The 69,918-nt window shown below is 38.8% G+C and overlaps 6 protein-coding genes and 4 long non-coding RNA genes across 21 annotated transcripts; 6 read left to right on the top strand and 4 right to left on the bottom strand.

Annotated features, from left to right (window-relative positions):
* The first annotated feature begins 4,688 nt into the window (after positions 1 to 4,688).
* On the top strand, positions 4,689 to 10,273 carry LOC117228941 (uncharacterized). Its single transcript, XM_033485045.2, has 3 exons — positions 4,689 to 4,800; positions 6,746 to 6,849; positions 8,264 to 10,273. The coding sequence occupies exons 1-3, from the start codon at positions 4,777 to 4,779 to the stop codon at positions 9,978 to 9,980; spliced, it is 1,845 nt and encodes a 614-aa protein (XP_033340936.1). The 5' UTR covers positions 4,689 to 4,776; the 3' UTR covers positions 9,981 to 10,273.
* A 6,162-nt stretch (positions 10,274 to 16,435) lies between these two features.
* LOC117228940 (methyl farnesoate epoxidase) lies at positions 16,436 to 30,604 on the top strand. 3 transcript variants are annotated; one of them, XM_076520660.1, is made up of 9 exons: positions 16,436 to 16,874; positions 17,367 to 17,618; positions 17,719 to 18,007; positions 18,288 to 18,526; positions 18,608 to 18,819; positions 20,305 to 20,391; positions 20,490 to 20,631; positions 21,223 to 21,455; positions 30,195 to 30,604. In XM_076520660.1, exons 1-8 carry the CDS (start codon positions 16,790 to 16,792, stop codon positions 21,426 to 21,428), a joined length of 1,512 nt encoding a protein of 503 aa, XP_076376775.1. In that variant the 5' UTR covers positions 16,436 to 16,789; the 3' UTR covers positions 21,429 to 21,455; positions 30,195 to 30,604. The 3 variants fall into 3 exon arrangements, with proteins under 3 accessions (XP_076376775.1, XP_033340935.2, XP_033340934.2); XM_033485044.2 differs by lacking the exon at positions 30,195 to 30,604 and adding an exon at positions 22,512 to 23,540 and having other exon boundaries at positions 16,438 to 16,874; XM_033485043.2 differs by lacking the exon at positions 30,195 to 30,604 and having other exon boundaries at positions 16,438 to 16,874; positions 21,223 to 22,432.
* LOC117228779 (putative cytochrome P450 305a1) lies at positions 23,380 to 31,599 on the bottom strand. 2 transcript variants are annotated; one of them, XM_076520684.1, is made up of 8 exons: positions 31,355 to 31,599; positions 29,762 to 30,016; positions 28,883 to 29,120; positions 26,854 to 27,010; positions 26,124 to 26,235; positions 25,832 to 26,012; positions 25,048 to 25,279; positions 23,380 to 24,207 (listed from the first exon to the last, which is right to left on the bottom strand). In XM_076520684.1, exons 1-8 carry the CDS (start codon positions 31,443 to 31,445, stop codon positions 24,142 to 24,144), a joined length of 1,332 nt encoding a protein of 443 aa, XP_076376799.1. In that variant the 5' UTR covers positions 31,446 to 31,599; the 3' UTR covers positions 23,380 to 24,141. The 2 variants fall into 2 exon arrangements, with proteins under 2 accessions (XP_076376799.1, XP_033340663.2); XM_033484772.2 differs by having other exon boundaries at positions 25,023 to 25,279; positions 31,355 to 31,594.
* A 204-nt stretch (positions 31,600 to 31,803) lies between these two features.
* LOC143259270 (uncharacterized) lies at positions 31,804 to 34,571 on the top strand. The gene is made up of 2 exons (XR_013033085.1): positions 31,804 to 33,498; positions 33,679 to 34,571. It is a non-coding gene; the product is annotated as an uncharacterized LOC143259270 (long non-coding RNA).
* Positions 34,572 to 34,669: 98 nt separating this feature from the next.
* Positions 34,670 to 35,991, top strand: LOC117228782 (uncharacterized). The gene is made up of 2 exons (XR_004492366.2): positions 34,670 to 34,917; positions 35,331 to 35,991. It is a non-coding gene; the product is annotated as an uncharacterized LOC117228782 (long non-coding RNA).
* Positions 35,718 to 47,356, bottom strand: LOC117228778 (putative cytochrome P450 305a1). Of its 2 annotated transcripts, XM_076520681.1 has the most exons (10): positions 47,113 to 47,356; positions 45,976 to 46,130; positions 45,513 to 45,844; positions 42,469 to 42,723; positions 41,089 to 41,326; positions 39,771 to 39,930; positions 38,952 to 39,063; positions 38,635 to 38,815; positions 37,826 to 38,082; positions 35,718 to 36,635 (listed from the first exon to the last, which is right to left on the bottom strand). In XM_076520681.1, exons 3-10 carry the CDS (start codon positions 45,601 to 45,603, stop codon positions 36,457 to 36,459), a joined length of 1,473 nt encoding a protein of 490 aa, XP_076376796.1. In that variant the 5' UTR covers positions 45,604 to 45,844; positions 45,976 to 46,130; positions 47,113 to 47,356; the 3' UTR covers positions 35,718 to 36,456. The 2 variants fall into 2 exon arrangements, with proteins under 2 accessions (XP_076376796.1, XP_076376788.1); XM_076520673.1 differs by having other exon boundaries at positions 45,513 to 46,130.
* LOC143259263 (uncharacterized) lies at positions 46,775 to 49,264 on the top strand. Its single transcript, XR_013033075.1, has 2 exons — positions 46,775 to 46,906; positions 48,192 to 49,264. It is a non-coding gene; the product is annotated as an uncharacterized LOC143259263 (long non-coding RNA).
* LOC117228774 (small subunit processome component 20 homolog) lies at positions 49,183 to 58,777 on the bottom strand. Its single transcript, XM_033484762.2, has 10 exons — positions 58,277 to 58,777; positions 57,922 to 58,202; positions 52,598 to 57,826; positions 52,256 to 52,511; positions 51,011 to 52,180; positions 50,757 to 50,939; positions 50,378 to 50,672; positions 49,862 to 50,295; positions 49,525 to 49,794; positions 49,183 to 49,457 (listed from the first exon to the last, which is right to left on the bottom strand). Exons 1-10 carry the CDS (start codon positions 58,319 to 58,321, stop codon positions 49,308 to 49,310), a joined length of 8,313 nt encoding a protein of 2,770 aa, XP_033340653.2. The 5' UTR covers positions 58,322 to 58,777; the 3' UTR covers positions 49,183 to 49,307.
* Positions 58,778 to 59,067: 290 nt separating this feature from the next.
* On the top strand, positions 59,068 to 61,444 carry LOC117228832 (uncharacterized). The gene is made up of 2 exons (XR_004492386.2): positions 59,068 to 60,481; positions 60,639 to 61,444. It is a non-coding gene; the product is annotated as an uncharacterized LOC117228832 (long non-coding RNA).
* Positions 61,445 to 61,510: 66 nt separating this feature from the next.
* LOC117228831 (venom acid phosphatase Acph-1) lies at positions 61,511 to 67,908 on the bottom strand. 8 transcript variants are annotated; one of them, XM_076520697.1, is made up of 8 exons: positions 67,035 to 67,540; positions 65,624 to 66,905; positions 64,208 to 64,260; positions 63,902 to 64,006; positions 63,553 to 63,818; positions 63,245 to 63,401; positions 62,795 to 63,124; positions 61,511 to 61,863 (listed from the first exon to the last, which is right to left on the bottom strand). In XM_076520697.1, the coding sequence occupies exons 4-8, from the start codon at positions 63,923 to 63,925 to the stop codon at positions 61,666 to 61,668; spliced, it is 975 nt and encodes a 324-aa protein (XP_076376812.1). In that variant the 5' UTR covers positions 63,926 to 64,006; positions 64,208 to 64,260; positions 65,624 to 66,905; positions 67,035 to 67,540; the 3' UTR covers positions 61,511 to 61,665. The 8 variants fall into 8 exon arrangements, 7 of the variants coding, with proteins under 7 accessions (XP_076376812.1, XP_076376814.1, XP_076376820.1 ...); XM_076520699.1 differs by having other exon boundaries at positions 65,624 to 65,684; XR_013033061.1 differs by lacking the exon at positions 65,624 to 66,905 and adding an exon at positions 62,284 to 62,404 and having other exon boundaries at positions 61,665 to 61,863; positions 64,208 to 64,323; positions 67,035 to 67,555.
* Between the last annotated feature and the right edge of the window lie 2,010 nt (positions 67,909 to 69,918).

Here is a 69,918-nt window from a genome sequence, read left to right as displayed (position 1 = left end):
CGAAAGTTTCCAAGATCGGTGGTGGCTCCCGATCGGCGAACTTGGGCTCCCGAGATCTTCGAAGATCCATGTTCTCTTTGCACGGAATTATCTCCGTATAAGCGCGCCATTTGGTTCGTTATAGAGACCGGCATGTACGATTTTGCACAATTGTTTTGACATAAACGGGAACGATAAAATCTCATATAAATATAGATTTCTATGCATATATATATTTCTATATTCTATATTCTATATTCTCCATTCTATATAATATATTAGTAATAATATAGTAATAAATAATTATTAATAATTATTATATTACATATATAAAATATATATTATATATGTTTCATGAACAGCATTAGGAAACAAAAACTAAAACTCCTTGACCCATTAAACAATGATTAAACATCAAAGAAATAAAATAATTTATGAATAAAATTGGACTACTTAGGAACACATGTATTTTCCACACACACATCGATCCTTTTTCATTAAAATCTATGCTAAACGTCTAACGAAATAAAACATAAGGATCAGTAATAGATTAAAAGTAAAGTGAAACCGAATTTTATGAAAATTTTCGCGATCAAGTTTTTAAGATTGTCTCGTTATCCACCTAATCGTTAATAGCTTATTTACAAACGTGGTTCAACGAGATCAGCGTGTTTTCAAATTAACTAACTTTTCGAATCGCGCACGCGTTTCAGTCGGCAGCCAATATACGCATGACTAACCGAATGCGTAATTAACGAGAGACGCGCCGTTAGAAATCCTACAACTGAAAGAAATTTATTTCCATTCGTCTCGCAAGTAAAGCCGCGTGGCTGTGATTGGCAGTAACAATTAGTTCCGCGATTTTTTGCATAGAACGCTTCGGGGTTCATGTTTCTTTTTATTTGCGCGCGCGCGCGGACACTTTCATTACCGAGAAGATTGTTTCACCGAACAAAATTCTAAGCTCAGAATTCCTGTGATTCTGAAAGTCTCGTTCAACGATGTCCAATTTCCTTAAGTTTCGTCCAAAAGTCTGTTCCTCGTCACAGTAATATTTACTATAACAGTTAATAGTTAACTATTAAGCTGCAAACTTAACAATAAGCCCATAGTTACAGTAATATTTTACTGTCGAAGAGCAGAGTCGGTAATCGACAAAAATAAATTGCGGATCGCTATTTGCGTCGCATCAAGATGTATGTAAATAAAAAATGTACATAAAAAAATATTTATCGTGTGTGCGACGACTCGATTGCACATATTTTCGCGTTCATACTTCGCGCAAGATATTATACGAGCATTGAAAAAAATTAATGGTACAGTTGATTTTTGTCACGAAAATCGTCTGGTTGGTGAAAAAATCTGATCTCCATAAAATAAAATATAGAATAAAATATAAAATGAAATATAAAATAAAATATAGAATAAAATATAAAATGAAATATAAAATAAAATATAGAATAAAATATAAAATGAAATATAAAATGAAATATAAAATAAAATATAGAATAAAATATAAAATGAAATATAAAATAAAATATAGAATAAAATATAAAATGAAATATAAAATAAAATATATATATATATATATAAAATATAGAAGTCGAAATGTTAGATAAGATAGTCGAGAACATCGGCATTATTGAATTAAATATTTGCTCGCTCCTGTTTTTCGCGACTAAACGCTCCCATTTTGCGGAAAGATTCGCAGCCTAACGATCATGCAAATAAGTTGCCCGACCGACCGCGAGTTATACAACATTCTGCTGTTCCGCGTCCGATCAGAGCCCGGCCGTCGACATCGCGCGTTCCATTTCTTACCTATTTATTTACTTTGCCGGTAAATTCCGATCGGAATTCGCCGTGGCGGACGCCGGGCAAGATTTCACCATCGCTTACGAAACGCTCTATGACAACAGTCGCGCCGCGAGCAGCCGTCTATACCGGTCGATACGTGGCATTTTCTCCTCGTTATCGCTCGCGGGTCTTTTCGGGGGTCAATTGGACGGCGGCGAGGGCACGCGTGAAAGGAAAAGCGGCGATGGGTCCGCAGCAGCCCCCGGAGGGCATCCGGAAGAGAAACCGGCGGCGACAGACGAACGCCCGTTCCGAAATCGATTAAATCGTTTGCAAGACGAAGGAACGGAAGAGGAAAAAAAAAGAAATTGGGGAGTGAAAAGACCACGGGGGGCGCCGATGGGACCCCGCGCGATTTCTTTCCATCTCCCCGCGCCGTGCCGATCCTCGTGCCGATCTGGAGCACGAGAAGTATAACCTTGATACATAACCTTGCCGCGCCATGAACTTCGCCTTCGCTGGACGGACTCGCGTAAATACCCATGGGGAACGAAACCGCTTGACTCGCTCGACCGGATCGCGTTCCCGATCACTTTCTCCGGAACGATGGGCCGCCGCGCAGCGCCGCGGTATAAAGAAAGATCGTCCAGGCTCGTAGGAGGTGGACGTGGACGCTGGCGCAGAGGAAGGAGAGCGGCCCCAGCGATGGGACCAATTTCCTCGTGGTCCTTGATCAAGGCGATATTATTGTTAAGAACTGGATGAAACGATCGTGTCCTTCGGGAAAATCTTTTTGGAGAAATAGAGAGCACCCTGAGCAATTTTGTTAATGAAATTTCCTAATGAAATAAAAGATCCTCGATTGAATTGTATTTTTTTGCTAAAAGTTGCAGCAATTCATTTCTGAAGGGTCAAGATGTTAATATAATATGAGGAATTAGAATGTGTGTTACCGAAGGATGGACGATAACTGCAGATTTTATGCATTTATCGCGAAATTGAGTAATTGCGCTTTGAAATTGCAGCGAGATCGAAAGAATTAGAAAACGGCGAATATATTACTTTTAATTTAATAAAAATATTGCAGACAGAAAGAGCATTGCTGTTTAGTTTATATTTTTTGCAATCCAGGCAGACAATTTTTATTTTGCATAAACATCCGACGATAACATTCCTGAGAATAAAATGACCCTTGATCGAGATAATGATGACTGCTTTTGTCACAATTTTTTGGAAATACGATGAAATGTACTTCTGCAGATTCTATGGGTTTTTTTATTACAGAAATCTGAAGAGGATGGGAGAAAATGAAATACAAATAAATAATTTCTGTTTATCTAACGGAGAAATGGAGAATTTTAGAATGTAATTTTGAATAGAAATTGCGAATGTATTGTTCATAGTGTTGCAATCTTGTACACGATACTGTTAAAAAACTCGCCCCTTTCGCAGCGTCGTTTAATTAATTCGGGAAGTATGGTGATTATTATTGGTCGATGAATCACCTTGCCTAAATGTTCGAAGCTAACAGACGCATTTCCATTTCAAGCATACATTTCTTTTCGCGTAAAACACAAGTCAGGAATGTCGTGTATTTCTCCAAACCTTACACGGTGGTCGGAGTCATTCATTTGCATGAGATACTAGACAGAAGAATTACCTAATAAATATTACAGTTTAGTGTGCCCCGTGTCCGGGATTGGTTAACATTTAAATGCATAATTGAATCGGAATATATTTGACAGGCTTCGAAATTTCGTTTACGTGTCCATTTCGCCAGGATCCGGCATTTGACGTTAATGGCTCGGTGTCATTGATCTTCGTTTCAAAATAAATATGGTCGAATGCAACGATAATAGTAATTGAACTTTCGCGTGTACTCTTCGTAAAAAATAAAGTCATTTTAAAGAACAAGATTTAACCACAGATCCATAGCATAATTACAAACGAAACTAAAATGTAATTGTAACACACACACACACATTAACACACACACACTAAACGGTTATAATTTCGCACAAAAGAATTAAACTAGCGATAAACTTTAGCTAATTTTAAGTTAAAATTAGCATGTCTTTTTACACTTTTTATTTGCGGTCTTAACACGATCCCGATATATCAGTTATTTTTACGAAAATCGTTGTCCCAGTTCACCCCTTGCCATTTTCTTCGCCGTTACAATGATTAGAATTTTCTCGATTCTAATAAATTCTTAGAAGTTAACGAAAGATTATATTTGTATGTCTCTACGTTTACTCGAATGCTGAATTGTTAATGTCAAAAGAACCGAATTTTATTCCGGCTAAAAGAAAGAACGGAATAACATCAGGTTATGTCGAGGTTATTTATTTAATAGGTTACTATTAATTAATTATTATTATTTATTAGTATTAACTTTTTATTATTATTTATTATTATTAATTTATTAAGACATTATTACCAGATAGTGAATCTTCATGCGAAATAAAAATAATCTGCAGCAATTGTATATACAAAACAAAATATCAATCAAATAAAAATACATTCTATCTCTTAACAGTTTTAATGAAATAATGTAACAATATTTATAAACTCTCGTCTAGTTATTAGTACTAGAAATTTCCATTACGAGTCGTGTTAAAAAGCTGGATGAAACGGAAGATCGACAAATAAAAATTGGCGTATATTCTTACCTGTTCCGTTGGAAGGTGTTCCAGCCGAGGGACCGAATCGGACCCATCGCTAGCCGGCACAGGTACGAGGTTTCCGTAACGCACGTCCGCTGGGCCCGCCACCACCATCGCCGTCTTCTCCGAGCGTGCCTCCTCCACCCGGTCAATTTTACCACCACCTTCGTGCTACCTGGCCGGGGAACACCACCTAGCCACCTTCCCGGCCGGGGGAGAATACGCGCCTATATAACTACGGCGTTCCGCTGATTGGACGAAGTAAGTTACGTTTTCCTGCACTTAGGGAACAAGAGTACGCGGCCCGAGCCCGACGGGCGGCATTGCGAGAAATATGAGGATCCGCTCGGGATGCGCGGTTAGTTTGCACCATTCACAAATAAGTTTACCAACCACCGTTTATCTCGTCCGCGAATATCCTCCGTTCCGGGTGCACGCGGGAACCGGACGTACGAAGTATCATTTTTCCGGTGCCATTTTGTCGGCGACCTTTTTCACGGTGCCGTTTTGGGACACGCGGGACACGGTGAAGCTTCGAGACAATTGTATCTGGAGTAAGTAGTGTGTGATCCGATCGACATATATACAGTGGCTCTTGGTTCTGTCGACGGCTCCGCTCGGAAATGGTACCTTTTTACGCTGCCACGATTCCCTGGGTACTTCATACTCCAGATACTTTGTTGGAAGCGTCGGATCTCGGTATTTAAATATAACATTTGTTCGTCGTGTAATCATCCGCATTTCCGTCGCACTTTTAGAACAAAGAAGTTACCATTGTTACCATTGTTACCATTGTTTGTCTCTTTCGTACTTCACTGTCTTTCGGTAAAAGCAGCCGCACCGTTGTTTGGTTTCTCGATGAAACATTATCGCCTATTTATCGTGTATTCTAGCCTATTTTTCTCTTTTTTTTTATTATAAGCTTTCAAATCTCAGATGAGATTTATTCATAGTAAAGCGAGTGTACTTAATCGTAAACCTTAAAAATAGTCATTCGCGAGTTATTTATATATTTATATTACATGTTTTCAAGAATAACAGGGCACAATATTCTATTATTTATTTAGTCGTTTCGGTTTAAGGAATTATGAATAATTTGCGATTCGATCGACGCAGCGTGACCTATCTTTCGTCCTAGTAACTTCTCGAGATTCTCGGGGGCACGCTTGTTATTCCAGCATCATCCCGTTCCGATTCTCTGTATCAGAGTTTCCTTGTTCGAGGACAAACGTAACGCTGCCCCGTGTTTCGCGTCGACGCTCGTGACACAAATATATTAATACGAAACAGTGAAACCCGTTGCGAAAATATGGAGCCCGGCTCGCGGCGTATGTCGTGCACGAACGGCCCCACCGGTCCACTCCGAATCGAAAGTCTCTCTGTTTTTTTGAGAACCGTTCGCATCCGCGGAGAATCCTAAACGTTGTTAACGCTTTCTTTTACTTTAGATTCCGATCGTCTTGACCAGTCCGTCTCGCACGGTAATCGAACTCTGTTCCGGAACATTTCAAGCATTGTTACAGATCCGTTCGGCCGACTGAGAGAGGCTTCGTAATAAGTTCCGCATCGTTTACGCCGAACTTGGAAGGTGCTCGGTCGTAATTTCGGTACAGTTACTTACTCGCGATGCTCGTTCTTACGCGCGATACAGTCGGTGTACTAAAAGAAAAAAAAAGAGAAAGAAAACGAAGGAACTTCTCGCGGTCGTCGAGACGATACTGGCCGAGACCTTGGAATCTTTCGAGAATTCCATTTTTCGAGAGTCTCGTGTTCGCGGGAAATTTCGTAAACCAAATAGAAAGCATCGATTCCATTTTCTTCTGGAAACGATCGCTTTATCTTTCAAATTTGCTCTTCGAGATCCGACCGGTTTCTAGAAATCCTCTCGCATCGTTGTCGACTGTTTACAATTTTTAAATGGCCGAGAGAAATGTTTCCAGTTCGGAAACGAGGCGAGTGACCGGGAGAGCGGGACCGCGAGGCGGTTCGTTGTCGCTCGCTGTTTATCGGCAAACGTATAACTTGATTATCGATCAACAGCGAGATTCGAAAGCGACGAGCCGCGAACACGCGAGAATTCGCATTCCCCGCTGTTCCATCAATACGGAGTGATTCCTTCACACAACTGGCGCAAACAAACTCGTGTGCGTTTAGCTCGGTGTACAAATATGCACTACCGATTCGCAAACACCGGCGCCAACGAAAAACTCGCCGTGCTAAATGCTGCGTGTTTACCGTCGCTTGTCTCCCGTTCGACGATAAAAAAAAACCCTATAATCTCCGCGCGATTATATTGTTCACAGGCTGCGCTAGTTGTGCTACTGCAGGCCGTTCTTGTGGCGAGCAAAGCGTTGGATCAGAATCAGTTGCAGCAGCAGTCTCAGCAACAGTCTCAGAAACAAATACCGTACGTATATTTTCATCTCTGATTCGTTCTAACGATCTGTCACATTAAACCACGTCATTTTGCACCGATTGTAATTTTTGTTGTTGTACAAAAGTATCGCAAGCATGCTCTTGCAAATGGTTTGGCACTAACCCCACACGAGAAATAGTTGCAAAAATTTGTTCGACCAAATGCATTCGATCTCGCAATTGTTACAAAGTAGCATGTTTTAGACAATTTTACAATAGGCTTGTTTAGTGTTATAATCTATCTCCACGCGAGAAATAGTTGCAAAAATTTGTTCAACCAAATCCATTTGATCTCGCAATTGTTACAATGCGACACGTTTTAGGGGAAATTGTCCCTAATTAACGCTCAGCTTGTAAACAAAACTGCGCAATTTGGGAAGAAGGGGTGCGATTATTCCAGCCTTGCGACTCGTTTTTATTGACACGCGATTACTGTAAAAATTTCTTCTTTTCCCAAACTGTCTATTTTTCTGTACAATCTGAGAGTCAATTAGGGAGACTTTACCGTACTTTTACAATACGTTTGTTCGGTGTTAAATAAAATCGATATCAGTCGAATGCAGTCGTTCGAATGCAAATGATTCTGCGTTTCTTAAGCACACATTTGTGTGATTTCGAGTTAATTTGTCTCTGGTTCTCACGAGAAACGCGTCGAAACTGTGAGACGTTCTCACATTCGGCGCCATCGCGTTGCATAGAAGAGTCGCATAAAACCTGTTCAACAGCAGGAATGTCTGTTTTATTGTTGGAAAGTAGACTGCTCGGGGTATACTCGTTACAGTAAATTCTCTCCAATTGTCTCTGTAATTGTGCACAAAAATGGACAATTTGGGAAGAGGAGATACGATTATTCGAGCCTTACGGCTCGTTTTTATAATTGTGGCAATTTATAATTATAAAAATAGACCGCAAGGCTCGAATAATCGTACCTCGTCTTCCCAAATTGTCCATTTATGTGCGCAATCAGGACGTCAATTAGAGAGACATTACTGTAACTATAAAATCTTAACTATATATACATATAACCTTAACTATATAACGTCGGTAACTATAATCATCTGTGTACAATCACAGCGTCAATTAGGGATATAAAATCCACTGTATTCGCGAAACGAACATATTTCGCGAGGCTCGCATCGCTTGTCGATTCGCATGCGCGATTAAGAAAGCAACGATCGTTGGTGCTAATTATCCACTCACTGTCATAATTAACGGGAGAAAGACGAAGCCATTCAACAACAGTTTATCTTCGCAGGAATCTATCGGGTCTATTATAAATTCCTGTTTCACGAGATTATTATTTACTTAATTTTACGGTTTCGGTCATAATCATCGACGCCGATCACCCAATTCTCTCGCCCAGTTTTTGCATTTGAATCATGGCGACGTTGCTCCGTCTCTCTCAGGTACGGAACAGCGGCCCAGAAGCGGTGGGGCGATGACTTGGGAGGCGGCCATGGCGGCGGTGACCTTAGCGGTTACGGCGGCGACTTTGGCGGCGGACACAGCGGCGGCGACTTCGGCGGTGGACACGGCGGCGGAGGCGACTTCGGCGGTGGACACGGCGGCGGCGGCGACTTCGGCGGTGGACACGGCGGCGGTGGCGACTTGGGTGGCCACGGCGGCGGTGGCGACTTGGGTGGTCACGGCGGCGGCGATCTAGGTGGCCACGGCGGTGGTTTCGGTGGCGATATCGGCGGTGGTTACGGCCATTCCGGCGGTGGCGACATCGGCGGAGGTGGTTTCGGCCATTCCGGCGGCGGCGACATCGGCGGCGGTTATGGTCACTCCGGTGGCGGCGACATTGGCGGCGGTTTAGGCCATTCCGGGGGCGGAGACATCGGCGCTTTGGCCCATTCCGGTGGTGGCGGCGACCTTGGCGGCGGTTACGGCCCTTCCGGCGGCAGCGGCGGCGGCGGCGGCGGGGGCCTCGACGATCACCACGACGATCACCATCACGACCACCACGATAAAGGCTACTGGAAGAAGAAGCTGATCTGGAAGCCCGGCTGGAAGAAGATCTGGAAGCCGGCGAAGAAACAGATCTGGAAGCCCGCGTGGAAGAAGATCTGGAAGCCGATCTGGGTACCGACGCAGAAGGCGGTGTGGAAGGAGATCCAGGTGCCGGCCTGGAAGAAGATCTGGAAGCCGGTGTGGAAGGAGATACAGGTGCCCGTGTGGAAGGACATCCAGGTGCCGGCTTGGAAGAAAATCTGGAAGCCAGTCTGGAAGCCGATCCAGGTGCCGGCGTGGAAGGATATCCAGGTGCCCGCCTGGAAGAAGATCTGGAAGCCGGTCTGGAAGGAGATCCAGGTGCCCGCGTGGAAGGAGATCCAAGTGCCGGCCTGGAAGAAGATCTGGATACCCGAATGGGTCAAGGTCGGCATACCCGGGGAGCATTACCACGGCACCGACCATCACGGCTGGCAGTACACCAGCCACGACCTCTGGAAGAAGAAGCTGATCTGGAAACCGTTGTGGAAGAAGTACTGGAAGCCGGCAAAGAAGCAGATCTGGGTGCCGGACAAGAAGCTGGAGTGGGTGTCGGCCTGGAAGCAGATCTGGAAGCCGGCTAAGAAGCAGATCTGGGTGGACGACAAGAAACTGGTCTGGAAGGAGGAGTGGAAGCAGATCTGGAAGCCGTCGAAGAAGCAGATCTGGGTTCCGGACAAGAAGCTCGAGTGGAAGGAAGCTTGGAAGCAGATCTGGAAGACGGACAAGAAGCTGGAGTGGATCCAGGACAAGAAGCTGGCTTGGAAGGAGGCCTGGAAGCAGATCTGGGTGCCGGCCTGGAAAGAGATCTGGGTGCCCGCGTGGAAGAAGATCTGGAAGCCCGTTTGGATCTCCGAGTGGTTCCCGTCCGAGGATCATCATCATCCTCACGGGGGATGGGAGGACCGCAAGGACGGTCAGGTTAAGGGCACGCAGCTCGTTCCTTACAGTCCGGAGGCGGTCTCGAAGCAGAACGCCGTGACTCAGCAGCGTCAAGTCGACGAGAACAAGGTCAGGTGGGACAGATCGTCGAAGCCAACCGTGAAGGACATCAGCCAGGACCTGGTCCCGCCGCCCCTAGCCGCGAATCAAAATGGCGCGCCCGCGAACTTCGCGTTCCCCAATCACTGAACGCACCATCGCCCCCCCCCCCTCCATAGAATGCTTGTACAAAAGATCTGTCCGAGATAGTATTGTATAATAAGCCGCTGTATATATTACCGTAGGTCTACCGATAAGTTCTAGAGAATTAAGCGTTTCCCCAATCGATTAATCGACTGACACGATCCTATCACTATTCCCTTCGACGAGATTGTCTCGCATCTAACGTATCCATTATGTATAGTTTTTTTATACGATGTTGTTGTTACCCTACTTTGTTAACCGATGCCGTTGAGAATAAAGTTGGTGAATATTTTGTTAAACCGGCCCGTTGGTGTCTCTATCCTCTCGAGTCTGTTTTCATCGAACTAAACCTTCGCGCTTCCTTTTAGCAATCGAAATAATCGTCACGGAGGCAAAAATTACCAAATGGCCTATTGTCGAAGGAGTCTGCAAAAGCGGAACGTTCGGCTGATGAACATTGGGACGAATTGTCGTCAGTTTGAATATACATTCGTTACTTTCGTTACTTTCGTTGCTAGAAGGATTGGACTTCTAACAAGCGGACACCCTAATCGAGCGTGGCTCTCGGCTACGCTAACTTCGTTTAAATCTCTGCACGGTTTGCTCGAACCTACTCGACGTTGCAACAATTAGGCGACGCCTCTCGGACAAATCCACATGCATAGATCTATACCGAATCGAAATGTTCGAAGACGTAATCGCCGGTTTCTAGAGAGGAGGCAGTTCTCGACAACTTTCTTCTGGCCGTTTCTCTATCGTCGCGATTTCAGCCACTACCAGCGTTAACATCGTCAGCCGGCTAATCTCCGGTGTTACGGCCGACCGGCGATAAAAATGCGTTAACACCTTCGCATTATTATTTCGCCCAGTCATCGTGGTGCCCACGCTCGACATGACGCAACGCGGGCCCCGCCGCGAAACCGGAGAAAGTCGAGATCCGTTTGTGTGGAAGGAAGCCGAGCTCCTATATGGGGAGACCTCGACCGTGGAGAAAGTGTCCGTACACCTACACAGTGTCGCGCGTTCCAACGACATAAATTAATTCGTGCTGGTGTAACCAGCGATGGGCCCGAGAATGCGAGTCCAGAGATGGGAATGACGCTCTCTCGTGCGCGTCGATTGTTCTTAAAAAGTATCCCTGGAAGCGCGTCAAATAATTGGTAGAAATCGAAACAATGATTAGTCGAAAGATGTCTTCCGAGTTAGTCGAAATGTAGGTAACTGGTACTCGTAAAATCAATCATGCTTCAATTGATTTCTGATTTAGCTACTCTTGAAAAAAGTGTCCCTGAAAGCGCGTCAAATAATTGGTAGAAAACGAAACAATTGTTAGCCGAAAGATGTCCTCCGAGTTAGCCGAAAGGTAGCCAACTGGTACTCGTAAAATCGACCATGCTTCACTCGATTTTAGATCAAAGAAGACCATGCTCTACCTCTCAGAATGATTTTCACGGGGAGCTTTGATATTCCCAGTTATACGATCGCGAATCTATGTGAATTTGAACGAAGCTTGTGTTCAAAGCATTACAAAACGAAGGTATTGTGTATCGAGCGGCTAGCACAGGTAGACCGCTTTCATTTCAAGAAACTTATTTGCCACAGAACCATTTATATGAATGACCCAAGAAAGTCACTTTACTGCATTCGACATACCTAGTCGTTACGTTCTTATAGTAAATTCTGTTGGACGGAGTCTAGCGGTACGGATATTCTCTTGTCAATTTCCTGTTTTCACCGATTAGTTCTTAACAAAAATCCGGAAGCTCCACAATCGACGGACGACCATTTCGACGGCGCCGTTTGTATAAAATTGGAACGCTTTGTCATTCGATGGCTCGAGCAACTTCTCGCAAAGCGTAACAATTTTCCAGGAAAATTAGGAAATTAGGAAAAATCAGGAATTACGAGATTCGGGGAAGATTTCCGCGGCTTCCGGAAATGACGAGTAACCGGAAGCTGGAAATTCTAATCCTCCCAGCGGCTTCAATTTGTTGATAACCGAATTCTGTGTCTCGTTGAAACGAAACTTCGTCCCATTGTGATTCCGTGCTTCGCGCGAACAGAATTTTGTCGCGAAGACACTAGATTTAATACAAACGGAACTTGATCCCATCGCTAGGTGCAACCTCGCCGCGTCAAATGGCAAACGGTTGATCGTGAGCCGCGCGAATCCGCGACGGAATCGACTGCGAAGTCCGACACGGGAGAAACTGTGCCCGATCCAGCCATCGGGGGTCAGACTTTTCATCGCGAGTGTCGTTCGATCGGGACACAGCCGGAGAAATGTCGTGTGTGTATTTTCTAATCGATCCTGTCGATTGCGGTTTTCACTTTCCTCGTGGTCCTCTTTCTCTCCGCGCGTTCCGCGTCACGCTTTATCGTATCTCCTACCTCGTACACACCGGAACACGACGAATCTCGGATGCTCGTAATCCAAGATAATTATTATCCAGCCACGAGAACCGTAAGGAAGAACGTTCGATAAATCAAACGTGAAAATTGTAAAAGGAAATTCTATTAATTCAAGATTTATCGCTCCGAGGTATAAATCTCTATGGTAGCGACGTGCCCAAGTACGGAAGGAAAAGTTGATTGCGATGGAAATTGCATGTAATTGTGTGCTCGTAGATCAGAGACTCTTTAGCTGACATTTATGATCGCGCAGCCTCCGTTTGGATACGTACGTCAAACGATACGCTCGTCTTTACTTCCGACGTCGATCATTTTCTCTGTGCCGCGACGCGAGGGTCCGCGTTCAAGGTCGTTTCCCTCGAGAAAATTCTTTTCACAGCGCGAACACGCATTCAAATGGAAATCACTGCGCGTTGAACGGCCGTCGATTACCGCGATAACGATCGTTTTTTACGTCTTCGACAGCCTTCTCCGACGCGTTAAATCCGCGCGCGAGACAATTCCCAATTAAGGTCGAGTTTTACTCGTTTCCGTCCTTTAACTTCTTGCGCCGCGATTTCCTTCGGAACCGCGTCGATCGACGCTTCTTCGTCCATAATGATTTTCCCGATAGAATCGGACAATTTTCGTCTCTTGCATGTCCTTCGTTTAACGTTGTCCCTAGACTTGGATAACGGAAGAATCATATAGTAATGTCTCCCTAATTGACGCTCAGATTGTGCAGAAAAATGGACAATTTGGAAAGTGGAGATACGATTATGCGAGCCTCGCGTCTCATTTTTATAGTTACCGATTTTCAACGACTATAAAAACGAGACGCAAGGCTCGAATAATCCTCCTCTTAATGAGGCTCCTAATTAGGCTCGTCTTCCCAAATTGTCCATTTTTGTAAATATTCTGAGCGTCAATTAGGGAGAATTTACTGTAACTGATAAATAGACGCAAGAATTTTCGAATATGGATAACGTTCATGTTTATTAGATCGTTTACGAAATCTTCGTCATGTGTCGGACTCGTTGTTACAGCGCAAGGGATTAAATCAGTATTTGGCGTCACCTTAGCATCGATACCGATCGGTCGAAACGAACGCGATACTATAAAACGTTACAGCGTTACAAAGCGACAATAATCGAATAATAATAGGCTGCTGTCTGATCGCGCCAATGAGGCGATTAGATCTCTCGCAATGGCGATTGTGTGGAAAACTGAACGACGATTAAAGCCATCGTAATCAGTGATTATCAATTACCGAGAGACGATTGATGTTCTATTGTGTTTGCGTTACATCGAAATTACTATCGCATACGTTTAATTTAAGGGAATGTTTAGGAACAAAATTGCTATAGTTTAACGCTAGATTTACAGAGCACAAAAAAAACAGTCGTTTTATATTAGCATATAAAAGTAACAATAAGACATTTATTCCCATTTTTAACACGTTCCGTGCCACGTGTACCATCGATGGTACACGCTTGCATGTTTACTTAGTGAACTGAACAAATTGTTTACAAGAAATTTAGAACCGAAGAATCAATTTCCACCGCAAGAATGGGCGTTGATAAGTTTTTGTTACGTTGTTATGTGTACGAGAATTAATAATTGCACGTAATACATCAAGTTTTAGTAAAATATCAAAGTGTAAAGATTCGAGTAAAAAAAGCTCGGCACGGAACGTGTTAACAAATGTTATTGTAACATTTGCCGTAAGTAACACATATAGATTGAATAAATAACTCATAAATGTATCTTTATGGTATGAATAATCGTAAATTTAAAAATTAGTGACCCGCCATTTTGACGGGTTCCATAAATCTAGTGTTAAATCACTGTGGGAACGATGCTATCGAATCCATTGATATAGTCCGCAGAATGATAGTACACGCGATCGTTACAAGATCGTTGGAACAGTACAATAGTGGAACATCGAAATATCGGCAGGTGATGGTAATAGTGGTTCCACCGTGGTTACATTGAAATGGTAACGTAAAGATCCACTTTGCGGAGTCGCGGCCGCAAATTCCACTTGTGGAACATGTTCCACCGTTTGTTCTACAACCACGCTCATGAATATTAACCGGCGAGCGATTATTTGGAATGCTTCGTGCGTGTAAACAGACATTTGGGGCCTAGCGAAACCTGATTCGGAGCTCCATCGACGATTCCTAAACCCGTTTTGGTAAACTTTGTCGTTTACATTTTACATTTATTAATAATCAAAAATAGTTACGTCCATGTTATATTAAATCGACAAATTCGCGTTGAAAGAAATGCATCTCAGAACGCAAGCAACATGAAATCGAACGTTTTACGGCATCCGAACAGAAGAAAGTGAGCTAATTTTTGCTCGATGGAACGTCTGAGAATTAATTTATTTAATTTCAGTACACATAACGGTTGTTGCCTGTTTATTGGTACATTGTTTAGGTTAATGTTAAATGTGTATAACATTTCCCTCTCGAGACAATATGATTCACCTTGTTGCTATACTAGGTTCTTTCTGCGTGCCATTTTCGCGCGCTGTATTACGAAAATTAACGTTTTCATTCTGGACAGGATATTATTAATATTATTATTATTGATAGACTGCGGATTTTATGAATTTATGGGAAAAATATATCGGCGAAACATAGAATAGCGAAAAAATTAAAAGAAACTAAAAATGTTGATATATTAAGTGCAACTTATTAAAATTATTTTACGAAAAAATCAAATCACACTTGGCTCCTATACGTCTTACAATTACTGCAGACAATATTTATTTCGCATAAGGATCCGCAGTCTAGTTATTAATTTTACAAAATAAAGACTCGTTGTTTCCACGCTAAATTTTCCATTCGCGTTGTCACCTCTCGCGGAAGATCAACAAAAGCGTGGCAACAAATGGCCATATACATACTGCTAGTCATGCCGGATGTAATAATTAACGATACCGTTGTCGAGGCTGCCAGATCGCTTCGATTTCCCCTAGGTTCACTGAAAAACGGAACCAGTCCGGTCGGTTCACTTCCCATCGCTCCAACCAGGAAATAAACTCCAAAGTTGTTCTTATCGAGGCTTCTCGTCGAACCAGATTTTTCTCTTTTCCACGACACTTTTTTCTCCCCCCGACAACGATCGATAAAGATACCGGAAAAGGATTGCACCAAAGTAGTCGTCGAGTAATTAGTAACGATTTCCAGTCGGTCTGTCGGTTTCGGACGGATCCCGTTTTACTCCCGACTACACTAAAATAGCAGCGGAACTGTCTCCAACCATGGATTTTCAAACGGTTCGTTCTTTCTTGGACGAGAAGTTTTCAAGTTCAACGAACGAGTTTTCTGCTTTGCATGTTCGCAGAACTTGTCCGATGAATTATTTAAATACTATTATTTGCACATCTCTGTTTGACCGGAACTATGATTGTCGCACGCGCCACCGGAAGTCCATCTTTCGATGAAGTGAAATTTCTAGTATGTAAAAGACTTCCGCATCCGAATTGATTTCATGCATTGTGTATTCCAGACAGAAATTGTATAGTCAGTCCCGGACAAATTGCCTGCATGCGAATGAGCAAATGGACATCGAGAGAGAACCAGAGATGTTTCGCAACGATGTCGTGCATATATCTCCTGTCGCCACTAATCACTATTTAGTATTCTTTCAACTAGTAATTATATTTTTAACTGTATTACTGTGTCGATCATAAATATTCGTACTATCTCGTAAAAAGAATAGCAGTAAATTGTAAAATGTACAGTAAATTCCCCCCGATTTTCCTTCAGCTTACAAACAAAAATGAACAATTTGGGAAGATGAGCCTAATTAGGAGCCTTATTAAGAGGAGCTTTAAGAGGAGAATTATTCTAGTTTTTATAATCGTTGACAATCGGTAACTATAAAAATGAGACGCGAGTCTCGAATAATCGTATCTCCTCTTTCCAAATTGTCCATTTTTTTGTTTACAAGCTTATAATAAAGTAGAGAGGATTTATTGTATTTTAAAAATTCAGAGAAAAGTGAAGTGTGCGTGCACGTAGAAATATAGTTGAAAAGATACGACACGTTTATCGCTGTTATCATTATTCTAGACATACTCAACAGCCATCAAAATTGTGTAACTGAGAAAAAAGTTGTCTGTCACCGAGATCGTAATTCAGCTTCTAAGCTTTGGTGCAGCACAGCGCGTCGTGACTTCACAAGAATAAAAAAAGAATTTGGAGGCTTCCGTAACACTGCAGCAAACGAGATGTATGCCATGAAAAGGATGTCCCACACAAAAAGATATTTTCGTCATAGGGCATGGGTGTCAAGCCGATAATATCACAGGGTGGCACCAGAAACGTTTTTGTTACCATACGTTGTATATATGACTGGTATAGTAACCGCGTACGAAGCCACGAAGAGAGGTATCAGTGCATCCGAAGATGTTGTTCGCGACGATCTCTCTTTTACTTCTGCTCTGCATCTTCTGCGTCCACGATTGCCTTAAACCGCGCAATTTTCCGCCTGGTGCGTCAACGTGCTGTGAATCATTAGCAAATTGACCCATGTTGTAATCAGCACCCGATATTACGTTATTCCACGCAATAATTGTACACCGGAAGAATCGATTCTGTGAATTTATATAAACATTCGTCCACCATTCCATTGCTGCAATTTTGGTGCATTTATTCGAAACATGGAGAACAGAATTTTTTGTTTGTTGAATTAAAGTTGGTGAAATGTCGCAACGAACATTACCGTACCTATTTCTGAGGAATATTCCACGGGGCGAGAATATTTTCACTGTCGTTAAACGACACGATTTACAATTTCTCCTCGGAAATAATTTCTTCAATTTTTTATATCTTTATTCAGCAAATAATGTTCCATGCATCGTTTTATGTTCTTATCGTTATCGAATAAGATGTTATTATTTACATTTACTCTGACTTTTAGTTGATAACTTGCTATGGAAAGTTATAAGACGATGTTCATCTCTGTTGCTTAACGATCGGACAGGTCCGCAATGGCTGCCGTTTTTCGGTTGCTTCCTCTCGTTCCAACGATTGAAACGGAAACACGGATACGGCTATATGGCGTTCCGAGAGCTGACGAAAACGTACGGGCCGATTTTGGGCCTGAAATTAGGAAACCAGAAGGTGGTCGTGATCTTCACGCACGATCTGGTGAAGAAAGTCCTCCTTCGGGACGAGTTCAATGGCAGACCGGACGGATTCTTCTTCAGGGTTCGCGCGTTCGGAAAAAACAAAGGTTATTTTGGCTAATAGAATTTGCCTCGGGAACCAACCTGTGGAATATCCATGTATGTAACGAGCATCGACTTTTATTCCCGCTTATACCTCTGCACTAGGTATTTTGTTTTCTGAGGGCCCGTCGTGGTCCCAGAGTCGTCGTTTCACCATGCGCCATCTTCGAGCGTTCGGCTTCGGGCAATCGATCATGGAGAAGCACACGAAAATCGAGGCGGAGAGCTTAGTTAATCATCTCCGTCGCGCCAGCGAGAAAGGCCCGGTTCTCATGCATACGGCCTTCGACGTTGCGGTTTTAAATGCACTTTGGTGCATGTTCGCGGGTCACAGGTTCGACTACGAGAACAAGAAGTTGAAGGAGATACTTGACGCTGTTCACGATGCATTCAGGTAGATTAAAAGACAAGTCCGAGCGATTTTTAACGTTGGATTTCATTAATAGTTGCCAACGATTATGTTCATAGTATCGTTCGGATAATTGCGGTAAATTCTTCCCAATTTTTTCTTCGACTTGTAAACAAGAAGGGATCGTTTTGGAAGTGGAGATACGATTGTTCGAGCCTCGTCCATTTTTCTTTACAAGCTGAAAGAAAATTATCGAGAATTCACTGTATATCTGAAATAGACGTAACAGCACGTCTGCAACATCATCGGCTCGTTTCTATCGCAGATTGATGGACACAATGGGCGGAATAATTTCGCAAATGCCGTTCCTACGTTTCATAATACCAGAGTTGTCGGGTTACAACGATTTAATGAAGATCCTTCGGAAGCTGTGGAGCTTCTTGAACGAGGAGATCAGCGAGCACGAGAAACGGCTGTCCGCAAGTCAGCCTCAAGATCTGATCGACGCCTTCCTCTTGGAGATCTCTGCCAATAATGGCAGCCGTGACGACACCATATTCGATCGTGAGCAATTCTAACAAAATATTTCTAATCTCGGTGAATCGTTCGCCTGGATGTTATCACAGAGATTTTTAATACCGTCAGGAGAAAGTTTGCTTGTTCTGTGCCTGGACCTCTTTCTGGCCGGCTCGAAGACCACGACCGACACCTTGGCGTTCATTATGCTGTTCTCGTCGTTGCATCCGGAATGGATTAAAATACTGCAAAAGGAATTGGACGACGTTGTCGGAAGAGCGCGGTTTCCAACTCTGGAGGATCTGCCGTCGCTGCCGATGATGGAGGCGTTCCTCGCGGAGGTAACCAGACGATTAGCATGATAGATCGAAGTATTCGCTAACTTTCAAACATTCTCTTCGAACCATTCTCTTCTATCGAACCATTTTTTAAATTTGAAACGAAATAAAAGCGCAAACATTCGTTGCGACGAAGTATTATATTGGGTTGGGGAATAAGTTCGTAACGTTTTTTTATTTGAAGGCGACTTTCTTTGTCGTTTTCGTTAAGCTCGTGAGGCACCCAGGCTCCCAATTTTTCGGCAAATCCCATTGAACGAAGATGATTGAGAAACGTTTTATGATCGCAGTTCATTTTTTCGGCCAATTCACGACTTGTTCGGTGACCGTCCTCCTTCAAAAGTGCTCAGAAGGTCTTCCGCTGCGGGGCGTGTCGTCGACGTCAAAATCACCATTTTTGAACTTCGCAAACCATTTCCGTGCTGTAGACTCGCCTATGACATCTTCTTTGTATACGTTGCAAATGTCCTGGGCTGCTTCAGCAGCTTTTTGGCCTCGATGAAAAGCGAAGAAGAGAAGGTGTCGAAAATGTTGCTTTTTACCTCCTGGATATTCCATTTCTAAGTCTCGAAGGTAATAAAGAATTAAACTACTCGAAAAGACGATTAGCACAGTTTTGTAGAGCAGAAAGAGCTCTATCGAATGAATATTATACACTTTGTCAAACAGCAAAACATCGTTGTAAAACAAAAGAAAATATAAAACCGTTACGAATCGAGAGCACGAAAACTGAAAAACTCGACTTACTTTCTAAGAATGACAAGTCTCCGCATCAGACTTCTCCTCATTTTTTGTTAACGTGTAATTGAAGTAACCACGTAATCAAGTAATTGAATCGAGTAATTAATCCAATCGTTTCCTGTGGAAGAAACCTTACGATTTCTACAATTCTAAAATGAAAAATGTGAAATCTGCGATTTTGTCGGGCACTGTTCACTGTTGATTTTTCGACGTTCTCAGCCCGCGGAACTGGTTTCCAGATAACCAGCGTTTTCACGAAGGTGAAACCTTCCCATGAAGATCCACGTTTGCATAAAAACCGCGCGTATCCGCATTGTAACTTATAACCGCCAGAAATCCACGGTCTAGCGCCATTTTTGAACTTCGCAAACCATTTCCGTGCTGTTGACTCACCTATGACACCTTCTCCGTATATGTTGCAAATGTCCCGGGCTGCTTCAGCAGCTTTTTGGCCTCGATGAAAAGCGAAGAAGTGAAGCTGTCGAAACGTTGCTTTTTACCTCCTGGATATTCCATTTCTAAGTCTTGAAGGTAACAAAGAATTAAACTACTCGAAAAGACGATTAGCACAGTTTTGTAGAGCAGAAAGAGCTCTATCGAATGAATATTATACACTTTGTCAAACAGCAAAAGATCGTTGTAAAATAAAAGAAAATATAAAACGCTACGAACTTATTCCCCAACCTAATAGATAGATAGCGCGATGAAGCTTTTAAAAAGGTTGTTAAAAAAAAATTTGTTTGCTAGATACAACGATATTTGATCCTAACGCCACTTGGACTGCCCCATAGCACAACGAAAGACGTAATTCTCGACAACTATCGCATTCCTAAGGTTTGTGTTGCTCGAAGTCGAATGTAATCGATGAGTAAATTGAAGAGTATTGTTCCAATATCGAGTACTGATTTATTCGCTATATAATGCTGTTTCAGGACACGATTATTCTTTTGGATTTAAGTAGCGCGAGCTATGACCCAGCTTACTGGGATCAACCGAAGGAATTTCGGCCGCAACGATTTCTAGACGAAAGTGGCCGATTTGTCCAGAACAATGCGAGCATACCTTTCAGCTTAGGTAAACGTTTCAATAAATTAACCACTCGTAAATGGAACAAATCGTTGCTCCAATTACAAGTAATTATATCTATGGTTCTAATTAAAATTCTGCCGTCGTTTCGAGGTCCATTGTTCAAATAAAACATTTCGCGTCGTTTCAAGTCCATGAAATCAAAGATCAATCTATTAATTGTGATTACGAATCTTTTATTCCCGATTTCAATTTACACTCTTCTACTTTAAAAACATTTTTGCATCGTCTCCTTTTTTTGTCTGACAGCACGAATACGCCACATCTGAGAAATCAGCCGGTTATAATTCAAACATAACGTTCCGATAAATAAATTGTATATGCCAATCGGTTGTCAACGTTCACGCATTTGGTCGTGAAAATAATTCTGCGGTGAAATGTTTTCACGAGCGCGCCGGCAGTCTAATTCATTCTTCGTAAATAATTTCGTACGATAAAATCGAATTGTCGTGGTGAATTTGAATCGAAATTTCTGGTGGAGTGACGCCAGGCGAATGAAATTCCGGAAATTTCCACGCGAACACGTCCGCCGAAATGTTTAAAATGCAGGATCTTGGTGACCGCCCGTCCTTGTTTCAGGCAAAAGGCGATGCCCGGGAGAAATGCTTGCCCGCAGCACCATATTCCTATTCTTCGCCTACGTTATACATTACTTCGACATCGAAATTTCTCCGGAGCATGGTGATCCAGACCCGAATGGTTACGATGGTTTCGCTATATCGCCGAAACCGTATTATCTGAAGCTCGCGAAGAGATCGAACGTCCCGAATTCGGATAGCACGTAAACGGAAATTATTCGGTAGTATGCGGCCGTGAGTATTGCAAATCACAGGGCCGCTAATCTTCGCGTAAATTTTCCATTTTCATAGACTGCCCAATCATTGCCGGAATAGACGAAAAATTTTGATTTGTCCGCTGGAAGACTCTTCGAGATAAAAATTAGAATAAAAATTATAATTATAGATCTGAAGTCTTTCACACAATTACTATTACTAAATAAAATCACAATTACTAAATACAAGAATGTTTTTAAAAGAACTTTGAAATGTATTTGGCTCATGCAAGCTGACTGCTTTCGACCATTTAATGGTACAGTAAATTCTCCCAAAATTTCCTTCAGCTTGTAAACAGAAATGAGAAGAGGAAATACGATTATTTCAGCCTTACACCTCGTATCAAATCATCTCAAATTGTCCATCTTTGCTTACAAGCTGAAGGAAAATTGAGGAGAATTTACTGTAGCTGGTTCTAGATGCATTCTTTAATAACCGAACTCAATAATTGCCACGATCCCCATTTGGGATTCTGGAATATAACCTTTTCTATGTAATTCTTAATATTTCTCTTCACATTCTCAACGCTAGCTTATAGAAAAGTAAATCTGTATAAACAGTCGCAGTTCGAAATAATAATTTATGTCTTACGAATAAAATTCGAGCAAGCCAGATTCTAATCCTTTGCACTCGCGTGGCGACATTGAGGCGCCACTAAAATTTGTTATGTCACGTTTTAAGGTAATTTTTACATTAACAAAGTTTAGATTTAAAAAAATGCTGAAAGTGTAACTGTTGCGCGAGTTACAAAACTCAGCTTCGTATGCATGAAATACGTTTTGCCATATAAAATGAAAATGCTATTTTACGTTTACAGATAAAATAGCTTCGAGCGCGAAGGGTTAACTTGGCCGTAGAACAGCAATTTAATTTTGATTTTATCAAAGTAATTTTGTTCGCGCGGCACACAGAATCGAATGCAACAAGGGCATCGAAATACAAATTATTCCATCTTTGTTCAGCGTCAATATTTTCTGATTGTATAACACGCATTTTCAACATACTTTGTACAGTGGCATGTTGTCTGTTTTCCAGCTTCAAGGAATTATTTACAAATCGAAGCTCGGAACCGATGTAAAAGGACGGAACCGCCACGTGGCGCGCCGACTAAACGTACATACATACATTTGGACTTCCGCGAAACGAGATGATTTCGACGAACACGTAAAACGACTTTCACGCGGCAGAAACAACAAACAATATCGGAGCGAAAAATTTGTTGAAGTTAAACAAGCAGGCGTCTATCCGCCGCCGGATCTACTTCGATCCGGGAAGTTAGGCTACACGGGGGCGGAGAAACGTCGGTGTTACGAGAAACAGGAACATCAATTAAGTGCACGAACTTGCACCAACGCGCCGAGATGCCGCGGAAAATATTTTGTGTCTGCAAAAGCTCTTTGAAGATCCAAGCTAATGACAAATAATTTGATTCGCCTGCGTTCCTCTTGAAAACCGTCGGGTTGACGACAAATTAATTTACGTGTTTCTTCGCGTCGATTCGATAAACGTTCGATATATATTGTAATATTATTACAATATTATAATATTATAATATACTATAATATTATTACAATATTAACCCTTTGCACTCGAAGCCATTTTAACTGTAAATCTAAAATGATTTTTCTGACCTACGCTGTCTCTATTTTATAGGACAGAGCGCATTTTACGCGTGCGAAATCGAGTCTTGCGACTTATGCAACAGTTTATATTTTTAACAATTGTTCAAATCTAAATTTTCTCGATGTAAGAATTATTTGGAATGCGATATATACATTTTTTAGCGGTGCCTCGAGATCACCGGTCGAGCGCAAAGGGCTAATTTTTTTATCCCCATATTGCGCCAAAAATAACTCGAGAACAGGATGGCTAAAATATTTTTAAATAAAGTTCGAAACACAGATATTGAAAACGATATTGTATTTTAATCGTGAAATAATGTTGCATTATATTACGTTCAAATGTTGAACGAAATAATTTGAAAATGAAATAATTTGATTTATCTAGATTCCGTTGAAAACTGTATCAGGTTGATGCGAAACTAAATATTCAATGAACCAATAATTTTTGTGCCCATATTCTACCAAGAATAACTCGAAAACAGAATAAGCGAAATATATTTTTAAATATATTTAGATATACAGGATGTCCCAAAATTATTGTACAAGCGGAAAATGAGGTATTCCTGTGGTCATTTGAAGTAACTTTTACCTTAGCGAAAATGCAATCCGCGGCTTCGTTTACGAATTATTAGCGAAAAAGGGTGACCAATGAGAGGCGAGATTAGCTGGCGCGAGGCGGCCGAGCCGATCAGCGGAACTGGGCTTCGACCGCTCGTTGGCTCGGACGCTTCGCGCCAGCCGTGCTGGCCCCTCATTGGTCACTGTTTTTCGCTAATAACTCGTAAACGAAGCCATGGATTGCATTCTCGCTAAGGAGAAAATTACTTCAAATAACCTCAGGAACAATTTCTCGCTTGTACAATAATTTTTGAACGCCTTATGGAAAAAGTTTCTTGGAAGGTAAATATGCTATATTCTATCAGAAAAACATTATCGTGGCACCAATAGCGCGTCGTAAGGCTTCGGCGCGATCGAAAAGCCGGGTATAATTTCTACGGATTTTGGTTCCTTGCCAGGGACCGGAAGTAAAGTAAACTTCTGCATCACGCCGACGAAGATGACGAACAACGCAGTCTTGGCCAGAATCGCGCCTGGACATTTTCTTCTTCCTACAAGCAATAACAATAACATTTAGACTGCAACAATTTGTTGATAATGTTTCATCGGTTCCTCGGGCATATTCGACGAGCCTTGTATTATCACAAGTAGAAATTCGATATCCGGAAGTTACTACGTTCCTCGTAACATTCGATTACGCATTTCAATCGCGACGTAGAATCAGTTTAACGACGTTCTCCTCTCGCGTGACGTTTCCGACTTTCATAAAGATATCCGGAAACGAACGAGAACGAGCTGTCGTTTCTGCCGAGGCAGTTATAGTTACAGTGACACTTTAATGAGCCGACATTCACGCGCGCTAAAGATTCTGACGCGCGTCGACGCCGACCGCTCTAGGTTCGATAAACTGGTCTCTATTTTTCTGTTCGGAATTTTTAGTCATTCTTCATACGAAATATCTGAAATAATTAAGCTCGAAATATCGTAGACAACTTGGATCCACGCTACAACGGTTCTTAGCTATAGGGTCCAAGAAAAAAGTGAAATTAAAGGGATTTTTGAAACCTCCTCATCGACGACGATAGCCAATAAAAAAATGCGCGTCACACGTTTTAACAAAAAATCATCGCTAACGGAAATTCTGTATATATTTTTTAAAGTCTGAAGCATTGTATCGTTGCTAAAAGATTTAACATTATTCCTGACGTAATAAAATACAGCTATATTGGAAAAATTAGTTAAATTATCAACGTTTTTTCAACTTTTACGCAAATGTGGCACCGGTCGGAAAAATATTGAAAAATAAGGACCACGCTATTGTGTTTAAAAAAAAACGTAAGCGTCCAGCTTGTAGAGAGTTTCATACCCATCCCGAAAATTATCGAATTTACATCGGGTTCGTAGATCCCGTTCTTGATGTGCCTTTCTGGATCAAATTTGTCTGGCTCGGGATGCAATTCCGGATCCATGTTCACGGAGTAATTATTAATTACGACAACGGTGTCCTTCGGTATTCTATAACTTCCGAGCTTCGTGTCGCAGAGAACTCGCCGCGGAGCGATCAGTGGGAACAACGGCCATATACGCATCGTCTCGCTAATTATCGCCTCCGCATACGGCAACCTGCAACAATAAAGAATTTCGGCATCCGTACGCTGGGCCTTTTTTCAGCCCTATGCAGTCCGATGCGACAGTAAATGCACCGACGAATGCAAGCAACACCGAGGAAGACTTCGATATCGAATAGAAACTAAGCTGCATTTACGACAGATTTTGTGTTAACCCTTTGCACTCGAGCGGTGACTCCGAGGCACCACTAAAAAAAAAAATTGTTACATCACGTTCCAATATAATTTTTATATTATCAGAGTTTAGATATAAAAATTTGTTAAAGGTCTAACTGTTGTATGAGTCGCAAGACTAAATTTCATATGCATAAAATGCACATTGTCGTGTAAAATGGAAATACCATAAGTCGAAGAAATTAATTTAGATTTACAGTTAAAATGGCTTCGAGTGCAAAGGGTTAACAACACTTTCGAAACTTATTAGATCAGCGTAATGGGAGATCCTGACATTAAAAGCGGTTAATCACTTTAATGAAACCTAACGTCGACGAGATCGGCCCATTAAGAACGCTAACGCGAGTGCGATCATAATTTCGCACTTAATTACTTCAATCTGTCCGCTGTGTCAGGAAGTCTATCCGGTGGAATCGCCGAGTCGATTTCTTTTTGTAGCTTCCGCTGCACGTCCTGATGTATTATCATAGTAAGGAACAGGAACTCGAGCGACGTCCCGATGGTCATAAATCCGGCGACGAACAAATCCACCAGAATCACCAATAACTGTTCTTCTAAAAATGTAAAAAACGTTCTATATAAAACGAATTGCCGGCGATGGGCCACCTTTCGCATCTACGACGAAGAAATAGTTCGAGCGACGTATCTGTGAAAGCTCCATGTACCTGTGTAAACTGTGTCGGCGCCTTGGTTGTTCATGATCTCTGAGATGAACTTATCGATTATGTCCGTCACCCTTCCAGGAATGTAGTTTTTCTTGTGATCGATGATGGATTCCTGTGAGAGAATGTCGCAAGATAACCGATTCAATTATATGCATTCGAAACATAATTTTGGCAGACACCTATTTACTCCAAGTGACTCTTCGATTGTGAAAAATGGTGAGTAATGTAATATCGAAGAGAATAAGTAGCTGCTAAGAAAAAAGCTTCGATCTACCTCGTAGATTCACCCGCAAAAAATTGCCATAGTTTCAGGAAATGTTTCAGCTTGTTAAAAGATATATCGAACTAATTGTTTAACACTAAAGCTGTCATGCTTTGTTGTTGGAATTGTTGTTGCAATTATAGAGACACTTTCGTGCAAAATAATTGATCCAATTTGTTAAGTCGAGCGTGTGTATTATAATAAAATTATTTTTAATTAATTAAAAATTATTCTTTTAATTTATATTCTAATAAAAATTGCGAAAAGTTTGAAGGAATTTATTCTTACTATTCTTGAAAAGTACAACGCATCAGTTACTTTTAGTGCTCGGTAGATTTATTGTTAATGTTATTACATTGTTTTGATTACCGTTCTTTAAGGAGATCGTGTATGCCAAAACTTATTGAAAGCGCCGCCGTTTCGAAAATCACAGTCTAATTAAAATTAATCTTCGTTCGAGCTGCTCACCATAAAGAAGTCCTTAAGCTCGTCGTGCAGCGTGACTAGAAGCTTGTAACCAGTAGCCTCGGGCGCAATGTGACGAATCCAAGGGAAAATGGTCAGAATCCCACCAGTCACGTCGAACAAGCGCGCCCGATCGCCCATCAAGTTCATCAAATGTAACCTGCAGACCGACATTCGAAAGACAGCAATTAATAATCACCACCGAATGTGCACCCAATAGATCCACTCGCGAGTCGCTTTTAAAAGGTCGTCGCAGATCGCAAATATTATATATATAATATATTATTATTATACAATATATACTATTAATTATTTATTATATTAATAATATATTATATAATATATACTGTGTTATATATATAGGGTGTCCCAAAAATGTCACGCAATCCGAAAGTAGGGGATTCCTGAGATCATTTGAAGCAACTTCTTCCTCAGCGAAAATGCAATCCGCGGCTTCGTTTACGAGTTATTAACGAAAAACAGTGACCAATCAGAGGTGAGATCATTTGGCGCAAAACGGCCGAGCCAATGAGCAGAACTGGGCTCCGTGCACTCGTTGGTTCGGCCGCCGCGCGCCAACCGAGCTCGCCTCTTATTGGTCAGTAAACTCGTAAACGAAGTCACGCAGAAAATTTTCGCAAAGGAAAAAGTTGCTTCAAATGACCTCAGAAACCTCTCATTTCCAGATTACGAGACATTTTCGGGACGCCCTGTATATATATAACGCAATATTATCGTCGCATCCGATCTTTCTGCGAATCACTTTAGGATCACGAGTTATTTCTATTTGCAACTTCGGTGATAGAGTAGATTCCGATTATTTGGGACTTGAATTCGGAGTAAAATAAAAATCCGCAGTTAAATGGATTTTAAGGATGTCCGGTTAAATTCTGAAGTACTTGTTACAGTCTCCAATTTAACGTCTGCTTTATTCAAATGTGTAAAATAGGTTCCAATAAAAATAGAAATTCGACGAAGGTTACGTAGAGATAGGAATGTTACGCGGACATAGAGTGAAGAATTCAATACTACAATTTAAAATGGTACGAAGAAAATGTAATAGTACTACTGTGATCAAAAAGTCAGGTGAACTTGTTTATAAAATGTAAATTCTTTATTTATTCTTCCAAATCAATTTCATCCCCTTCAAAGTAATCCCCGTCCGATAAAACGCACTGTTTCCGACGCTTTTTCCAGTCCTCGAAACAGTCGGAATAGTCTTTTTCCGGTATAGCCTTCAAGACCTTCTTCGATTCGGTTTTTATCTCCTCAATCGTGTCAAAACGGCGTCCCCGCATTGGCTTTTTGAGTTTGCTGAATAACAAGAAGTCGCACGGAGCCAAATCAGGCGAATACGGTGGTTGCGGAACGATATGAGTCCAGTTTTTGGCAAAAAAGTCGCGAAGAACCAATGCAGTATGACATGGCACCAATCGAGACTTGACGCGTTTGAGACACAAAACATCCTTCAAAATGGTTTGGACTGAGCCAAATGATATTCCAACACTATCAGCGAGGACTCTCATTGTCAGTCGACGATTTTCAAGCACCAAATCTTCGATTTTTTTGGACGTGGCCCTCGTCGGTAGACGTTGATGGTCGTCCAGAGCGCGGTTCGTCTTCAACGCGTTCTCGGCCCGCTTTGAACTCGTTGTACCACTTATAAACGTTTTTTTGTGCCATAGTTTGATCACCAAAGGCCTTCCGCAACATTTTCAACGTGTCCGCACAAGAATATTCGTTCCGCAAACAAAATTTCATGCAAGTTCTTTGCTCAACAAAATCACCCATTGTAAAAATCGAAAAATTCACTTTTGGTTGTTTACAAAAACACGTGTAACTCGGAGATAATTAAACCTTTTGACAAACAGACACTTGGCAAATGTTACAGACAGTCCTACCAACCTAGGAAAAAAAAATTACCTGCCTTCCTAATGCCCGGAAGTTTTAAATGACAATTTCACCTTACTTTTTGATCACAGTAGTATAATGTACGGTAATAGTTGATGCGCGATGGCAGGCATACAAATACCTTGAACTCTCGCTGAAGCGATTGCCCATCATAAAATGCGACAGAATATTTGTGGCGGCAAATGCGACTACTGGCTTCAATGTTCTCACACCTCCACCCTTCAGGTTCTCCAGAATCGCGTCTAGTTCGGTCGCAATCATGTCCGACATCAAGCGTTTGCCATAACCGAAGTCTTTCAGAGTATGGATCATCCAGTTACGCAATTCTTTCCACGCGGGCCCATCATTCATCGTGATGCCTTGCAAACGAAAATTAAATTTCAGCCAGCAGATATCGTAATTGGTGAACGGTTTCTTACTGTCGTGCCGTGAAGATGGGGAAGGTGGGACTCCCTCGAGAATACGTCTCAAACAGATACAAGAAATCGTCTAACGAGGATTACGCGTTTGAATAGTGTAATTGTCAGTTTGGAAACGAAAGGTGGACTCGATGAGAAGGAATCGAATTCAGTTTTTGAGAAAAAGGTCAAACATAAGGATGAGTCAGCTTTCTTTGCTAATAGTTTATATACAGGGTGTCCCAAAATTATGCTACTTCCGGGAAATTAGAGATTATTGAAGTCATTCGAAGCAACTTTTTCCTTTACAAAAATTTTCTCCGAGGCATCGTTAACGAATTATTAACGGAAAACGCTGACCAATGAGAGGCGAGCTTGGATGGCGCGAGGCGGCCCAGCCAACGAGCGCACGAATCCCAGTTCCGCTCATTGGCTCGGACAGGCGAGCTCGACCTCATTGGTCATTGTTTTTCGTTAATAACTCGTAAACGAGATGCCTCGGAGAAAATATTTGTAAAGGAAAAAGTTACTTCAAATCACCTCAGGATCTCCTCATCTCGCGCAAATACCATAATTTTGGGACACTCTGTATGATAACTTACCTAGCTTCTTTCGGAAAGTACGTATTTTGATAAACTCGTCGAAGGGCCGGCCATCGAACTGTTCGTCTTTCAGTATCGCTGGGACTAGCTTCTTTCCAGAAACGATCAACCCCCTCTTCGTACCAAAGTACACGGTGATCATGTCGCTCCGGTATTGCTTGCAAAGCTCGATCAGTGCCAGATGCAATCCACCACATTTCTCGGATAATTGGTTCAGTAACAGTTGGTTGCCGACGATCGGCCAAGGAAATGGTCCTGAAAGATAATTCGTGCGTGCAAAGAAGAGAACAATAAATAACAACTGATAACGTAGTTAAAAATAAATGAACGTATGAGAAAAATGTTTTATAGATCATTTGAATGGCTCGATTGATTCTGTAGATGTTTATGATAATAAATGTTACGAATGTAGGAAATTAAATGTGTGTTACAGATCAATCTTGCGGAATTGCAGATGAAGAGAATACGTGTATGAATGCCAATTAAGGGATTAATTTAATATTCTCGGGGTACAGAACCCTGCAGGAGACATTTCTGCTTTTATATAATGCAACAGCGATTTATTTAATATTTAATATTTTAATATTTAAAAATATAAAAATAGCGCCACTAGACGTGGTGGCAAAACGCTCAAAGTGGTACACGAATCTACCGGCGGAAAGAAATTTCTGAAAAATGCCCGATAGCGTCACTTGATGTTTCTAAAACAGGATCCGCAATCGGTAATCTGACTATTAGTTTCAAAGTTTTACCGCTATGTACAATTGTAATACATATATGTATTTAGAATATAGTGGGTATGTAGGGTATTTATATGAATAAAGTAAGTAATTATGATGTAAATGTCCACTCTGATCATTCCATTCAATTTTAATAATTCCAGTTCATTTATTTTGAATTGAAATTTTTATATCAACGAATAAATTACAATTTTTCAGGTTCAATAAAGATCTGGGATTTCTCTTTTGAAAGTTCATTTCAGTTTATTTGATAAACGAAATTCGTCGATCCGTTGCCATTTTCGTGTCGCAATCATCGTTACCGATATTTCATTTTTATTTTCAATTTTAACCGAGTTGTAAAACTTTCTCCAACTATAAATGATTTTGTATTTTTAATTTTCACTGAAATGTGATACGCTTTCGCCAACTTTTAATAAATATTGTTTTCAATTCTAACTGAAATATGCTTCACTCTCTTCAATCAAAAATAAACTATATGCTGCCTGAATTTTCGCGGGAACATTATTTATTTTCTTTACGTTTCAATAATTTGTTTAAGAAATTTTAATTCATTGACTTGTTCAATTTTCATTTAAACTTCCTGCTGCTTTTTTCTGTTCTTTCCCGCTTCTCTTTATTGTCTTCCTCCTGCTTAAGACCTTACTGTTTTATGTAGCATTTAGTCGCAACGAGCTCCCATAGCAGTGTTCCGGTCCAGTTGCTTGATGGCAGAACGTGGAGGAATATGGTCATGTGGATGAACGATTGCATCATTATTCCTCATGATAAAGCGTTGGGTATCGAGATCTGTGAGGCACTGTGTGCTTGGTAAGCATTGTACGCATCGTAGTGAACACAAGAGTTCACTTACCTGGGGGATGTTTTTCCTCTTTCAACCCGGTAAATGTAAAGAACAGTGACAAAATCACGATCAACGATACCAGTATCACGGTGGCAACCATAGTGTGGCTCGAATATGATTCGACAACGATGATCGAGCCGTTAGATCCCAAGATACAGTTAACTTTGAGGAACCATCGATCCTTCACGCTTTATAAAAGCTTTCGAGCTTGGACACGGGGTCATTTTATTTTTCTACTGCGCAAGACTTGGTGCTGTGTCCGATAACGCCGTACAATTCGATAAGTTGGACAAGCTGACGATGTGCTGACCTTCAGTTCCTCTTCTTCCGCCTGAGCCTGTTTACGTCGAATGAAGAAGACACGAGAAATTAATACTGCGATGGGAGATGGATGGATGCTGGATGTGTTCAATGAATAAAATGTAATTATTTAATTTATTTGTATATTTTTAATCGTGCTTCGTTTAATTCGCCTTCGATCAGCTTTTTCACATTTTGTTGCGAATTAGATTTTACAACATTAAATTATTATTAATTTTTATTGAGGGGTTGAATGATTTCAACCCCTCATGATTTCATGATATCTTTTTTATAGGACCGGAGATGCGCTAGTTTATCGTTTTTGTGAATTTCTTCAACAATGTAAAGTCATGCAAGGTATAAACGTACAAGTTAAAGTAAAGTAAAACATAGTTATATGAATATGTTAGTTATTTTAAATTGCGCGGGTATACCCTGCTCAACTTTATATTATTGGAGAAATTCACAAAAAATGATAAACTAGTGCATCCCAGGTTCTATAAAAAAGACGTCATGAGATCGTGTCATTCCATTATATATATATGTTAGTTAAGGTTAGTTTAGCTAAAATTATATATGTAAATGCACATATATAACAACATAGTATACAACAACATTTGTTTATCATAGTAAACCTATCATTTAGTTTTCAAGGATAAACTATGAATTCGTGGACTCTAATTACGCTATTTACGAATTTTTTACTTGAAACTAAACAAATGTTTAACGTTTCATCCATAAACTATTTCGGCGGACCAGGTTGATTTTTATCACTCGCGCCAAATTGTCGTCTTTGTACCATAAACCAATCTCTACAAGTTGTTTTAGATAAATGGTACATATTCCCAATAAGCCTCTACTAGTAAACAATGATTTTCTTAAAATAAACGTGAGCATCGAAATCCAAATTTTACTTATTTATTCAGTTAAAATATTTTCTCATTGTACAATTCGCATTTTCAAGGTACGGTAAATTCTTCCTAATTGATGCTTGTCTTGGAAAAAAAGTGGACAATTTGGGAAGAGAAGGTACGATTATTCCAGGCTTGCCAACAACTACAGAAATGAGCTGCAAGGCTTGAATAATCGTATCTCCTCTTTCTAAATTGTTCATTCTTGTGCACAATCTGAAGGAAAATTAGGAAGAATTTACTTTCTACAGTGGCAATGTTGTCCGTTTTCCAGCTTCAAGGAATTATGTATTTACAAATCGAAGCTCCGACGTGGCGCGCCGGCTAAACGTATACAAATTCCTGAGGTCATTTGAAGTAACTTTATCCTTAACGAAAATGCAATCCGCGGTTTTGTTTGCGAGTAATCAACGAAAAACACCGACCAATAAGAGACGAGCTCTGGAACGAGGCGGCTGAACCAATAAGCGCACGAAGCCCAGTTCCGCTTATTGGCTCAGCCGGCTCGCGTGAGCTAAGCTCATTGGTTTTTCATTAATAATTCATAAAAAAGTTACTTCAAATCACCTCAGAAACTCCCCTTTTCCTGATTACGAAACATTTTTGGAACACCCTGTATAATACGTTCAATAAGATATAGTAACTATACAATTATGAATAATTGCTTAGCTTGCTTCTTTCCAAGAGTGCGTATTTTGGTAAACTCGTCGATGGGCCGGCCATCGAACTGTCCGTCTTTCAGTATCGCTTGCATCAGTTTGCTTTCAGAAACAATCAACCCCCTTTTCGTATCAAAGTACGTGATCGTATTGCTGCGGTATTGCTTGCAAAGCTCGATCGGTGCCAAATGCGTCCAACCATGTTTCAGGGATAATTGGTTCAATAACAATTGATTACCGACGATCGGCCAGAGAAATGGTCCTGAAAGATAATTCGTACGTGGTAAGAAGAGACCAATCGATAGCAACTGATAATTTAATTAGAAATACGTAAACGTATGAGAAAAATGATTTGTCGATAATTTGTTATATTATGTAATAGTTATTATTAAATGTATTAAATAGTTATTATTTATAATACTAATAAACGTTATGAATGTAAAAAATTGAATATGTGTTGCAGATGAATATTGCGGAGTTAGTCATAAAGAGGATATGTGTATTGAAAATGGTACGAAATCTGATAATTCAGGAATTAGAAGATAATTTAGGAATATAAAAGAATATTCCCTAATTTAGGAATTAAACGAATATTCTATGGGTACAGATCCTTTCGCTAGACATCTCTGATTCGGTGTTATGATTTATTTAATTTCCTCTTTCTATTTAATTTCTTTCGATTTATTTAATATCTTAAATGGACGAAATAATTGAGTTTTGCCACTTTGGCCACAAAATCAATATAAAATCCGGCATGAATTATCCGCTACTGGAAATATAAAAATAGCGCCACTAGACATAGTGGCAAAACTCACAAACTGGTAGGTAAATCAACCGACAGAAGGACATTTCTCGAAAATGTCTAGTGGCGCCATCTGATGTTTCTAAAACAGGATCCGCAGTCGATAATTTGTCTACTAGTTTCAAGGTTTTGCCACAATGTGTAAGGGTGCTATATTTAGATTACACATTGGTATGTGCGATATTTATTTGAATAAGATGATTAATTATGTTATCAATCTCCTCTCTGCCAATTTCGTTAACTTTTAATAATTCAAGTTCATTTATTTTGAATTGAAATTTTTATATTAACAAATAAATTACAATTTTTCAGATTCAATAAAGATCTAGGATTTCTCTTTTGAAAGTTTATTTCAGTCTCTTTGATAAACGTAATTCATTGAGATCCATTGCCATTTTCGTATCGCAATCGTCGTTACTAATATTTCATTTTTATTTTCAATTTTAACCGAGTTGTAAAACTTTCTCCAACTATAAATGATTTTGTATTTTTAATTTTCACTGAAATGTGATACGCTTTCGCCAACTTTTAATAAATATTGTTTTCAATTCTAACTGAAATATGCTTCACTCTCTTCAATCAAAAATAAACTATATGCTGCCTGAATTTTTGCGGGAACATTATTTATTTTCTTTACGTTTCAATAATTTGTTTAAGAAATTTTAATTCATTGACTTTTTCAATTTTAATTTAAACTTCCTGCTGTTTTTTCCTGTTCTTTCCCGCTTCTCTTTAGTGTCTTCCTTCTGCTTAAGACCTTATTGTTTCATGTAGCATTTAGTCGCAACGAGCTCCCATAGCAGTGTTCCGGTCCAGTTGCTTGGTGGCATAACGCGGTGGAATATGATACGGTTACGCCCGCCATATTTACCGGGACGAAGGTGAAGAAACATCCCCCAGGTAAGTGAACTCCTGTGTTGTGACTGTGCTATACAATTATAGCGACAACGCTAGATTATTCTTTTTGCGAATTTTATCAGTAACGAAAACTCAAGCAGCGGATAAACGCGCAAGATAAACTTACGAACGTGCAAGTAACTGTTAATAATTGAACTGCGGATATTTATATAATTCTTGTATCTCGCAACATGAAAAATTCATGCATGCAAAAATTATGTAAAATACGTGTAAAATCCACAGCTATAACAACATTCGTTTATCATTATACCTGCAGATAAATTACGAATTAATTAACATCGCAAATAGCGATAAATTTTTGCGGACAAACTTATACTTATTTCAACAGTACGATAACGAAAATTTTGTTAAAAATATTGTCCACCGGAGACTACAACCATTTCCCATTTTTTCAGGTAATAGAATTGATTCCGCGGTAGAAAAATTCGGGTCTCCTCGCGACGATCCAGGTATCCACTCATTTTTGGCCATACTCGCAACAATTGAAAACACGGTCTTGCTAAGAAAAACCGTGCCCATGAAAATCTGAAGGAATAACGACCGGCGAATACGGCGGCGAGGAAGGACGTCGTATGCAACTGCTTCCAAGGTTTCTCCCATTTCATACCAAATCAATGTTTAACGTTTCATTTTCAAACTATTTCGGCGGAGCAGGGCGATCTTTATCTCTCGCGCCAAACAGTCGTCTTCGAACCATATAAACCAATCGTTCCAAGTTGTTTCAGATATCTCCTGAAAGCCCCGACTAACAGACAATGACTTTCTTAAAATAAACACGGACATCGAAACACAAATTTTACTTCTTTATTCGGTTAAAATATTTTCTGATTGTATATCACGCATTTTCAACATACTTTTTGTACAGTCGTATGTCGTCCGTTTCCCAGCATCAAGGAATTATTTATAAATCGAACCTCGGAACCGATGTAAAAGGACGGAATCGCCACGTGGCGCGCCGACTAAACATACATAAATTCGGACTCGCGCGAAACGATATCGGATAATATTTGATAAATATTCAATGACCTAATAATTTTTGTGCCCATGTTCTATCAAGAATAACTCGAAAACAGAATAAGCGAAATATATTTTTAAATACATTCAGATATACAGGATGTCCCAAAATTATTGTACAAGCGGGAAATGAGGTATTCCTGTGGTCATTTGAAGTAACTTTTACCTTAGCGAAAATGCAATCCGCGGCTTCGTTTACGAATTATTAGCGAAAAAGAGTGACCAATGGGAGGCGAGATTAGCTGGCGCGAGGCGGCCGAGCCGATCAGCGGAACTGGGCTTCGACCGCTCGTTGGCTCGGCCGCTTCGCGCCAGCCGTGCTGGCCCCTCATTGGTCACTGTTTTTCGCTAATAATTCGTAAACGAAGCCGTGGATTGCATTTTCGCTAAGGAGAAAGTTACTTCAAATAACCTCAGGAACAATTTCTCGCGTGTACAATAATTTTTGAACGCCTTGTGGAAAAAGTTTCTTGGAAGGTAAATATGCTATATTTTATCAGACAAGCATTATCGTGGTACCAGTAGCACATCGTAAGGTTTCGGCGTAATCGCAAGACCAGGTATAATTTCTATGGATTTCGGTTCTTTGCCAGGGACAGGAAGTAAAGTGAACCTCTGCATCACGCCGACGAAGATGACGAACGTCGCAGTCTTGGCCAGAATCGCGCCTGGACATTTCCTTCTTCCTGAAAACAATAATATTTAGACTGCAACAATTTTGTTTTGATAATGTTTCGTCGGTTTTTCAGAAAAATTCGACGAGTCCCGTATCGATTAGAAATTCAAACTGCGAATGTTATGTTCCCCGATACTCTCGAGTACGCATTTCAATCACGTGACGGACGAACGACAGGGACGATTAATGAGTTTAACGACGTTTTCCTGTCGTGTAACGATTTCGAATTTCCTAAAGATATTGCTCACCCGCTATCTGAGCGCGTGCCGCTAGCAATCAAACATTTGCCTTCCTAATCCTCTCTCGTAAACTTTTCCTTTACGACAGCCCTAATAAACACCAAATGTACATAAAAACTCCTGTCCTTCGCTAATCCTCAAACCCCCCTTAAAAACACTCCCAATAAAACAATTATCCGAACCTTCGCACACCTCGACTCGCACAGACCTTTCCTTTCTCTCCCTTCCAAGAGAATTTCATCTTTTCCCTTCTTATGACTGCCCTCGCAAACACTATAAAAAAGGCAGTCACCCCAGTCGGTCCGGTCAGTTCCAAAAACTCTGTACATCTCCACACTACGCTAGCCGCGTCCGCGCACGCTCATAGACAGGAATAAGCACTATCACTAACGACAAAACATTTTGATTCACTTCCATTCCCCACTAAAATATCAATTATAACGCGCAGTGGCACTTTAATGAAACGACACTCAGGCGTGCTAAAGATTCTGACGTCTATAATAGATTCTCTCAAATCGTCCTTCAGCTTGTAAACAAAAATGGACAATTTGGGATGATTATTTATAAACGACTATTCAAGCCTTGCACCTCGTTTTTATAATTGTTGACAATCGGCGATTATAAAAACGAGCCGCGAGGCTCGAATAATCGCATCTCCTCTTCTCAAATTGTCCAATTTTTGCTTACAAGCCGAAGGACAATTGGGGAGAATTTACTGTACTGCTCATCTCGATGATCCCGTTTTGGTTGAGATGAGCTTCTTGATTTCATGGAATTGTTACGTTGATCCGCGCGACCCGGGCAGGATCAGAAATCGTCATCGAAAACAGATCATACTATTGTGCACAGAAGAGAATGAAGTGTCAACGACTACTTTTGACCTACGGTCTTAAATGCATAAAGTTTATTCGCGGGCATTTTGTAGATCCCATTTGTTCAGTTTGTACACAGTTTTTCATACCTTTCCCGAAAATTATGGAGTTCATGTCGGGTTCGTAGGCCCCGTTCTTGATGTGCCTTTCCGGCTTAAATTTGTCCGGCTCGGGATACAATTCCGGATCTCTGTTCACCGAATAATTGTTGATCAGGATTGTTGTTTCCTTCGGTATTCTGTAATTTCCGAGCTCCGTGTCGCAGAGAACTCGCCGCGGACCGATCAATGGGAACACTGGCCACATACGCATCGTCTCGCTAATTATCGCCTCCGCATACGGCAACCTGCAACAATAAAGAATTTCGGCATCCGTACGCTGTGCCTTTTCTCAGCCCTATGCAGTCCGATGCGACAGTAAATGCACCGACGAATGCAAGCAACACCGAGGAAGACTTCGATATCGAATAGAAACTAAGCTGCATTTACGACAGATTTTGTGTTAACCCTTTGCACTCGAGCGGTGACTCCGAGGCACCACAAAAAAAAAAAATTGTTACATCACGTTCCAATATAATTTTTATATTATCAAAGTTTAGATATAAAAAATTGTTAAAGGTCTAACCGTTGTATGAGTCGCAAGACTAAATTTCATATGCATAAAATGCACTTTGTCGTGTAAAATGGAAATACCATAAGTCGAAGAAATTAATTTAGATTTACAGTTAAAATGACTTCGAGTGCAAAGGGTTAACAACACTTTCGAAACTTATTAGATCAGCGTAATGGAAGATCCTGATATTAAAAGCGGTTAATCACTTTAATGAAACCTAACGTCGACGAGATCGGCCCATTAAGAACGCTAACGCGAGTGCGATCATAATTTCGCACTTAATTACTTCAATCTGTCCGCTGTGTCAGGAAGTCTATCCGGTGGAATCGCCGAGTCGATTTCTTTTTGTAGCTTCCGCTGCACGTCCTGATGTATTATCATATAAAGGAATAGGAACTCGAGCACCGTCGCGGTGGTCGTGAAGGCCGCGATGAAGAAATCCATTAGTATCACCATCAATTGGTCTTCTAAAAATGTAAAAAAAAGAACGTTGTACATAAAAAAAAGTTTTGCCGGTGATCTGTCTCCCCTGACGTTAATTGCGAAGAAATAATTCTAGCGATGTGTGTGTGTGTGTGTGTGAGAGAAAGAAAGCTACCGTACCCGTGTAAACTGTGTCGTCGCCTCGGTTCTTCATCATCTCCGACATGAATTTATCGATTATGTCCGTCACCTTTCCAGGAACATAGTTCTTCTTGTGTTCCATTAAGGTTTCCTGTAAGAGAATATCGTAAGCTGATCGATTCGAACTACGGATTCGAATCACAATTTTGGTAGACGCATCTTTAATCCAATTAACTCTTCGATTGTGAAAAAAATGGGGGAGTAATGTAATATCGAAAAGCAGAAGTAACTGTTAAGAAGAAAGCTTCGATCCACCTGACAGTAGTAGTCACAAAATAATTGCCAATGTTTCTAGGAATGTTTCAATTTGTTACAGAAAAAATCTAATTGACGCAAAAATGGGCAATTTGAGAAGAGAAGATACGATTATTCGAGACTTGCGGCACGTTTTTTATAGAAACCAACTGTCAACAACTATAGAAATCGTATCTCCTCTTCCCAAATCGTCCATTTTTGTGCACAATCTAAGTATCAATTACGGAGAATTCGTGACTCGTTAACTCTAAATCTGTCATGCTTTGTTGTTGGAGTTATAGTATCAAATTCCAAATTGTTGCAATTGAACAAGCGTATAGTGTGGTAAAAATGGCGAAAAGTTCAAAGGAAATCGTTCTTCTTATTCTTGTAATGTACCATAGTCGGATATTGTTAGTGTTAGATAGGTTTAGTGTCAATGTTATTTTATTTCAGAAACCAGTGTTCTCTCAGCAGAACACGTATATGTCTAATCCTTTCGTGGGCATCTTAACTTCGAAAATCGCGATGTAATTAAAAATGATCCTCGGTCGAACTACTCACCATAAAGAAGTTCTTAAGCTCGTCGTTCAGCGTTACAAGAAGCTTGTAACCAGAGGCCTCAGGTGCAACGTAACGGAGCCAAGGGAAAGAGGAGAGAGCTCCACCGGTTACGTCGAACATACGCGACCGACGGTCCATCATGTCGATAAAGTACTCTAATCTGCGGTGCGACGTTAGAAAGACATCAATTAACGATTGTATCAGAATACGCGCATCCACATACATACATCGACCCACATCCACATACATAAGATCGACTTGTGAGTCACCTCTGAACCATAGTCGCGGTTTGTTATATTATTCTTTGACATTTGCCCTGAGTAAACAAGCTTACGCGGCATAGTATGATTCAAATGGCACAAAACGCCAAAAGTTGCGTAATCTGATCTTAGCGTGAAATTTTCGATTATATTAATAGACCGCAAGAAACGAGCTTCCCGCGTCTTACATTTCACTCGCATACTTTCGTTAGAAACGCGTAAGTCCACGGTTAACACGTTCCGTGTCACGTGTGCCACCGATGGTACATGCTTACATGTTTAATTAATGAGGTAAAAAAATAGTCTATATCAAATCCGTAACTGAAAAGTTAATTTCCACCACAAAAATGGGTCATAATAAGTTTGTGTTTCATTGTTATTATATGATAATTAAAAATAGCATATAATATATCAAGTTTTAGTAAAATATCAAATGACCAGCGTGAAGAGTCGAGTAAAAATAGCTCAGCACGGAATTAAGTGCTAAATATAAACCCTTGACATTAAATATCAATCCTTGACCAAATAACTTTGACATAACCCGTCCCGACCATGTGTCCACTAGTACGGTCTAATACAATGGCTTTTTTTTCATTCTCAAATCTCAATCCTTATCATTCCGAGCTTTAAAGAAGCCTGGAAAAATTCTGAGGTTCTTGTTACAATCTCTAATTTAATGTCTACTTTATCCAAATGTGTAAACTTAGTTCCAGCAAAAATAGAAATTCGACGACAGTTACGAAGAGACCACGTTAGAAAGAAAATGTAATGGTAGAATGTACGGTAATACATAGTTGGTGCACAGTGGCAGAGAAATCGGTGGCAGACGAACAAATACAGTAAATACTCTCTAATTGATGCACAGCTTGGAAACAAAAATGGGCAATTTGGGAAGAGAAGATACGATTATTCGAGCGGCTCGTTTTTACGATTGATGACATTCGACGACTATAAAAATCTGCTAAAAAGCCGCAAGGCCCGATTAATCGTACCTCCTCTTCCCGAATTGTCCATCTTTGTTCCCAAGCTCAACATCAATTAGGCAGAATTCATCGTACCTTGGACCCATGTTGAAGTGTTTGCCCATCGTGAATTGCCAGAGGACGTTTAATGTGGCAGGCGCGACTATTGGCTTCAATGTTCTCACACCTCCGCCCTTCAGGTTCTCCAGGATCGCGTCCAGCTCGTCCGTGATCATGTCTATCATCGGGCGTTTGCCGTAACCGAAATCCGTCAGAGTATGGATCATCCAGCTACTCAGTTCTTTCCACGCGGGCCCATCATTCATCGTGATGCCTTGCAACGAAAATTAGATTTCAGCCATCGGATATCGTAATTAGCGAACAGCTTCTTACTGTCGTGCCGTGAAGAAGGAGAGGATGGGATTTCCACGAGAATACGTCTCAAACAGATACAAGAAATCGTGTAACGAGGATTACGCGTTTGAATAGTGTAATTGTCAGTTTGGAAACGAGAGATGGACTCGATGAGAAGGAATCGAATTCAGTTTTTGAGAAAAAGGTCAAATATAAGGATGAGTCAGTTTTCTTTGCTAATAGTTTATATACAGGGTGTCCTAAAATTATGGTATTCGAAGCAACTTTTTCCTTTACATAAATTTTCTCCGAGGCATCGTTAACGAATTATTAACGAAAAACGCTGAGCAATGAGAGGCGAGCTTGGATGGCGCAAGGCGACCGCCCAGCCAACGAGCGCACGAAGCCGAGTTCCGCTCATTGGCTCGGACAGGCGAACTCGTCCTCATTGGTCATTGTTTTTCGTTAATAACTCGTAAACGATGTCTCGGAGAAAATATTTGTAAAGGAAAAAGGTACTTCAAATCACCTCAGGAACTCCTCGTCTCCCGCAAATACCATAGTTTTAGGACACCCTGTATAATAACTTACCTAGCTACTAACTTACCTTACTATATACAATAAATATAATAATATAATATATAATAATAATATATATATATATATATATATATATATATATATATATATATATATATATATATATTATTATTATTATATATTATATTATTATATTTATTGTATATAGTTAGGTAAGGTATATATATATATATATATATATATATATATATATATATATTATTATATTTATTGTATATAGTAAGGTAAGTTAGTAGCTAGGTAAGGTTATGTCAAGGTTATAATAGAAATAATAAATTATATATATAAGTTATATACAATAAATTCTTCCTAATTGACGCTTCGATTGTACACAAAAATGGACAATTTGGGAAGAGGAGAGACAATTATTCCAGCCTCGCGCCTCGTTTTTATAGTTACCGATCGTCAACAACTATAAAAACGAGACGCAAGGCTCGAATAATCGTATCTCCTCTTCCGAAATTGTCTATGTTTGTGCGCAATCTGAACGCGAATTAAGGAGAAATTCCTGTAATAGCTTACCTTGCTTCTTTCCGAACGTGCGTATCTTGATAAACTCGTCGAAGGGTCGGCCTTCGAATTCTCCGCGATTTATTACCGCCGTGACTAGTTTGACTCCAGAAACAACCACCATCTTGTTCATACCAAGGTACAAGGTTATCGCGTCGCTGCGGTATTGCTTGCAAAGCTCGATCGTTGCCAAATGCAACCCACCATATTTCACGCATAATTGGTTCAGTAAGAATTGGTTGCCGATGATCGGCCAGGAAAAGGGACCTGAAAGATAATTCGTGCTTGAAAATAAGACAGCAATGAATAGCAGCTGATAGCTTAATTAGAAATAAATGGACGTGTGAGAAAAATGATTTGTAGGGTCATTTGAATTGTTGGATTGATTCTGTAGATGTTCACGATGGTAACATAGTATTTAATCAATGTTACGGGTTTAGAAAATTGTGTGCGAGTTACAGATGATGAAAATGATATGAAATGAAATCTGCTAAGTCAGGTATTAAATGAATATTGTGAGGATACAGGAATGTCCAGAAGACATTTCTGCTTATATATCGACAGTTTATTATCGTAAATATGCAGAACACGTAATTTTGTCATAATTTTGACAATATACAATCCGGCACGATTCATCTGTTACTGAAAATATAAAAATAGTAACGGCAAGAGTTTTATATTTTACGGAGCAAATTAGTCTCGGATTTTGTAACTCTCTTATGCCAAACACAGCAAAGACAATGTGTTCTCTTTGTTGTGTAACATTAAATAAACTGTTTGTTGCGCGATATATGTTTACGGTAGATTCATCTCAAAATTTCGATATCCATAGAATATTCTTTAACCGTTAAATATCCTTGTTAAAAGAGATTCGAATTGTATTCAATGTTTCACCGTTTTCTGTACAAAAAGAAAAGACGAAATATTTTACAAATAATTTGTTTTAAACAAAAGGTAGGCATCCACTTCAGCATCGACTGGTTTCACAACCATACTACAGTAACCATTAAAACTTTTTGAGAGTCGCTATATCAAACACTAAGTTAATTCGTTTTAACTTATAGAACACCTCGTAGGCGTTGCTTTAAATCATTTTACCGCTGACCTAATCAAAGCGTTCGCTGTCACGCGTTTGCAGAACATCGAGCAACAAATTCACTCGTCGGAGCACCGTTTTAGTTTGTCTCGTGAGAACATTTTCTCCACGAATTTTTGCCGATGAAAACAAATAATCGAAATATTTATGTAACTCCATCTTTAAAAAATTATAATTAATTATATATAATATAAGAAATATAACGAATAATCGACCTCGGATTTTCCATTTTACAATTATGGAGATTAAAAAAGCGGTTTCTGCATCATCATTGCATTATTAGTCAAATTAGAGCACGTTACAATACCTAGAACACTGTTAACTTTATTGTTCCAACAATGTTTAACGAGCGCGCGTGAATAAATTATAATTAATTTCATAAATTACTAAAAATTGATTCGATCCTCCAACGAAGATTGTCACACGTGCTAATGTTAATAACCAGCGCGTTCGTTATCGTAAGAAACTTCCGACATGCTATCGCAGACCGTTAGACGATTTTCAATGCTGAACCATAATATGTTCTTGCATACATATATATGAACCATAATATGTCCAAGCCATCATTTTGGTCGCACATTGTTAAATTAAAGATGGAGAAATGAAAAGAAGCGATTTTAAAGATGAAAGAGGTCCCTTTCGCGAACACGTCGTCTATATAATTTTGTTTTCGAGAAAATTCAAGCACAGTAATGTCTCCCTAACTGATGCTCAGATTGTCCACAAAAATGGACAATTTGGGAAGAGTAATTTCTCCCAAATTGCCCATTTTATTAATTAGGGAGAAATTACAGTATACGCTTGTTCCATCGGTGCGAAATATCAACAAAAAAACCGAAACGATCTACAGTGAAGTCTCCCTAACTGACGCTCAGATTGTCCACAAAAATGGACAATTTGGGAAAAGGAGATACCATTATTCGAGCCTTGCAGCTCGTTTTTGTAGTTGTTGACAATTCGTGACTATAAAAATGAACCGCAAGGATCGAATAATCGTCTCTCTTCTCCCTAAATTGTCCATTTTTGTGGACAATCTGAGCGTCAGTTAGGGAGACTTCACTGTAGATCCGTCACATTTGAGAAAGCGCGTTCAAGCCGTAGACGTCTTTCAATTGTTCTTGAAGTCAGGCCATGACTAGTTAATTGATCGTGGTACGATTTCTCTGACACTGCAAATTCATTCACCTACAGTAGCCCGCAAAAGTGTTCGTACACCTTTTAAAATGCACAATAACTATTTTAAAACTGAACTAAACGACTTGAATCTTTTCTTTTAGATTATAGAGGAACTAATCTATTAGACGGTGGTCGAAACTATTTTTTTTTTAAATTTTGCTATTACATACTTGGAATAAAAAAAAATCTTTCGTTTGTTTAACTTTTTTCATCTTAGCCTGTAACGAAAATTTCCAAAATATCTTTCGCAGATCTCGGTAACTTGTATGCATGTTGAACATTTTATCGAAATCGGTCCGTGTTCTTATGAACTACAACAAATTAACGATCGCAAAAATCGCAGTTTTATCACGATTTCGACCAAAAACTATACGAAATCCGCAGTTTTTTTCGACTCTGAGTTAAGCGATTTCGATCAAACTTTCAGCACTCGTATAAAAGTTACCGAGATCTAGAAAAGGTATTTTTTTTCATTTTCGTTCTAGGCTCCGATAAAAAGAAAAATTTTGAAAAAGATGAGGATTTTTAAATATTTTCTGTTCATTCCAAGTAACAGCAAAATGAAAAAAGCTTTACAGCCATCGTCAAATAGACTTGTCCCTCTGTCATCTAAAAACAACATTCAAGTAATTTAGTTCGGTTCTCAAAAAGTTATTGCGTTTTAAAAGGTGTACGAACACTTTTGTGGGCCACTGTACGTACACAGCAACGTGCGAGATGCATCGGAGAGGGTCGCTGTCGCTACGACTGGCGAAGCAATGTCACAACACAACAGTTCACTTACCTGGGGGATGATTCTCCATTTTCAACCTGGTAAATGTGGAGAACAGCATGAAAATGACGATCAACAATACCAGTATTACGGTGGCGACCATTGTGTGGCTCGAATGTGGTTCGACGTCGGCGATCTTAACCGTTAGATTGTAACGTACGGCTGACTTTGAGTCGCCGTTCGAATCTAAACGTTTTATATAAGCTTTCGGCTTCGGATTCGTGGTCGTTTCAATTTTGTGCGCGATTCTTCGTGCGGTGGCCGATAACGTGGCTCTAGCCGATAAGCTCGACAGGCACGAGCAGCAGCAAGCTGCCCCTCAGCTCCTCTTCCTTCGTCGGAGCCTGTCGACATTAAAGAAAGAAGACACGAGTTGGCAATGCTTCAATGGGAGATATAGTTAGATAACTTTTACTGGCCGTTGCATCGTGTTCGGTGTCGATTACAGCCGCTATCCTCTTTCCCTGTCACCTACTGTATGTATTCAACAATGGATCTCATTCATCGGGCATCGTGGATATCGTGACCATACGGTAGCAGAATTTTAATCTGTCTGTTCCTGGACGAAATGCAGATTCCAGATCCGAGGAAGAAAGGGCTCGCGCGGCCTGGCCTAATCCTAACGCGGCACTGAAACATTTGCAAATCAATTTAGATGACATACTTCTATTGGATATTTTTACATATTAGTTTAACAAGTCTCGCTCGTATTTATTTTTGTTTTTTCTTTCTTTCTCACAACGAGAGAATTGTAAAACGAAGAAATCACAGATGAATTCGTTTTATCGTATTTGTTCGCTTTGGTTTAACGCATGTCTCATATGTTGTTGCAGATTAAATTTTACGACAATAAATTATGCCTTTCTGGGAAACTAATTCCGAAGGTTTGTTAATATCCTAGATAACTTTCTCTAGGAGGGGTTGAATGATACGATCTCATCGTCGCTTCTCCTTGTAAATTTCACCGATAAAATAACTCATTCATTGACATCGAGAACAAAAATACGTGTAAAATTCATACGAAACGTGTGCAAAATTTATTTGTCATTGTGCATAATTTGAGATGGTAACACGCGTATGCTAACATGTAGTGCTCAAGGATAAATTAAAAATTCATATTTATCATAGATATCGTTTCGCGATGATATGTACATCGTTTTTCGGAGTACGCTGTCCGTAATAATATGTAGTAAGTGCTTAAGATAATTCTCGGTATTTCGTGATAAAAAGGAAAACTAAACTTCTTTGAAATGAACAGTAAAGTATACGTATATGTATATTCAAAATATTGTCCTTCGGAGACTATAACCGTTTTCCATTTTTCAAGTAATAGAACGGATTCCATTGTCGAAAAACTCGGGTTTCCTCGCGGCGATCCAGGCATCGACTCATTTTTGGACATCCTCGTAAGAATTTCCGTGTTGCTTAGAAAGATCATGCTTATAATTAATAAAATTTATAATCTGAAGGAGCAATGTCTGGCGAATATGGTGGTGGGGAAATACATCCCATCCAAGTGCTTCTCACGTTTCCTTCACTTCAAACTGAACTAATGTTTAACGTTTTATCTCGAAACTTTTTTCGGTGGACCAGGCCGCTTTTTATCACTCACGTCAAAATCGTTGTCTCTGAACCGTCTAAACCAATCTCTCCAAGTTGTTTCAGATAGAGCATACCTCCCGCAAGTCTCCGCTATTCTTGTGGCGGAAGCAAGAAAGTAATACTTTGCGCAAACGCTGATTTTTTGATACGAAACCCGACATTTTTAATCGCGATGAAAATTGGGTTCTTTTCGCTACGATCAAATGGCACACACTGTAGGGCCCTAACAGCACTATCCTACGCATCGGCAGTAACTTCTCGCCATATTGAAATAGCAGAACTGCTGACCTATTTTAATTAATCGCGAGAATTAATTCAAGCACCTTAATATTGATCAACAAAATTCTTGTAATAGAGGTCGGCGAAACGATAGGACACGTTAATAAATGAAGCATTTGTTTAACGAAAATTAAACGGTTGTATTATAAAATTAACATAAATTGAAACTCCTCTATTTTCACTGCCTCATTCTTTTTGGCAAAGAATTGAGCAATTTACGAATATAAATTGTAACGATTTATTCCATTCATCCTTGTTTTAACTCATTAATATGTTGTATTTTCTATTATTTATTTATATAGTTTTCCTTATTCACCAGTCGAGCCAATTGCCCCAAAACAGTTCTCGATTATGTTTAAATAAGGGGATCAGGCTGACCAGTCAAGAAGCGTAATTTCTGATGAAAAACGATCTTTCACTACTTTAATTGTATAAGTATTAGTAGTACTGCACTGTTAATTTGTTGTCGTATTAAATCACGATAAGTCGTGATATTCATCTTACTGTCATTAAATACGATTTCGCTCTTCCCATTGTAGCCAACGCCTGCCCAAATCATTATATGTATGTGCTCCCTTCGCACATTTAACGTCACACTTTTAACAATTCTTTTTTTTTGTACATGATGATAAGTATATAAATAGACGAAAAGAGATTCAACCAGGATGACCCAGGTTGGGGGCCAAAATAACGATAAAGACGATTTTGACTATTATTATCATCATGTAAAAAAAGGAAGAATTGTTAAAAGTGCGAATGGCCGGAGAAAGTATAATGATTTGAACATCCTCTATATTAACATTGTTCCAGAAAGGACCTCAACATTGCTACAGTACGGGAAGAAATAATCAAAACGTCCAAGAAATATAAAAGCAGAATTGAAGTTCGTAGCAACCCGCTAACAAACAGCATAAACTTTTTCATTTGTCCGTCTGCATTGTACATCGAGGTCTTGTATTTGTTGAAAAATACATTGACATTTTGTTATGATAGTTTCTTAACGAGCAGTAGATACATACAAGCATGACTAGCTACGATGTTATATTCGAATTCATAGATACATAAGTTCTCATTGCTTATGTACATACATATTCTGGGACACTAGTAAAAAAAAAGTTTTCAGGAATTATATTCATTATACATATTGTGGCTTAACGTTAAGGGTGCACTCGAGATGTACGTAAGCCGTGTTGTAAATGACAAATATAATAAGCGTGCATGAAACGTATTTATACGTAGCTATCAACTTTTAATATCTGATTTCAAACGAGAAAGTCAATAAAAAAAATGAAAATTCTACGAAAAATGTCATATACAAAATATATTAAATAAAAATTGTATTTGTTAAACCTACTAATGTCAAAAAGTTTTGTCCACTAACTATATTTTGTAACAAGACAAAAGTTATAAATAATGACTCACTGAATCTACGGCACAATTGAAATTTCCATTTGTTAATAAGGCGTGCGTCATATGTTATAACGGATATCTTATGAAACATAATTGTTAATTCGAATTAAGATTTCCCAGATTAAATCCAGGTGGAAGACTTACACACGTACATCTGTTGCCTGCTTCAACTTATTTCAAGCAATCATCCAGTAATTTTACCGATGAAGCGAATCGTGTTTCATAAACGATGCGATAAAAAAAAGTGCACGTTTTAATATTACCGAAATACAATGATGAATTGTATATAAACATAAACAATCAGATATGTAACAATTCAACAGTGATTTAAATATTTGACTAAAGTAATTTAATAATTTATGATCATAATAATGCTGGAATAATTCACCGATTTAACATTAGAATATATCTTACATTTTATTTACAATCACTTTTATTTACAAAGGGAATATAAAAATAATGATTATATTATATTTGTTTCGCAATAGTTCAATTATTATATGTACACTAGACACTTTATATGATGTCCAAATCGACCTCTTTCTTCGAACGTTTTTTCACTACTTTTTTCCCTCTCATGATGGTCGCTTTCCTCTTTCTGGCTTCCTTCTTTTTCTGTTGCCTAGCTATTTTCCGTTTCGCAGCTAGCTCTGGGTCCGTAACAAACTGCAAACACAAGTATTTCAGTATACACATCCGGATTCACAACATTACCATAAGTATAAAAATGTACCTGCTGCGCGCGCGCCTTTCTTCTTTCAGTTTTCACGATGTCCAGTTTTTGTTGTACACGATTGAATAATCTAGTGTATTCTTCGTTACCCATGCGTTTCTTTATCATTGTAGCTGCTTCTTTCGCCAATCGTCGTAAACTGATATTGTGCTCTTCTGTAGATGACATTTCACGTGCGATCGGTGACATGATATTGAAAAGTATTCCATTCAACTGTTCTATGGGTATGGTTGCCACAATACCAGCTACCCATTTTAAGAAAGCAGTTCTCTGAAAGATACCATTTGTTAAAATATAATAAAAGTACAAAGGCATAATATAAAATTTCGTAACATACCACTGATTTAGATTTTGGGACCCGCGTTATTTCTACGTTCACAGCCTTTCGTATTCTTCTAAGCAACCAAGGGAGAGACAACCGGTTCTTGTATTTTCCTTTCGTCTCGTCATCTTTATCAGCGATTCCATTGTCGCGCATATCGACGGATTTTAGAATTCTCGCAATAAAAATTAAATTCTTAACAGTTTGGTCCATTAGTTCTTCGAACATTGTATCCGGCTGCAATTGCGCTATTAAATCTAAACTTAAGCTTGTTATAGCACGAGCGGGGTCATAGTACACATAACCAGACTCTGTTTCGCATTTATCCGGATTTTCTAATAAATCTACAGTTTTATCAATGTCAAGGGTAGCTAAAACGAAGCCGATCATCTGAGATGATGCTAGACGAACCCATGAATGCGGGTGTGCCAATAAAGATTGACTGTATTCTAAAACAGTATAAAACATTTCATTAATGTATGAAATATAAAAATATAATGAAATAGTAGTGGAGCCGAGTATTGCATTTACCAGCAAATAAACAGACGGTTTCTTTGTACTGTTCGTCCTTGAGAAATGCTGTGCAGTTCGCGGATATCTTCAATAATAATTGTAGAACTTGAAACATATGATGATCTTTCAGTCTCTCTGGATCCTTGATGTTGGGATGTATCACGTAACGACCAGGCTCTTCCCTGTCGTCGAACTTCGCATGGAATTGCTTCAATAGAACCGGTAATACTTCCTTCAAGCGAGATTCGAAAGTGTCTTTCTCTACACTGACGAATATTCCGCACAATTGAGCAGCCAAAGCACGGTGCGATATCTAAAACAATTAATTATCTTTATTAATGATACGACTCAGTAAATTACAAAACAGTATTTGTCGGGATAAATCACCGATAATTACCCTGTTATCTTTTAACCATTCTAGAACAATATCAAACAGCTTGCTCCTTTTATTGTAAGGTATGCGAGTAATCATTACTTTGATACACTTGGCGCATAATTTCCGACAAGTTGGATCATCGTCGTTCACCAAACTTGGACTCGCCATTACGAATATGAGACCCGATTTCAGAGCCAGAGTTTTCTGAAATCAGAATTAAAAAGATTATAAAAATAGTCCAAATTCAATTTCTAACTGTAGTAGATGCTACTCACTACTGGAAATCCTGTAACAATGCTATGAAGCATTTCTAATGCACTGAGTCGGCCAGGTTGCATCTCATAACTTAGTTGCGTCAAATAAAACGCAATGTGTTTGTTCAAATGTTTTCCAAGTGGATATTCCATTAAGTACGAGTAAAAAACAGAACGAGACTGCTGTCGAATATGTTCCAATTCTGATGTGATGCTCAAAGCGGCAACTTGCTCCATGACAAGATAAATTTCTGGGAGATGCATCTTCCGGACGATTATTGCTTTTAGTAGCCCGAATGCCGTTGCATGTTTGTCGCAGTCGTGGATATCTTGTTCAGCATACATAATTAATACCTTCAGCTGCTCCGTAGTGATTGTATAATGTTTCACATCACGGACAATTACAGACATGCACTTAAAGCCAGCCATAACAAGATCGAAATTGTCTCCTTTGCTCAAACCAGCAGCAGCGTATTTGTGCAGTATGCTGAAGATAGATGTACATATTTCAGAGATTGACTCCTGTATTGAAACTAAGTCCATCTTAAGCAGCCAATTTAAACACTGTAAAGCCAACGTGCTCAGCTTGACGTGTTGAGATTTTAAACAAGCATTTGCAATTGGTACGAACGGGTCTATAAAAGGTCTGAACGTTACACCGGATACTTTGTCTCTTTTCAGCAATATATGAAAGAGTTTGAAACCAAACTCCATGATAACATGAACATTAGTGTTTTTAGATGTTTTTGAAATAGCTTTTACACCCATTCTATTTTTCGGCTCCGGTTGTATGATGTACAAGTCTGGTTTCTGTCTAGTTAACGCATCCGCATCTTTTTCTGTATATTCTTTCTCCTTCTTCTGAGGCAGCAGTTGCGGAATATTTTCAGAAAGTACACCATAAAGAAAGATCAGCATTTGCTCTAAAGGTATAAAAGCATTATCAGCTAGACCCAACACCACATTTCTTAAACACTCCACTACTTTCTGCACTGTTTTATGCGAATGTGTTCTCAGGAGTACTTCTTTCAATGGTAAAATTAAGTCCACTAAACATGATTCCGTAATATATTCAGCTAATATATGGAAAATATCAAAACTTTTTGTGGCCTTTGCTTCCGAAACATTTTTCACAATACCGATTACTTCTTTTTCTTCAGCTGTTAAACCAAATAAATCTACTTTACACACCTAGAAAGAAGAATATGATATTAGTACATTATTAATACTAATGTTTTTGAAGATACGTAACGTGACGTAACTTACAGATAATATGCTCTGAAGATTTTCATTGATATCTAGTTTCTGGAAATATGGCTTTAAAGCAACTAACACTGATTGCACTGTATAGGCGAGAACGTGAACTTGGAAACCCTTTGTGAGTAATGTATTCATTTCTCTTAACAAATAGTAAAGATACTTTGGACCCAGAGTTATCATAATCTTCTGTAATACTTCCCGAGTAATTCGTCTTACTGATTCCAAACGTGATTTCAGAAAAGTGCACAATTTCATGAAGATGCTGAAACATAATGTATTATTTTATAACGGCAATTATTTTCTATTACTTACTATAAGATTATTACTGCAAGATACGTTGATAATTACCCAGGTAAGTTATTGCTTAGAATAATTTCAGGCAACTTTTGCAATAATTTAACAAATGCAAGGGCAATGGGGACTCTCATTAGTTCTTCTTCTTCATTGTCTGCTGCAACCTTCTTCTTATTAACTTTGTGACTACTCTCACGACTGGTTCTTGCTACAATAGAACGATGAAGCTGTGGCAATAATTCTTTGGATATACTAAAGACTACCCTTTTTGCCCCTTGTTGTGATAGTACTGTTTGCATTTCCATCACAAGTGCCTCTTCTTGTATTTCCTTCTGCTCTTTCTCTACAATTTCTCCAATATTCTCCACGTTTTCAGAATTCAAAGCATCATCTAAATTTTCCTCTACTTCATTAACATTTTCGTTAGTGGTAGTTTCGTCAACGTCATCATCTTTCTTTTCCTTTTCAGAAGAAATTTTTTGTTTTTCTGTAATCTCTGTTTTTCTTTCTGATTCTAAGAATTTATCTACAAATTTGTACTTTGATAGATCGAAGTGAAATGCATCTAGAATAGCAACGATTATTCTAACAAGCTGTTTCTGATACTCGATACAAGTCCTTAATTTTCCCAAATAGTATTTCAAGATAATTTCATATTGATACCAAGGAAGCAGTCTACACACTGTTCCAACTGTTTCTATTGCAGCATCAACAATGCTATTTTTATGTATAAAAGCTTCATTGCATAAATACGAAGATGCCAATGGTAAAATAAATTGTGTTAGAGTTCTTGGATTTGGAGCTTTCTTCAGTGTTTTTGCTATGCTACAAAATTTAAGAAGTGCGCGAGCTCTTCTGTGCATTTGTAGATGTTGCATGTTCTCAAAAAAGTCTACCTCTGGATCTATCTTGTTGGTCAAGAGTGTTAAGTCACGCAGGACAGGATGTACTTCTGGACACTCCATTGACATAGTTCCCAAAAAACCTATTGAATGAAGCCGTACAGCTTCAGTTTTGCTGACAATGCCCTTTCTTATAAGCACTAAAATTGTTTCATCCATTAGATAACGTCTATCTGCTGTGCTCTCTTGGTACTTCTTTGCTAATTTCGGACCAATACGCTTCAAGCACTGTCCTGCATAATCTCTCATAGCTAAATCTGCGTCAGTTTTAAGAAAATAATAACAATTATAAATAATTCCTACTCCAAATTCCAATGTTATTTCATTCTTCTCTATCACACTATTTATTTCACTAAATGCGTCCAGTCTTTGCTGAAAATCTGGTTGGTCAAGCCATCTGCGGTCCCACGCATTTAAAGCATTTATTATATTATAATGTTTCATCAGCGTTTCACGAGTTTCTTCTGCAGATCCTTCAACAATAGTCTTGTAGAGCACCAGGAAAAGTTTGCGAGCAGGAACTGACGAAATCGTACCTAGTAAAGGTAAAATTGTAGGTAGATGAATTTCTGGTTTTCTAATATGTTTTATGAGGTTTATGACTGTAGTGATTAATTCAATAATCGTTTCCTCTCCTTCTCTTCCACCAGATCGCCTAACCAATATTGGTACAATGAGCGTGAGGAGAGTATCACAAGCGTCAGCATCTTTTACAAATTCAGAGATACGTGACAAAATTACCAACTCTGTTTTGCTTACTCCTTTATTTGTCTTCTCTAGTTTCTTTTTTATATACTCCAAAATACTGAAAACGTGTGGTAGAAGTATAGTAGACCCATAGTTGACACCACCAAGTAGAGCTTCCTCATTTATTTCCAGTAAATTACTAAGTTTCGGTGTTAAAGGAACCAAAAGTGTGTCGGTTTCCATATCATTTGCATTTATTTTTCCATAATCCTGCAATGTTACCATTTTCTCGATCATTTCAAGTATTGCGTTAATTACAGATGGGTGTGTCTTTGGACCCAACAAAAGACGCATAACGTATGGTAGTGGACTGATTGACTCATTATCGTCTCGATACTTTATAAATAAAGGATAGTAACGTGAGTTCTGGCTCCATGTGATAAACAATTTTAGTAAAGGTGTGGGGCTATGAATACCCTCAATGGGTAACTTTTCCAACCATGGAAAGACTGCTACATTAAACAAAGCATCCAGTTCATGTTTGCTCCATTCATAGTGTTCGTAGTGACCAAAAAATCGTACTAATATTAAGATACAACTTCTTCGTACATTTCTAATGGATGATAAGTAGCCAACATGAACTTTATTTGATTTCTGCAAGATTCCAGTTACTTCTGCTAAAATGCATATGACTAAACCAAGTAAATAGGGTAATAATTTCTGTGCCATTCTACCACCAAACTGTTCAATTAAAATTCCAAGTAAATTTATAGCACTCTGCAAACGTTTAGGTGGTGTAACATTGTTCAAATCAACTGAGTTAATAATATTCTGTGTTAACTCATCTAAATTGACTTTTTCATCTACTTCAAGCGACATGTACTTATTAAAGGGCCTGAAAGCCATTTTTACAAATATAATCATTTCATTTTCTTGAGTGCCAGCTAGAAAACGTAGAATCAATTTTCGTCGTAAAAGTCCGCCTCCTTTGCCTCCAGTTCTCATTCCCGTTTTTGATGCCATTTTTGCATAAAGTATTCTCATTAGTATAGGTATAATATCTTTACGATGTTCGTTCTGTATTGAACTACTTTCTTCATCAATTTTAAATCGTGTTAATTCATTTTTTATATTCTGTTCACTAATTAAACTAATAAGATTATCTTTGTATGGTAATAGGTACTTGTGATTGTAAGTGAGAAGACAATTTAAGGCAGCCTTCTGAATGTCAGGATTCTTTGATGACAATAAATCCAAGTATATTTTCTGGATCTCTGACTCTCTATATAGTGTCCTTGGATTTGTTATTTTTCCAAATATTTCTAATTGAGCAATTAAAACTTTTGCTTTATAAACCCTATATGGCATAAATGTTTGCTTTGACTTCGTATCTGCTGATTTCAATTTTTTGTTCCTAGGATCAATTTCCTTCACTTCTGTTTCTATTTCATTTTTCTCTTCATTCTCGTTTTCTTCAAGTTCAGAATCCATATCGTCGTCCGCATCAATTTCCATTTTACTACCAGAAGCATCTATTTTTTGCGTTTGTAAGATACTACAAGAGTTAGCATCTTCGGAATTTGTCTTGAAAAAATTGTCATTTACATAATCAATAAATATTCCTGTAATGTCTCTGTTCTTCATTTCACAGTAATGCGAGAAATTTCCCATACATTTCCACAATAGAATTTTATGATTTTGATAATCAGGATTGTCTCTGACTTTTTGTATTTCAATTTCTATTTCGGAAATAATATCACACTCATGCAATGAGTTATAGTCTGGCATCTCTTTGTAACTCGATTTCAGTTCTGTTAAGAATATATGCCAAAATTGTTCACATTCCTTGTTTGCATATGTAGCAATAATTTTACTCGCGGGTTCCCATAGTATCGAAAAATTTATGTACAAACATCCCAATAAATACCTCAGTGGAATATCATTATATTTGGAATTTAAATTCGACAGTGTAGTACCTTCAAATGATAAAGCCTGTAGGTGTAGCAATTTTGTTCTGTAATTCTGAACTGTTATAGGTTCACATTCTGCCAAATACAAAAGTTCTATAGCACTTTTTTCGGTATTGGTAACAGAAACTTTAACTTCTTGAATGTTAGAATATAGCGAATACAAATGGGTTGCAACCAATCGAACATTGCTGAAAGGAGAACTTAATTGCGATGCAATACTACTATTTATGCTGTCAAAGAAATTTACATTTATATACATTTGCCAATAGTCAGATGTACTGAAATATGTTATATATAAGTCTACTGCATTCAAAATTAATTTATTGTTAGGATATTTAGCTAGAAGATCCAATATCCTTATAGCATGTGTGTTCAAAAAGTTATGTAAAATTTTAGGTTCAAGAATATGAACCGCTGATTCAGATGCTATCAAAAAACTGAAACACAATTTATTTAAATCATCTTCTGTATTGGTTTCATTTAAAATCCGTTTATACACACACAATAACCCTTCTTTTAAAATATCTATGAACTCTGCTGGTAAAGGTTTTAAATGTGGCAGGATAATTAACATTTTCAACGTATTGGTTGACACATCACTATCCAATAAACCTTTCAATTCTTTAAAGAAGAAATCAATCGTATCCGATTTGGCATCTTGAATATCTAGCGCGTATTTCTCCCATTTATTTAAATTAATTCCATTTATGCTTAATGGAACTTTTGTCTTCACAATGTTGGCAAATAAACTTAAGGAATTATTAGTAAAATCATTAGTGATACTACGCCATAGTACATATGGTAATATCAAAATTTCAAATGCTGAATGATCTATCAAACATTCAACAGCTCTATACAGCAATTCTACATCTTTTACAGCCACGATTTTAAGTAATATTTGGTTTGATGCTTCTTGCGTTAATTTAATGTTAGGTGCCAACAGAATGGCTACACCTACATTCAAAACCTCTCGAAGGACATCACTGTCATTTTCAAAAATGTCCAAAATATCTGTTAATGCTCTTATAACTGGCACTGGCTCTATGACAAACCTTCCACTTTTAAAATTAACAATTGTACATAGCAGTTGCATTAAGAGTATCAAACTTCTTCCTTCTGTATCTGTAGCTTGGAAACTTTTACCATTACCAACTTTTTTTATTATAACATTTACTAGCACAGACCAAAATATTGCACAATTCTGTGGATGTATGTTTTGGATGCAGCAATTAATTGTTTGTTTTAGTATTCTGAACAGCAAATCTTGGTTTATATTATCAGTGAATAATGCGTTCAAATATAATGAAAGCATTTGTTCTGCACACGAGTGAAATTGTCCTGGTGTGCCAGCTATTACAGCAAAAAATAATTTGCCACATCCTGACACACCATCAGGTTTCTTTTCCAGAACATTGAGTATAGTTCTTAAGAAATGATCTTTATCTGTGACTTTGCGTACTACAAATGCGAAACTTTCAGCTGCAAAATTATTTATATACGCTGGTTGTGTATCTGATAATAATGGTAACAGCAGGTCTATTACGGTATTGATATTTTTAACCAGGTAACGCCACAGAAATTTGAATAGATAAGCCAGTGCTGTGAAAACATATTCTAATTGTTCTGTGTCTTTAGTCTGCAATAAATCGGTGATGACCGATAAAAATTTAGGAAAATAGATGTAAAAATCTTTTTGCAGATCTTTGGATACAGCGACCACCAATCTAAAAGAAAAAGTTCACATAAAATAGTTATTAATATACGATTATACACATATTGCCATATATAGAATATATGCACATTTAAATTTGGTACGTACTCTAAAACTGGCTGCAAAAACAGAACATCCTTCTTTTCCAGATATTCTATTAACGTATCGATCACAAACTGTTTCTGATTAATCAGCTGTGGAAGCGTTACAATGTCACGAACTTTTTTCTTAAGGCTGCAATAATCCTCTGTGAGGTTAAGAACATTCCATTTTTGTAGAGTTTGATAAAAATATGTTTCAATTTCCCCATCGTTTTCCTCGTTTCGATGTGCGACACGATGAAATACATCAATGTCAATTTCACTTATCCTTTCAGAAAATGGCTTAAACTACACACAAGAAAAACAGTATGATAAACACTTCATAACAAAAGGATTGTTATTTACTTAGGTTATGTATTTACCTGAAAGGTATTGCATTCTTTATGACGAATTGGGTTGTTCTTCATGATGATAAAGTACAGAAAAACTTCACGTTTGATAGATTCAATATATCTTAAATTAAGAAAAAATCAATTTGTACTGATGTGACCTCACGCACGTGTATCTCACGATGTCCCACGTGTTATAAATGAGCACAGTTGAGCAACACTGAATACGCAAGAAATGGAAATACAAACTAGAAGCAACCGCGCGACCTTACCTAGTCGGAAATCTGAGACTAAATGAGCGAATTCACGACAGCACGGACCTCCCAAGATTGAGAAAGCGCTGACATCGCTAGCGGTGGAGTGGTTAAGCTCGGCAGAAAGAGAAGGGATAGCAGAGGATGAAACAGAGACAATATGGCGGCGCAACATGACGATATTCGAAGAACGACGCGCGAAGTTTGAACCTTGTAATATGACTTAGACTAGTTCTTACGAACTATTATAAGTTTTAACAATGAGTGAAATATTTGGAGGTCATACAAATGTGTGTGTGTGTGTGTGTGTGTGTGTGTGTGTGTGTGTGTGTGTGTGTGTGTGCGCGCGCGCGCGCGCGCGCGCGCGCGCGTGTGTGACTTTACGTCTATATATTATTATCCTACTTGTTCTTGCTTATACTTATGCTTACAAACCTAATTTAATCTACGCAATACGTCAGCGTCACTTGTCTGACGTAGCACCATCCACCTAGAGAATACTCACAGGCGTCGAGTTTTCCCGAAATTGTTCTATGAGAGGTAACTCTCTCTCCCCGTTTTCAAGGTTAGCGCATTCCTCTCTCCTTCTTTTTCATCCCAGATGACGAGTTCCGAATTGCTAAAAGCAAGGAGAGGGGAATACGTTACCCTTGAAAACGGAGGGAGAGAGTTACCTCTCATAAAACAATTTCGGGAAAACTCGACGCCTGTGAGTATTCTCTAACAATGCCCAGCAACTGGACTTCGTCCGTTTTACGATGGGTCTGTCTGACCTGTTAGAATTTCCACGTCCGAAAATTATTTCTCTGCATGTTGCGAGTCCGTCACACTATCTACGGTTCTGTAGAAAATATCTCGATTTTAAGGGGCTAATTCGAATCAATATTAGAATGCGTACTGGTGAGAATTTCCAACAATGAGATAGTTCAAATTAAAACTGGAAAACCGTGCCATGTGGCAGGCATATCCCGGTTTGCGAGAAAATCCACAGTCTCACCGAAAAGTTATAAATTGTTATATACGGTGCTATGGAAGAACTGAAGAATCAAAAGATAATTAGAAGCAAATGTGTTTTTGCGAAGAAGAGAAATTGGTTTGGTCGCTGATGAATTGAGACAGCAAATAAACAGTGATTATGAAAGTTCATACAACTCAGTTATGAACATTGTTATCAGTAGCAGCTGTTAACAAATATTACGTTAAATTTATTGATATCGAGACCGCTTATCTAAATAATAAACCAAAGAGGAATGTATACATGAAATCTTTACAAAGAGTCATTATTGAAGGTGCGAAAGTTCTTCAAAGTGGGAATGTGCCAGTATAAAAAAATTAATCAGAATCTTAATGAAAACTAGTTTAAAGTCGATGAAAGCTGATTAATTTGTTTTTGTTACGGATATTTATATGTAATAATTAATAAAAATTATAGTATAATAAACAAATTAATATTGAAGTAAGGAAAACAACTAATGATTACAAAATTAATTCTGAAAATTCTGAGAATTTTCTATTACACCAAAGTAGGTTCATAAATGAAATCTTGAGTCAACATACAGGGTGGTCCACAATTATTTTAACAGCTGAAAATGAGGGGTAGCTGAGGTCATTTGAAGTAACTTTTCCTTTGCGAAAATGCAATCTGCGGCTTTGTTTACGAGTTATTAACGGAAAACACTGACCAATGAGAGGTGACGGTGCGAGAGAGAGAGAGAGAGATCTACGCATCAGGTCAGCGTCGTTTGTCTGACGTAGCACCATCCACCTAGAGAATACTCACAGGCGTCGAGTTTTCCCGAAATTGTTCTATGAGAGGTAACTCTCTCTCCCCGTTTTCAAGGTTAGCGCATTCCTCTCTCCTTCTTTTTCATCCCAGTTGACGAGTTCCGAATTGCTAAAAGCAAGGAGAGGGGAATACGTTACCCTTGAAAACGGAGGGAGAGAGTTACCTCTCATAAAACAATTTCGGGAAAACTCGACGCCTGTGAGTATTCTCTAACAATGCCCAGCAACTGGACTTCGTCCGTTTTACGATGGGTCCCTCTGACCTGTTAGAATTTCCACGTCCGAAAATTATTTCTCTGCATGTTGCGAGTCCGTCACACTATCTACGGTTCTGTAGAAAATGTCTCGATTTTAAGGGGCTAATTCGAATCAATATTAGAATGCGTACTGGTGAGAATTTCCAAACATGAGATGGTTCAAATTAAAACTGGAAAACCGTGCCATGTGGCAGGCATATCCAGGTTTGCGAGAAAATCCACAGTCTCACCGAAAAGTTATAAATTGTTATTTACGGTGCTATGGAAGAACTGAAGAATCAAAAGATAATTAGAAGCAAATGTGTTTTTGCGAAGAAGAGAAATTGGTTTGGTCGCTGATGAATTGAGACAGCAAATAAACAGTGATTATGAAAGTTCATACAACTCAGTTATGAACATTGTTATCAGTAGCAACTGTTAACAAATATTACATTAAATTTATTGATATCGAGAAAGCTGATTATTTGTTTCTGTTACGGATATTTATATGTAATAATTGATAAAAATGATAGTATAATAAACAAATTAATATTGAAGTAAGGAAAACAACCAATGATTACAAAATTAATTCTGAAAATTCTGAGAATTTTCTATTACATCAAAGTAGGTTCATAAATGAAATCTTGAGTGAATATACAGGGCATCGTCAAAACGCCAGATGCGTTAGGAATGAGACTAGATAAGTACAAGGATTTGAAAAGAGTTGACATTTTGCCCTAAGAAATTCTGGGAAGTATTGGATACCTAGTATTTTCGAAAAGGGTGTATCTTTAAGAAGTGTATCTCAGGTGACCACTTAGTAGAGTGCATGTACCAGATCAAAATATTTCACGACAGAATCAACGGAAAGTAAACTTTTGTAATAACAATTTAATGTATCTGTACGAATAAACAATGTATATAAACACGTATATACAAATTCATACAAAACTAGATATTTCTCCTACAAACCAGACTTTCTTACACTTAAATATATTTAAGAAAATACTTTTTATTATTAACATCTATTATGAATTTATCTTTATTATACAAAATATATTTAGCTATTTTCACTCCGAGCTGAATAGAAATTAAAGCATTTAGGCAGGTTACTGTTTAATTGCTAAAATGAATCTAATTAACTGCTTTAATTTAAATTAACTTTATCTTCATATAGTTTATGTAGATCATCTTTTGAAAGATGATGCCATGCTGAATACATTTCCTCTTCGGATGGTAGAACGTCGTTTATTAACTCTTTATATTTATCGAACGGGAGAACTTCGTCATGACCGTCGAACTTATAAGGTATCAACTCTTCCGTAACTCCGGTCCAAAGGAGCAACTAAAAATAAATTATGTTATTCGATCCATAATTACGAACTACATTGAATCGACAAATTATTTTATAAAGCATGAATTAACACTAGAATAGCCGAGCTTTAAAAGTGACTATTGAGTTGTTCGGAAAGTAATTGCGTTTTTTTACCAACAGAAGCATTAGTTGTATTTTTCATCAGTCGATTTCATTGGAAACCGTATTGTCATTATACAGAGGTTTCGCTTAAAACTGACCACTTCAGTATCTCCTCCAATAGTAACATTAGAAAAAATATTGTGAATGGAATTTGATTGATATTAAGAGACGAATACTATGTATAAAGTATCTTTTTTCATAGTCATTTTTTTGTAGTTTTTGTAGCCATCGATGTGGATGGAGAATCGATCAATAGAAAAGGTGTAGTGTTTCACGACAATACCAGACCTCATACAACTTTGACAACTCGTCAGAAGCTGTTACAGCTTGGATGAAATTTATTACCATCCCCATCACATTCGTCAAATCTGGCACCCTCGGATTGTTAGTTGCTCCGGACTTTACATTTCTTAAATGGTAAAACGTTTATCTCAAACGAAGATGTCAAAAATCACTTGGCTCAAATTTTTAGCGTGAAATCTTGCTACCACCAGAAAGATGACAACAGGTATATTAGACCAAAATGGTCAATATATAATTCAATCAGATACTTGTAAATTATAAAAAAAGAACGAAATTACTTTGTGAACAATTCAATGGTTCGTACGAAATCGCGTTTATCGAGATATTGCACGATTTTTATTAGGAAATAGAGCTGAACAAATAATTTTTATCGAAAACATTTTTACAATAGAATCAACCAGAATTTCACCATTTTGATAGATTTGATCGTTCTAGTGTTAGAATTTTCATTCGTAGCGTTTGAATTTTGTGTAGCGCAACATTCAAAATCAATTACCCTAACGAACTGCTTGCCAGCTTCGTCGCTTAGTTTTTCAAATATAATCGCGGTACCGTAATTTGGTAGCGCCGGTTCTGTGAAATTATGAGCTCTCACGAATCCAGCGATATTTGATTCATGTCCGCTGTACAAATAGATTTTTCGTGGCCTTTCGCGGTCCTCGTTCAGTTGTACATTTTCGATAAATGTCCTGATAAGCGTGCCTCCGTTTACACGTTTCAGTTGCGTTGTCTGAGAGCGAGTTTCGTATTCAAGTAACACGATAGATTGCAAGGTCTTCATCACTTCCTCTGTACACCACTCGGGCATCGTCAAATTCATGCTCTTCTGTAAAATTAGTTCGTGTATAATTAAGGAAGCAACATAGAAACTGCTTTAGACATTCAATTCTTATTATAATTCCCCACTAGCGACTTAATAAATAACTTAAGAAGCGCCCGACTGTACCTGTGTCTGCAGCTTATTATAAACTTCGTACCCATCTGTTACATTCATTTCGATCTTTCCGGTTTTTTCACTTAGAAAGCTCAGGAAATCTTTGTATTGCGAAACTTTTCTACGAACTTCTTCTAAATTTCGTGCATTTTTTAGTGCTTCTGAAAATCTGTTAAAAATAAATATGCATATGGATTACAGACGATCTATGTAATTGCTGATTATTAGAATCGATTATACGAGCTCCTCTACCGTTATCGACCGCTCGTAGGTATCCTTTCCGAGATAAGAGAAAACGGAATGCCCATTTAGACGCTTACATTGGCGAGTATTCTGGTCTCAGCAAATAATCCATTTTCTCCGGCATATAGTGCATAGGTATCGGCATCCATGACAATCTATTGTTCCATGCTTGCTCTGAACTTGGAGGATAAAGAGCAGCCAAAACTAACTGTAGAGACATCTTTGTTCTATCAAAATTCGTACTATAAGCGTACACGTCAGTAGGATGGTAAACATCTCCTAAAAACTTGTCATAGCGGTTTCTTAACAATTTTCCGATACCATATTCCCTCAGTTTTCCTACCTGAAAAAAACATCGTTAATTGTAACTTAAATGGAATTATATTCACAAAATTTGTGTCGTATTTACGCGTTTATAACAAACACATTTGTCAACTGTCCGAGTCCCATTGGTTCGTAAACCGATAAATCCTCCAGATCTTTCGGCCAGAGTTCATTCTCACGTGGTGTTCGGTCTCCATGTCTAAACAACTAGAAAAAAATTAAAAATTCAATAAAATAAAGATAGTCGATTTCGTTTTCGACTTGACCGAGTCGTGATAAAACAGAATTGGCATGACGAAGTTCAAAGAACAGTAATACATTCCATCAATTAAAATGGATATTAACTATCACGTTCGACTCACGGAAATTCAATGGAAATGATCGAGTCAAATTGAAGTCCATACTCACCACCTGTACTAGTTCCACCCTTAATTCTCCTTTTGTTGAATCGTGAAGTAAACCTAGTACACAGGCAAATAGTGTTAAAATTAAAATTAAACGTCTTTTGTTCTTGAACGGTAGATCTGTATGGAAATGTAAGACTTCATAACAATGTCTGGGACGCTTCGCATGTAAATGAAAGTATTTACATACTACGCTAGAGAAGAGCAACCAGACAGTGATTCATTGTGATTGTATGGATTAATTAACTCACGACAAATTGTTGTCTAATACTTCCTCAGCGAACGCTTGCGATACCGTCCGATCTCTTTCACACTAATATACTTGTATCACGATACGCATATGCAATACAGCGTTCAACATGAGAAAAAGTATCGCCGTATTTTATTCCTGTTTGAACGTTTACGTTCAATTAAATTAACGATCCGTATTCATCACATGCGTATCGCGATACATACAAGCATCTTCGTGTAAAACGGATTTAAGACTCGCTGAACACATGCGTTTTCTTACGCTGCAATCGCGCGACGACGCATAATAAACAAAGTGACAAAGTTGTGTCAAAATCAATTACTTTTGATAAAAGTAAGATGAAAAGACGTTTTCTTTTTACGTTAAAGCTGAAATGGTTTCAGAATAAGGAATGAATAGAGAGAATGTAGTACGAGTATTTTTAAACCTGGAAAATTTACGTTAAACTTTAAACTTTATGATTTATCCAATGCCATGTATAGATGGAACATTGTAATCATATGTTATACATCATTTTCCGTAGATTTTGACACGCTGATTTCAAATTCAACCGCAAAATTTATTGATGTCATCAGAGTTTTGAAAAAAATCAACAGGTTATTAAATAATTTCAACGAAAAAATCACGATTTCGTTAGTTTTTACACTTAAACCAATTTTTTTCAAACTTCTGAAGATGAACTCTGTGAACGGATTTGGAAAATTAACGTGTCAAAATCTATGTGAAATGATGTATAACATGTCATAAAAACAATGCAACTGTACATGATATTGGATAAATCACAATTTTGTTACAATATTTCAAGGACATAAATTTTCCAGAATAAGAAATATTCATTAACGTAAAAAAAGAACATTGCTTTATCTGATTTCTATCAAAAATTCTTTGATTTTTACATAATTTCGTCACTTTGACCCACTGTACAATTGCAAATGTTTGCAGTGTTCGATTACAAAATCACACAAAATCGTGAAACGCACAATAAAGAAATGCATGTGAACGTTTTTTTATTTTAATCACAATTGTGACAACGCAATAACAATGGAAATAATTGAAGTAAGAGTAACGATATCGGGCATTATTTAATGATGTTCATAAACCAAATATCATCGCCCAACGATAAATGCGGTATAGTAAGTTATAGAGTATTTTGAGAGAATTTTTGTATACCTACAAATGGATGTTTTCATTGAAATTCTGTTCCCGTCATTACTCCTCAAAGAAACAATTGCTAAATTCAAATAAATTCACATGCTAGCTAGGTTGCGTCATATATATTTAATTAAACAAAGTGTGTGTGTATATTAGGGTGGTCCTTAATGTTCAAATTACTATATATATATTTATATTATATTATATCTTAAAGCGTGATTTAATATACCAATTGCTACAAATGCGCCCAACCAAGATCTGCAATTTCTGTAACAGCTTTACAAGTATAAAGAAGTTGGTAAAAGCACAAGTGAAGTAACAATACATAAATTCAGTGGACATTTATGGTATTTAATTCCAGAATGTGCAACATTAGCTTTTTTTGATACAAAATTGTTTTCGGATATAAAGAGGCATATGATTAACCCTTTGCACTCGAGTGGTGACTCTGAGGCACCACTAAAATTTATTGTATCACGCTTTAAGATAACTTTTATATTAACAAAGTTTAGATTTAAAAAATTGTTAAGAATGTAACTATTGGACGAGTCCCAAGTATCAATTTCATGTGCATAAAATGCATTTTGCCATATAAAATAGAAATACTATAAGTTAGAAAAATGATTTTATATTTTAGAGTTAAAATAGCTTCGAGTGCAAAGGGTTAATATGGGCATAGAAAATTTCATCTCATTGGAATGTCACAATTTCTTTCCTAGATTTCACATAAATATTGATCTTTTATACGAAGACGCTTCTGTTTGAGAAAGCGATGAAACGTATAAAACTATGTTAGAAATAATAAGGAATTTAAAAGTAGTTAATGGCATTGCAGAACAAGACATGAAACTTATCACCAATTATAATAGCTTATTAACGAAAAATTAAGATAATAAACAATTCATTTTACAAGTATTAGAAGATGATTGACGACATTATCCAAATGCCAGCAAATCAATCTTGATAAAAGCCATATATTGATCAAGATATTTCAATTAGTTTTATTATGATGTATAATTAGAAATTAAGTTTAAGTAATATTATATAGTACTGCCACTAAAACAGTGAAACACATTTACATTGAAATTAACGTAAATAATAAAAATTTAAAAATTCTTTGCTTCCAATTGCGGCACGGATTCCCGTTGTCCAATCACTCCGAAATTTTGTACACATTATTTCTTCACCATGTAGCACGATTTAAAGAGGTAAGCCAAAAAAGACTAAAAAACCATTTTTGATTTCTATAGCTAAGGACCATCCTAGTGTAAACGTAATCGCTCGATGGTAGCAGCTCGACCTAGAATGTATATTCGAACAGCAGAAATATAATTATATAATCACACACATATACGTGATAACCAAGCGATAGAACCGAGGGAATCGTTTTTTCGGGTTATTCGACGATATACACTTATACTTTACGTACTCATATCGCTTCTCAACTTTATTGTCAGACGTATGCACTATATCTCCTCATGCACAACGTGCAGTTCGTATCGCTTAAATAATTTAGTAGAATTACGTTGACACGAGCAATACTCCTCTTATTTCACTAATGCTATCCAAGCTCTACAAATATACACATATACAACGCTACATAACCGGCACATAGATAAAACAAATCTCTATAAAAGATCGCAACCAATTGTTCAAACACAATGCGGAGGACTTTTGAACCTCTCTGAACATATTGCAAGATTTATACAGAGCTCTCAGGCGCCTGACCGTTCTTGAAATTTCCATTCAAGGCCAGTGTATCCATTGGTGCCTAGTGTATCCAATGGTGTCAAAGATTCTGCTCGAAATCTGCTCCAAGTGGCGGAGAGGAAACCTCACAAATAGGATTGGACAACTTCAATGGAAATCCATTGGTATCATCCAATCCCATTTGCGATGGGTAATACTATACAGTATTACATAATGATAATTGAACGTTATGTAACCTATTTCGTTAATAAGGCTAATATTGCTTAGTAAATAATTATACGTTTATACATTATAGTTACCATCGAAGCTCCTTTGAAACAGTTTTCTCACATTACGTAATAAGATTGACCGTTTGATTAGTGATCAGATGAGTTGACGCGATAGGCCAAAACCGATTTAATTTGTTATCGGAATATGATTTAGCACAAACGAAAAACTTTTACATGCTTTTACATAGTACAATGGTACCTCGGCATACGTCCTGTTTGTATGCGAACAATCTTGTCTGGTATACGACCTTTGTTTAGAATACAACTGGAACGGATTAAGGACGTATACCATGATGCCGCCATATACACCAAATACTGTACAGCAGAGCTGTTCAACTACTTGCCCCTGCGGGCAGCGATTTGCCGGCAGCTCCCGAGGGCAACAGTGTCCCTTTCTTAGTTCCTCGTGGGACTCCCCACCAATTAACTACACGTTACTGACTGAAAGACAGTGACAGAATCGACTGTAGATAATGTCAGGATTGAATGAAATACATATGTAGCATGAAAACGTTAACACTTTTTTTTTTTTTTATTTAACGTGGAGACACCCCCGACCCGCCCGGGGGAGCGGGACGAGGGTAGTGTGGGGATTGACCCACTAAAACCTTCACGGCGACCTGAGGACGTAGGACCGATCGCTGGCGATTCAACGGGGGAGTCACGGGGACTCTTGAAGAACACTACCGCGACTCCCCCTCGCCTGGCCAGCCATCAAGGTGGTAACGATGGCCGGCCGCGTCCCGGGGGAGATAAATCCTCCCCCTTAAAATCCAATTACATTCGGCGGCGCGAGGGGTCGCACCCCGCACCGCCCCGACACGGCGACCGCGCGATAGGTGACCAGGGCCCCCGCCCTGATCACAGCGGCCGCCGGGGGGACGACAGGTATATTGGAGGAGGATCACAATTAACCCTCGCCTCCTTCAGGCGACTCGTCATCCCCCACACCCAACAGGGGAGGTCCTCCTCTGTTGGCGGGCGGCGGGCAATGAAACCAGCGTGTTCTGGTACACCCGCCGCCCGCCTATTCTCAGCTGCCCGGGGTTTCTCGGCGTGGACGCGCACGCCGTCCCCGGGCACGTCGGGCAGGATCGGTTAGCTCCCGATCCCGCTCGGCAGCCTTCTTCCGCGACATAACCTCCTCGCAGAAAGAGATTGCATGGCCCCAACTAGGCTGGAGAGTGCGAGGTCGTGGCCGAGAAAAAAAAAAACGTTAACACTTTGCTCTAACCTTGACATAACGCTTGCCCGTAGTTTCACCCTTAGCCTGTGGCTTTGCCCTTGCCCGTAACTTTATGTACATATTATTGTTACTTTGGAAACGACTCTAAATCGTACAATCGCAGAAGCGTATATGTATATTAAATTATATACCCCACCATGTATATCTTGAATTTAATTATTTTCGTAATGAATATTAACAACTTTTGTTACCGATACTATTCATAACAAATTTCGTATAAAGATTTTCTCTATTTTCAAACATGAATATAGATATGATAAATAGAAATAGAAAAAAGATATGTACAGTCATACTTCACCAAAATAAGTAATTCTGCTTCCCCATAGTAAGCATTATTATCCCCATTAATTATCCATCAAGGGCCGGGCAGTTGCTTTAGAAGGAGAACGGGAGATGGTCAAGAGAGACAGAACGGAACCAGCGGATTCTATGCGTATGCCTACACGGACGAGAAATCTAGGCCGTCTCACTTTACCGTGCTTGCTGTCTCACTCTATTTGCGCATCCATACACCGGGCGCTCCATCTGAAACATGGCTTTTCACCATGTACACACTTGTACTTTTCACCCAGTAGGATTCTCGACCACACAGTAAACCCGTAAGCTACATTTTAAATAGTTTGTAGTTTTTCTATCCTGTTAGAAAGATTACACATTTAATTTGTCAGGATTATGTCAGAGTTATGTCAAAATTATGTCATTATTTTCAACTCCAACTTCAATTTGAGTTTCAGTTTCAATTCCAATTTCAATTTCAATTTTCAGGGTTATATCAAGGTTATATTTTAGTTTATGCAAGGTTATACATATGTATATCTCGCATGTTAGGCCGGGCGGTTCACTATATCTCGGGCCACGAAGTGTGTATAATGGGATGGGAGGGGGGCTTCTCTGCCGAGTTTCTCCGTCATTGCAAAGGTGGAATATTCCCGAGCCACGGTCCAAGAAGTACGCATTAACGATCTGCGCAGGATGAGGATGGTGGTGGCATTTCGGCTAGGCGTAACCATAGAGGCAGCAACAATAACATAATAACGACCCTTTTCAGAGCCTCAAATTCATTTCAGCCTTACTCACTCCACAAGTGA

Source organism: Megalopta genalis, chromosome 1 (genome assembly GCF_051020955.1).
Source record: "Megalopta genalis isolate 19385.01 chromosome 1, iyMegGena1_principal, whole genome shotgun sequence".
Lineage (NCBI taxonomy): Eukaryota > Metazoa > Arthropoda > Insecta > Hymenoptera > Halictidae > Megalopta > Megalopta genalis.
This window is presented reverse-complemented; position numbering and strand designations above follow the sequence as displayed.

Excerpts from the sequence above, each read along its gene's own strand:
- LOC117228779 (XM_033484772.2), bottom strand. The coding sequence starts at position 31,445 with ATGGTTGCCACCGTGATACTGGTATCGTTGATCGTGATTTTGTCACTG. Across the intron at positions 29,121-29,761 it reads TACTTTCCGAAAGAAGCTAG|GCATCACGATGAATGATGGG; the intron begins GTAAGTTATCAT and ends TTCGTTTGCAAG. Across the intron at positions 27,011-28,882 it reads CGCTTCAGCGAGAGTTCAAG|GTTACATTTGATGAACTTGA; the intron begins GTATTTGTATGC and ends GTCGGTCTGCAG.
- LOC117228774 (XM_033484762.2), bottom strand. The coding sequence starts at position 58,321 with ATGAAGAACAACCCAATTCGTCATAAAGAATGCAATACCTTTCAG. Across the intron at positions 52,512-52,597 it reads CTAAGCAATAACTTACCTGG|CATCTTCATGAAATTGTGCA; the intron begins GTAATTATCAAC and ends ATTATGTTTCAG. Across the intron at positions 49,458-49,524 it reads GAAAGGCGCGCGCGCAGCAG|TTTGTTACGGACCCAGAGCT; the intron begins GTACATTTTTAT and ends TTGTGTTTGCAG.
- LOC117228941 (XM_033485045.2), top strand. The coding sequence starts at position 4,777 with ATGAGGATCCGCTCGGGATGCGCG. Across the intron at positions 4,801-6,745 it reads GGATCCGCTCGGGATGCGCG|GCTGCGCTAGTTGTGCTACT; the intron begins GTTAGTTTGCAC and ends TATTGTTCACAG. Across the intron at positions 6,850-8,263 it reads CAGTCTCAGAAACAAATACC|GTACGGAACAGCGGCCCAGA; the intron begins GTACGTATATTT and ends CGTCTCTCTCAG.
- LOC117228778 (XM_076520673.1), bottom strand. The coding sequence starts at position 45,603 with ATGGTCGCCACCGTAATACTGGTATTGTTGATCGTCATTTTCATGCTG. Across the intron at positions 42,724-45,512 it reads AATGGAGAATCATCCCCCAG|GTCCCTTTTCCTGGCCGATC; the intron begins GTAAGTGAACTG and ends ATTATCTTTCAG. Across the intron at positions 39,064-39,770 it reads AGCTTAAGAACTTCTTTATG|GAAACCTTAATGGAACACAA; the intron begins GTGAGTAGTTCG and ends ATTCTCTTACAG.
- LOC117228940 (XM_076520660.1), top strand. The coding sequence starts at position 16,790 with ATGTTGTTCGCGACGATCTCTCTTTTACTTCTGCTCTGCATCTTCTGC. Across the intron at positions 17,619-17,718 it reads CGCGTTCGGAAAAAACAAAG|GTATTTTGTTTTCTGAGGGC; the intron begins GTTATTTTGGCT and ends CCTCTGCACTAG. Across the intron at positions 18,008-18,287 it reads GCTGTTCACGATGCATTCAG|ATTGATGGACACAATGGGCG; the intron begins GTAGATTAAAAG and ends TTTCTATCGCAG.
- LOC117228831 (XM_033484838.2), bottom strand. Across the intron at positions 64,007-64,207 it reads GGGTGGAACTAGTACAGGTG|TTGTTTAGACATGGAGACCG; the intron begins GTGAGTATGGAC and ends ATTTTTTTCTAG. Across the intron at positions 63,402-63,552 it reads AGACCAGAATACTCGCCAAT|ATTTTCAGAAGCACTAAAAA; the intron begins GTAAGCGTCTAA and ends TATTTTTAACAG.